This window comes from Hordeum vulgare, chromosome 3H (assembly GCF_904849725.1).
Source record: "Hordeum vulgare subsp. vulgare chromosome 3H, MorexV3_pseudomolecules_assembly, whole genome shotgun sequence".
NCBI lineage: Eukaryota > Viridiplantae > Streptophyta > Magnoliopsida > Poales > Poaceae > Hordeum > Hordeum vulgare.
In genome coordinates, this window is record NC_058520.1 from 577,156,837 (window position 1) to 577,228,925 (window position 72,089).

General features: G+C 45.8%; 1 protein-coding gene and 1 long non-coding RNA gene across 2 annotated transcripts; one reads left to right on the plus strand and one right to left on the minus strand.

The window, feature by feature from the left end:
- Window positions 1-2,011: 2,011 nt before the first annotated feature.
- LOC123445269 lies at window positions 2,012-4,303 on the plus strand. Its single transcript, XR_006631069.1, has 2 exons — window positions 2,012-2,106; window positions 4,015-4,303. It is a non-coding gene; the product is annotated as an uncharacterized LOC123445269 (long non-coding RNA).
- LOC123445268 (MADS-box transcription factor 51-like) lies at window positions 3,404-44,082 on the minus strand. The gene is made up of 5 exons (XM_045122232.1): window positions 43,529-44,082; window positions 5,376-5,457; window positions 4,919-4,968; window positions 4,739-4,835; window positions 3,404-3,793 (listed from the first exon to the last, which is right to left on the minus strand). The coding sequence occupies exons 1-5, from the start codon at window positions 43,711-43,713 to the stop codon at window positions 3,728-3,730; spliced, it is 480 nt and encodes a 159-aa protein (XP_044978167.1). The 5' UTR covers window positions 43,714-44,082; the 3' UTR covers window positions 3,404-3,727.
- Window positions 44,083-72,089: the final 28,007 nt, after the last annotated feature.

The following is a 72,089-nucleotide window of genomic DNA, read 5'->3' on the forward strand; positions in this document are numbered from 1 at the left end:
TTCCCTCTCGCTCGCCGTGGCGACACTTGATTCTTTCTCTCCTTGCCCGTGTTGTTGTATCTTGCATGCATGACGCATTCATGGCATGATATATTGTGTTGCATGTCTCCTGTGCCGTAGCTCCGATCTATGTTTCGCGTGTTACCCGACTAGGATGTCGTGTAGGACCATCGCTTCACCCTTGCTATGTTAACAACAATTAAATATTGCCGCGTAAATAATCAAGAGTGAATTAAATAAAAATGACACTTGCCTAATTTAATGCCACGAGAATGATGTTTGTTTTTACCGTTAGGCGCAACCTTTAAACCTTCTTTCGTGTTCAATAAAAATGACAATTTTTTTGCCTACTTTTTTTTTAACTGAAGTTGAAATGAGATACCATCAGCTACAAATATCCTCGCATTACAGAAGCAACGATGTACAGTCTACATAAAAGAGGGCCGCTCGGATGACCTAATAAAAAAAATGCTTTTGGATCGAACGTAACAAGTCAAGATCCGAGCGTAACGCCATCCGGTTCCTAGGCTTTTAGACTAACCACATGATTCATATACATATCGAATGCAAGATGCACAACCGATAAACATCCATGCATTTATTAGACTATAAAGAAAAACTTAAGCAAAGGAACATGTCCTCCGCAAGTTCATCTTCACAGGCTTCACTTTCTCGACAACCACAGGTGACGAGTATCTCTGCTCACAGATTTCAAATGGAGCGCATCATTGCTAGTCTCCCGTGGCTGCAGGTCTCTTCCTACGCGACTTTTTCACTATTCTGATATTAATCTAAAAATATAACACAAAATAAATTCTATACAAAACTATTTTACGATCTAATCCTTTTAGAAACATTATAAATCGTGGCGTTGCTGCTGTACATAGGAATATCTGTCTATATTGACGTTACTGCCCAGGCCGAAACGCCAAACTAGCTTATATGTTACTACCTAGGCTGAAACGCCATCCTGAATGACGTTGCTACCCAAGGCCAAAACGTCATAGTAGCTGGCGTTTCTGACCACGTTCCTCCTCTCATACTATATCAAGCTAACGACCGGCCACAGCCGCAGCATGCATGCATGGACAAAAGATATGGACACCACGACATGCATGTATGGACAAACACTTTTGCTTCGGTACACCCCCCAACAAAACGTAGAAGGGGAAACGCATATCCAACTTGTATTGTACAGGCAGACATACGTATACCCACCTCGTATTGCATACGTACGACGGCCTGTAGTATACAATACGAGGTGGATATACGTTCTTTTTTGTACGTTTTGTGAAGGAGGGTGTGTGTACCGAAGCACACCTCATGGACAAAAGATATGGGCACCACGACACGCGCTGATTGGCTGGCTCGGCCTCCCTCGTGGACGGGAAAGGCGGCAGCAGGCGCGGCGGCTCCGGTGTATGGGCCAGTGCGGCAGCAGCAACAGAACTCCGGCTTGGCGTTTCCTCTCTGGATGCGGAATAACAAAACACCAGCTACTGTGGCGTTTCGCATGGGCAGCAACGCTAGCCGGAGTGGCGTTTTGGCCTGGGCTGCAACACGAGCTCATTTGGCGTTTGAATGTGGAACAGAAACATTAATATAGACGCGCCTTTTTACGTGCAGCAGCAACGCCGCGAGCTGTGACGTTCTGGAAAAGGATCAGATCGTGAAATAATTTTGTACAAAATTCATTTTGTTCTATATTTTTAGATTAAGGTCGTAATAGTGAAAAAGTCCCTCAGACCACTAGCTGCCACGGAGCGCTGTACCTAGGTGTGTGCCCCGGCGAGCCGACGCGTGCCCCCTGCACCCCGCCCAAAGCTGTACACGCGGCGGTCGACACGCGCCCTCGCGAGCCTGCACAAAGGCGCCCGTACGTGATGACTCGAGTAAAAAGGACAGATTCCAGGCGTGCCGGCCAGTGACCCGTCGACACGACGTCGCTGCTCTTCTCTCGGACCTGTGGTCGGAGGGGGGGCCAAGCATAAAACGCGGCGAAACGCCGAAGCTTGCCTCTGGAGTTGGAGGCAGCCAAATGGCAATCGACGCTCGCCTCCACTCCGTTGGTTCGTCCAGGCGTCGCCGGCTGAGTGGTAGTAACTGGTAAGCAAAACATCTCCTCTTCCCTGTTGATGTGTTTCCTGCCTGTTTTCCTTTTTGTCACCTTCTTCCTCCCAATGTCTGTTCGCTCTGCTGTTGCCTCCACGCGTTCATGCGTAGGTCCTCCTTGCTTCCATTGTCCTGGAGAAATCGTCTTCTTCCTTCGTTCCCCGCCCCACGGTTCGTCGTTTGTGCGTCTACTACATGAACATGACCTCGCTGGTCTGGATGCCGGCCATGTTTTTTGCCAACTCAGTGTACACGGACCACCCATCCTCTAGGCTTTTCCAGCCGGCTTGACCCCCCAAGGGCCAAAGCCCAAAGGGCCCGCCGCCTTGGCTCTGCGAGCGAAGGCACTGGCCGGCCGTGAAGGCAAGTCATTGACTGACCCGAGGGGAGGACGTACATGCCCGATATGGGGGCGTAGCACAGTGAACCGCGCGGGTGATATGACGTAGGCAGCGTGACGTTTCGGTCCGCGAGGCCCGCCACGTGGCCAGCCGCGCGTGGCCGTTTGAACGGCGCCACGCCCCCAAGCTGCTTTAAGCTTTAGCTTTAGCTTTACGCGGCGAGAGCGAAGCCACCGGAGTCCGGAGAGGGTGGAAGCAGAGGACGACGCCGCCGCTAGCGCTAGACTTCCCACTTCCCAGCGAGCGCCGGCGGACGACGGATGGATCGATTCAGACAGATTACATTCATCGCAGTAGCAGGCATGCATGGGTGATGCGCCCGACTTGGGGGTCGATGGCTCGGTGAAGGCTAAGAGGAGAGCAGGAAGCTAGGCGCATCCGCGGGGGGGTGACCTCGCGCGCCGCCATTGCCGGAGCATGGCTTGCTGGGCGTTCGTGTCGTGCGCGCCGGTGTTTGCATCTCAGGTGTGGTTGCTTCTGTCATCCCCACTTGGTCCCTTGCTGTTCCAAATTTTCTTGGGGCTCCGCTCGTGTCTCGTCTCACCTCTCGTGCCGGCAATGTTTCCATCCCAGGGAAGACACTTGCTAAAATGTTTGCATGCCAAGATTCCTGCGGTTTTGGTCTGATTGGTGAGATTGCTGTAACTGAATGCCTGCCTGAACTGGTTCATGTGCATAGAAACTCTGCCTACCGAGTGCTTGCCTGCAGGTCCGGCAGGTCTGTGCTCGCTGTTTTCTAGTATGTGCCATGTTCTTGTTTTTGAAAAAAAAAATACACCCAACTTATACGATCACAATACATTTCTATTTTTCTATCAATTTTTTTTAGTGGCACAGATGAAAAAATAAATACTACTCTGAGATAAAATACCAGTATGCGGCAGGTTATATAAGGTGCATCCACATAAACTGATTTCTCACTCAGTTGCGTATAACCTGTGTAGTGAAGACTGACAGCAGACTGATATGTTAATATGAGCATCACACACAGCCCTAGGAAAGCACAAAAGGTAAGGCAACAGATAACAAGGACACACGCACTGTTGCTGTTAAGAGTTAACCCACCACCCTTTTATTGAATTTGCCCCTCATGCCTTTGCTGCACCTCGCAAGCAGCAGCCTTCACAACTCTTTCATACCCAATAACTGGGGAAGAGTGTGGCATCAACAACAGAGGTTTGCTTGTACCAAATGCATGCACATCACATGGCTGCTCAAAACCTTCTGGAGTTCTCGCCACTCGCAATCGTGCCCGCACCGCTATTTCGTTGCGCCAATATCTGCACCCCAGCAACAACAAAGCAAAGCTTGTAAATAAGACTTTGTACATGGATTCAGAGGATACAGAGATGTCCTGTTTCAGTTTACACGCCAAATAGCCTTGCAATAGTCTTTATGTTGACTGAACTCTCATGCCAGGCTCTGTTTCAAAATTTAATTTCCTGTTTCCAGGTAACTGACAGGATATATTCTGATGTCTCCATTTTGTCTGTCATTTCAGGCAGCCTGCAACACAAACAGGCTTACCAATGCCATGCTACACAATTCTCAGAAAAATGACAACAGAGCCAACTTGTCGCTGTCTTACTAATGCCATGGAATAAGCATCAATGGTAGCCTGATTCTTGTATAGCCAGAACATCTGTTGACTTCACATCACATGACAATTCGTCCAAGTACAGTTCTACATAACACAGGTCTATAGCAAAGTAGCAAATCTACCTTTATTGCTGAATTTAGAAAATGTACTAACAGTTTACTTCTCTGAGTTATGCTGAAACTATCAAACACAGCCACATGCATTGTTAATTAGCCAATGAATTTTTTCTTCAATGTAGTTTACCTATCATTTACCAAGATATAGGAACTGACACGTTCAGGACCATTTTTTTAAGAGTCTAGATGCAACTAAATAATTGAACTGTCTGTTGTCCTTGAGAATAGTCAATCCAAATGAAAATTATATTCCCTGCACCATTAGATAGGAGATATTTTCTGGTTAAGGAACCATGGATCTCTTATGTCTAGTTGGAGCGTCAAGAGTGAGACTGCAGCAACTAAGATCATGCTAAAATTGTGGATTGCTGAATTAGTGAAAATGGCCAAAAACAGAGCCATTTTATTTTTTCTGATGGTGCAAGGTGCAAGGGTGCAACAGGAACTAGAAACTTGATTCCTTGCTACGAAAGTTGGTTACAAATATCAACAGAGACATTTAGGTGTACCTTCTTGGATTTTGTCTTCTTCAAAGCATCTGTCAATAGTTTCTCCAGTTTCACCAGTTCATTAGCATCTGAGTCATCAGCATTGTTTTGAAGAGACCTTCAGGATTACACATAATCAGCATTGGGCTAAACACGGTAAATAACATACTAGGAAATATGATGAAAGGCCTCAAGGGCTACCAGGAAGTAATATCTTTAAGCCTTGACTGTATATTTGAAGGATCTCCATCCTGGGTCAGAACCAACATATCATGTCAGAGATATGTGGGTGTATAGACAATCTTGCTTAAAAAGAGTATATTAACAATTATACAATTTGGCTATCCTGGATACAAAATGGCGTGATTACAACCTAAACTTAGATTATAGAATATTTGTTAAATAAAATAAAGAACCATGGATAGCTTATTCAGATAAGCTAGTAGCTAAATAAAAGTAATCATATTTGATTCATTTTGCTGGTCCTCTGCATACAACATAATTCTTGATAACAAACACTTCATCATGATAGTGCATTTCTGTGGTAAATTCAGAAATATAGACTGATTAAATCCAGTGTGATGCTTGGCAGCTAAATGTTCCACACATAAACTAGCTCTAGGCTATGCAATACGAAAATCTACAGAGATTAATTTACATTGTTGTTACTTGCACCGCCTTCACTCACATCCTTTCCGGCTCCTGCAAATGCCTGATAGCGGTCATATGTACCTTCTATGCTGAAAATAAATGGATAACATTAACATTAAGAAAATATACTTTCAAGCTTTAGGCTCTGCTGGAAATTTTAAACAGAGTTCTATGTACTATGAGAAAACAGTAAAATAGAACTCATGTCTTTCTGTCTTACCTGTATATAGGTTATGTCTCTACCTGCAGAAACAATCTACCTACTGTAATTTCAGAAGCTTTTGTACCATCTTTTTTATTCAGAACTTGCAATAACAATAATTTTGCAGAGTATATGCAAATAGACATATTATGAAGATAGGAATTTTAGTAGTGTGACTTCACCAAGTTTATACAACCCACAAATTAGGGATTGCTGAGTTCAATTTTCAGCTAGTATGACTTTACATGTATATAGATTATTATTTTTCCATTATAGTTTGCACTAATTTTTTGGGGAAAGGGTGGAGCAATTAGAAATAAAAGGTCTAGGGGCGTCAACAAGACCGACTTATTAACCACCTTAGAGGTGGTTAATTTGGAAAGTTGAAGAAGCCTTTAAGTGCTTACTGAATGGAAGAGACCAATAATTTTGTGTAGACCATGACCATGGGCCAATTTAGTTTTCCTAAAAGAGGCATAATGAACAACATATGACCTGTAGGAAATCCCCTACATAGCTCGAGAACATGATGACGATGGCCTCCGAGATTGACGGTACTACTTTAAGACACATAATATAGATTATCTGGTTGCGGACATTTGCACTTTCCCTCAATTTTCCTACCTAAAGTTACCTCAAAAGAAATGGGCCAGAGAGAGGCCCCAATGACGTTTTAGGCAATTCCATCACAAGTGAAACTCATAGAGTTCAACAAGCCTCGAGGAAGCGAACGTGTAATGAAAGATTCGCATAAGGGTTAGGAGTTTTGCCATTATCAAAGGCCCATACAATATCTTGTTCAAGGATTTTAGTTTGCATTTGTGACACAATTTAAACCCTTTGGACTATCAATTTGTGCGGGAACATTGTAAAAGGATCAAAGAGGTGGATCTTAAACCTTAATAAGAGGTGTGGTTCAAAGATAACAAATGATGATATTGTCCATGAAGGTGATGACGATGTAGCTAAGGAGCTTTCCTTCAAGCCCTTGTTCCAAAAATGGTATCGTAAATTTGGGATAACTATAAGAGCGTGTTATCCCAGGGTCGTATTGCTCGACAAAGAATGTCAACATCCTTGAACCTTCGGTATATGAAGGCTCTCACTATAAAGAACCTTGACAAGTAGCACGCCAACATCATTCAACCTACGGCATATGAAGGCTATCACTATAAAGAACCTTGACTTAGGAAAATAATATGGTAAATTCTGAAGTACATCCTCATCCGGAGCATAGTGGAAACCCTAGGGCAGAATGGGAAGGCCTCAATTGATCAGGAAGTGAATCAAGGCACACAATATCACTCATGTATATATACCCCTCCCATCATACGCTTAGAAGGCAATATCAAAGAAGTACTAACATTAGACCAGAGTGTGAGGGGGGGGGGGGTATCTCTTGGTCCACAACCTACTAGGATCATGAGGGGTTGCACCCTATTTGTCGGCAAAAAGGAATACATTTGACGTTGGAGTGCTTTGCACCATGCTTGTTCCTGCAAAGTCGAATGCCCTATTAGTGTGCTTTCAAATGTTTGAACATCTTGCATCGCCAATAAACGAGAAATTGTACTTAAGTCTGAGCCTCGACTTAAGGAAACACACAAAGGGTAAGCAGGACTTTTGAGGAAGGTTGATGCCAGGGATGTTCCCTCGATGTGCACACTCCACCACACAAGCAACTATGAATATTTGGCAACATATGCATTAGATGAGGCCGGGTCACAAGATCACGCTATATTATATAATTGTGCAAATTTCTGATGATGATGAGCGCAAGAGTGGTAGGCCTATGTGAAGGTGCTTTAATAAGGGGAGGAAAGATTCTTATATCTATTACCATGTAATTGAAGCATCATCGACATGATGGTCCATGTGACTGCTCTCACTTATATTGTGTTGCCTGTGAGTTTATGGGCATCACTATTGTATTTGAGACGTGGACCCATCTTGGGTAGCACTATCAGCCCTTTGGTGATGCGTCATACCAGTCCGTGATTTGCCACAAGCATGCTCTTCAACAGGGTGACTCCATGATTGATGAGTTCTACACATAGAGTTCTGCTATCTGGTACCAACTTGAGCTTGTGGGTGAACTAGCTGATGCGTACATCTTTGCAAGGTATCAGAGCGCAACTTGGATTTCATCTCCCAAAACTTTGTACTGTGGATCCACCTTAAGTTTGATGGATGTAGTTATATTATGTGTTAGAGTTATATGATGTTTCATGTATAGTTTGTATATATTTCCCGCTATATGAGGGGTTTTCTGCATATACCACAAGTCATTTATATATATACTAGACATTAGCCCCAAAAATTAGAAGTTGAATATTTTCTACTCCCTCCGTTCCAAAATATAAGACCTTTTAGGGATTTCACTAGAAGACTACATACGGAGAAAAATGAATGAATATATACTCTAAGATATGTCTATGTACATCCGTATGTAGTTTATAGTACAATCTCTAAAAGGTCTTATATTTAGGAACGGAGGGAGTAACACATAGAGCATCCTATCAAAGGGGTCTCTCAGAGTAAGCTTTGTGGGTGGTGACTTAATACTTTGAAGAGGTAAGCAATCTTCAAGATAGAACATGTAATTCCCATACATTCAAAGCTAGATTTATCAATAATCGAATAAGGGAAGACGACTTGTGGGCACAATTGCATTCGAGTATTTTCATATTAAACCCTCATTAAGGAAGCTGATCACCGACAGTTTTCATTCGATACACCTTTTGAGAATGGTGGGAGGCAAGGAACCTTAGGAACTATGCCACTACCCTATTCCAAATCTGAAGACCGTCCAGGACAAAGGATCATTATCCAACCAGGTAATGCTTGAAGATTTCAAGGAAATATTTAAAGAAATTGGATGCATCGTTTGTTTTGCCCCAAAGTTTATAAGCATACCATGACAATTCATCTATTTTGTGAGATCATTGTTCATATAAAATAGAAGTTATCCCCTCATCATCTCACGTTTACCCCTCCAACCTTGAACAAACTCTCAAAGTGAGTTGAAAGATTGGTCTTCTTCAAGCATTGACATTTTCTCCATCATAAACCTTTATCCTTAGACCATCATTATGGACTCACAAAGGAAACATGGAACAAACCTTTGACCTAACGCGATAGACTAGATCTTCGACTCTTTCATTTGCCCTTTTGGACTACATACCATGGTCTACTTGCTCGTCTTAGTAGCTAAGCGCAAAATCTTGTACGGTTGGATGAGAGCAATAATGGCGCATGCTAGAAAAAATGAACCTATATCTTACATAGATCTCTTATCAATGGGGTTACTTGATTCTAGAAGCTCAAGTGCTCACATTACAAACCATGATTCGATGGGAAAGACTGGTGAGGAAGACTTTGAATGCCTTTGATAAAGCATTAGGACCCTTTGACTTCTTGCTCGATAGCACCAAGAGGCGTCTTCTTGGTCCCTTTTTCGAGGCATAATTGTGTGAGTACTTGCATTAATGTGGTGATGTGCCGACCCATTCCTGCACTATTAAGGTGTTCCATTTCAAGCCTTAAAGTGGTCCAATTATTTGAAAAGTGGTAACCATCCATACCGGTCTTATAATTAGTGGACTTTCTATACCATGTATCCATCCATGAAAGAGTGTCATGTCTGATAACTTTGAAGGGCGTCGAATGCAAACCCCCTTGAATGGAATGACAACGTTCCTTTTCTTATCCATGCCAAAGGGGTAAGCGAAAAAAACATGAGTTTTAGCCCCTTCACATGGGATTTGGAGCAATGCGACTTAAAGAATCTAACAATACACATAGAAGTTCCTTCAATAATGCCTCTTAAGGAGCAGAATACATGTTTTAATTGCGACCTTCGAGGAAAATCATTGGAAATGGAATGTGGTTGATGTCTTTTCCATCAAAGCTTACATTGATGTACTTAGGCATGACATGCCATACTTGCATTGGATCCTTATGTCGTTTAGGTAGATGATGAGTTCAACATTCAATTTGGTAACACTCTCACCCCGGAACGGAGGTACATATATGCCCTTGCCAACTTTAGTGTTCATTCTTGAGCTATGCGATTATGGTGTCATACAGCCTTAGGACTTTGCCCAAGTGGCCAACATCATCAAAGCAATTCACATACTTGATATTGAACACGCAAGCAGTTGACATGTTATGTTTAGCTCTAGAACTGGGATCACCATGTTTTTCTATGGGAGGGCCATATTAGTAGTAGACAAATCCTAACTGCCTTTTACTTGTGTCCCACGAGAGGTCCCCAATGTGTTATTCTGTAGTAGACCGCGTACAAGAGAATAAATGGCATCAAAATTTGTACGAAATAAATCATCTACACCCCAAATGTCAATGTTAGTTCTACACAAGCTCGAGTGGAGTTCGATTGAAGTTGGAAAAAACTCCTCCACCAATATGTTAAGGAAAATCGCTCTCGAAAAAGTTTGTACTTAATTGTACCAGGGAAGAACTATAAACCTTTAGTATGAGGAACCGACACACATAAAGCAACCACAATGGACATGTTAGTTTGTACACAAACACAATAACTAAGGACCATGTAAGATGGCATTAAACACCGACTCATGAACCAACTAGTGTCCATATGTAGCAAAGAACCTAAACAAGTTTGATGTACAACGCTAGGAATCTCGTTTATTTGTAAGTTGAGTTGCTAATTGGTAAACTTTTTTTGGGAAAGGATCAAAGTAGCATTATGCCAATCCATAACCATTAGGACTTGAGTTGGCTTAGTCCTCATAAAGTGGAACCCGTGAGTGGATACCATTGTAGGGTAAACCCAAGTCCCCTAGAGAAGATATATCACTCTCCATGGCCCTCAAGTTCTATGAACTTTGGCTACGCCTTGCCCCTTTGGTCCTCATTGTGGTTTTGGCCAGACATTCGACTTAGTTCCCTTAACTAGATATGTCAAGGATGGTGCAAAACAATTGCATAGGTACAATAACAAACATTTGCATAAGTAGAACAGAAAAATGGTTAAGAAAAAAAACATCAATAGAAAACATACATTTATCATCAAATCTCTCATTATCTAGTTTAAAATACACAAAACATGAAATCCTCTACCAAACCATCATTCACTCTAATCTATAGTTTTTTCCTTGAGCAAATGGTTAGGAACTCTACCCTCCCATCAAATTGAAGAGAGTTGTATGTTTATAGAAGCTTGCTTACAGCAAGCATGAAGCATAACAACACCGATTACTCTAGGAGAAAAAACAAACTTACCACTAAGACCCCTCCTCAAACATAGCACCGATAACCTAGGAAATGTCAACAAAGTATCCATTGATGAGCACAAACCACATTGTGTTGAATACTCATGAGAAACAAGGGCTATACTTGGATAGAGAGCGTGATATTTGGAAAAAATGTGTTAATTATGTTCCTCAAATAAATTCTAGAAAGTATAAATGATAAATTAGTTATAACATCTCCACAACTCTTTGACATTGGCCGATAATGGAAGGTCCCACAAAGCCATACATGAGACACTCATGCTATGGTTAGAAACATTGATGCCATTCTAACTCTTCACTAACAACAACTCCTCATGGCTAAAGGGGCATCCTAATCAAAGGTGATGAATATCTCCGGCTCAAACCACAAAGCACACAATTGCTAGTACATCCAACCACGCCTTTCAAGGTTGTCAAAGGCAAGGACATGATTATGAATAGTTAATTGACGGTGCCATGTATCGGGGTTACCTCAGGCCATCGGAAGTCAGCCGACCAGGCCACGATACAGCCTAGGCTGCTACCCTGCTCACAACCTCCCAAGAAGGAACAGACCAACTTGGCATCCAAGTCAAGCCAACTAGGTGACCACGCGAGGAATCCTGCCCACCATTGTTGACTAGGAAATCATGTAACCCTATGCGTCCTCAGCCAACAAAAGGCGTGACCGGGCTAGTCGATAGAGGCAACGCAATCCACCCTCAACAGTCAACATACGTACGTAATCCTCGAGATTGTAACCTTTGTACTCTATACACCCCATCCATCAATATGATAGACCAGGGAGTAGGGTTTACCTTTACCACGAAGGGATGAACCTGGGTAACTCTTGCCTCATGTTCCCCATTTGTGCCATACGGCTAGTCGCGAAACCCTATCGAAGAATCTGTCGTAATATGTGTTACAATGTGCATTGCACTAGCCCTTTCCATCGGTTCGAAGCCAAGTGGTCTTAAGTTCAAGACCCTGCCAACACAATATTAAAATAACAAGATTTTGTGGCCTACATTGATCCCATGTCTAAGGGATAAATAAGCCTAGACGAGAGGGGGAGTGTTGAAATATATTGCCCGCCTCCCTCCATCAGTTCGGACTTTTGGATGAGTTGGCTGGAGCATGAATTCAACATGGTATCAGAGCTAAGGTCTTGAGTTCAAGTTTTGGCTTTTGCAGTTTATTAAAAATTGTTGGTAGCCCCCCTTTGTGTCCACGTAGAGGCCTCTTGATTCATACGTGAGTTTCACACACCGTCTCTTTATTTCAGTTCAACGTGTTGACTTGTCTTTCCGAGTCGCACGTGAGAGGGGTTGTTACAGTATATGTGGATTGCACCAGCACTTTCCATTAGTTCGGACTTTTGGTTGTGTTGACTAGTGCACGGAGCTTAACAATATGAACCAACACTAACCAGGGAAAGAACTGACACTTTTGTGCATGTGAATAAAAGACACCAACGGCAATCTTGAACAATCTAGGGCAATAATCATGCAAAAGGCCACCAGGTAACTTGTCCTCGTGCAAAACAAGTATGTTACAACCATTGTCACTCATTACCTTTGTGCATGTGAATAAAAGACACCAATCTGTCTCATCACACCAAAATTCAGAACCGACCCAAGGCCTACGTGCCATCATCTAGTAATTAGAACCCATGCCAATGCAAAAGGAGGGCTCCTAAATCTAAACTATACTACAATGATCTGTCAAGTGCTAACGTAGTCATCATGATAAATTCGACTTTTAGTCCCTCAACTCTTTCCTCTGGTATGCTTTACAATCTTGGCTCCCACATTTTTATTTTGCATCCAAAATCTATGTTTGGCACCTCAGTTCATTCCTTTGATTCAATTTGCAGCTCCAGTATTATCTTAGCATTGTTTGCCAAGCAAACTGGTTATTCCCGAAATTCTTAATACTTTTGGTTTCGGCCTATAAGGCACTCAAGGGAGATCATAGGGGACAAACCCTAGATTTTGGTAGTATCCCCATCTGTTAGTGGCCTCTCCCTCATGTTTCTCTTTTGCTCCTCCACCCCTATACTTTTTGACTCCCTCCCTGTCTCAAGTAAAACTCTACTCATGGCTCCATCATAACCCCTCTCCATTGTGCCGTTCCTCGCAAGGGAGATGACAAGGAGAACAATCAAACACAAATAGTAGCGAAGCTAGAACTTTGAGATACAAGGAGCAAAACGAGTCACACCTTGTACTCAACGTCATTGTGTCTCACTTGCATTGAAGAAGAGGAGATGAATGCATAACAACCTGGGAAATATCCACACTAGGCGAGTGGAGAAGAGGACACCATGATGAGGCTAGTGTTGGGACTCATGGACCTTTATAGTGTTTTGACATAGTTTTCTGGACATAACAAGCATTGATAATAAAAGGAGGTTGAAAGTACCAAGAGGAAATGGGTAAGAACCAAAAATGAGATGTGAAAACTGGTCCTACTTCTAGATAAAACCATTTCATAGAGGGGCTAGGTCCAAGATTGAAGTGATACCATGAGATACGGGTCAAAGGGAAAAAAGTCACACACAAGATAGTGTCACTACGAGCTACAAGTCAAACTAAATAACCTAAACTATTGCCCAAAAGTACACCTCAAACATTACAATGTCTCCTCAAATTGACAATTGAAGTTATGATGACAATTTACATGTCGATTATAACAATATATTCAGTAGCATTTGTAAAGTAAATCTTAACGTGCAAGCACAAAAACACATCCTAGAAGTACATTTTCTCATATAAAAGACTGATTTCGTTTTGAAGTTGTAGACTTGATGGAAATCCCCAACAAAAAACCAGACAAGAGGAATAATATATGATTTTTAACCTTGAAAAGTAGTGCATATAAAATAAGACAAGTCCAGATTTAAATTTGGTTAACATAGTGGGAATTAGTGCATTCAAATATATTTTTGGAACACAATTCATAAAAATACATTAAAATGACTATTGTTAGTATTTAAAAAGTTCCATAGATGACTCTTCATAAGAGGAACTACATATGATTTTGTTAACCTTTATTACTAAAGGTACCTTGAGAATTATAAAACCAAGTGTATCTTATGACATCAATACTTAAAGTTGGGAAAGAGTTTCGTAGCAAGGTACAAAAAGAACATTCATGTGATATACAAGTTCATAAAAAAACGAATAACCATATGAACGATAATATTATCAAAATGTAATAATTGTTGTATCACTGTAGGCACCATCAAAGACCATACGAAGGAAAATGCTTGCAAATCTTGTTGTTGTAGAAATGCTCACTTGAGGGCATTTTTTTATCGAAGCAGAAATTCCTATGGACATCTTTTAAAACCAAGTTAGACAAAGAATTGCAAATGTTGTAGAAATCACAAGTACCATACAAAGATTATAAATATGCATACAGAATCGCCACTAATGAGCAATAACCCTAGATATCATATCACAACACAAAATAATAGAAAACACATTTTGCATGATATTGCTTTTTGAAATTTTCCTTAGGATGTTATGAGAATAATGATACCAAAGTAGTAGGATACGCAATAATAAAATGGCTAAGAAACTAAAAATATTCACAAGCATAGAAGGTAATTCAACAAACTAAAAACATTCACAAGCATAGAAGATAACATTTTGTATTTCACTTACTGTAACATGAAGGAGTATCTAGCAAGAAATTGTCATGCTTATGGTTATGAAACCCAATAGAAACTTGTTGGGGGCGTAACCCTCTTAATGCCCTCTATTTTGGAACCCATTTCGCTTGACGAGAGCGCGAAGGTTAAGGAATCTAGCTTAGGAAAATATGATTCATGTGAGTAGTTCGAATGTAGGATCCTTAATAGGGAGATTGATGGAGTCAGTTGATTCTGCAACTAGAACGCTCACCATAGGTAGCCAGGGAGGTGCTTGGGGTGATGAAAGTTAAGAACAAGAACCTAAGGCCACGTGGTCGTGGAATGAAGATGTCCAAAAGGAAATCAAGGAGGAGTGTTGCAAGATTTGGCACCATGATAAAAACATAAGGATCATGCCAAAATACAAAGAGGTCAAGAAGAAAGCAATGTGACCCCTACGTGAAGTATGTAGGCTGGCGTATGATGAGGTATACTAGCAGCTAGCACAAAGGATGGAGAAAATGATGTTTATCAAATGGCAAATATTCATGAGAGGTAGAAAAGGGACCTCAACCAAGTTAAATACATCAAGGAGGAGGCAAATCGACTCATAGTGAAAGATGAGGAGAACAAGAACAGATGGAGAGAATACATTAACTAGTTGTTCGATGGTGGAAATGAGAACATCATGCTTGAGCTAGATGAATCCTTTGATGACACCAATAGGCGGTTTGGGTGGAGGTTCATGAGCTCGAGATTAAGAAGGCACTAAAAATGGGACGTGATAGTAGTGTGGCTACTAAGCTACTTAACCATATTGTTTTGGTGAAACAGTACGCCCAAAGAGTGGAGGAAGAGTACATGAGTACCTATCTTTAGAATAAAAGAAATATTGAAAGTTGTACTTATTATCAATGAGTTAAGCTTATCAGTCATACCATGAAACTTTGGGAAAGAGTGATGAGCATCGCTTTAGAGTGAGACAAATGCCACAAAAAAGGTTTTATGACAGGAGATCGACTATATAGGTGATTTTCCTTCAATACATCAACTTATGGAAAAATATAGGACAAGAAGAACGATCCACATATGGTTTCCATGCACTTGGAGAGGGCATGTGCCAAGATAGCTCTCAAGGTATTTTCCTCAAAGTACCAAACAACAATGCATAACCACACATAATTTGTATGATAGTGGGACATCACCTTGTGTTACTTGATGGACACGGGACACGAATTTTACCTAGGTGCAGGCCAACGCATGGTGAGTAATAAACCTATTGCTGCTTGTGTGGAATTATATGACAACAATATTGCAATAACTAACTACAAAGGTGTTAGGGCATATTTCTTCTTAAGTGGTTTTGGTGATTGATGACAATGCGTGTGCGGACTAATCGTGTGCATTGAGCATTTCAGATAATTCATGACTAGGCACAAGACGGTTCGGTGCCCCTTGGAGTCTTTCAAAGACGGTTGCTTTCTATGTTTCTCTTTTGTGGATTTGAGTCGTAGGAAAGCCGTACTATTAAGAGGGGGTCCATTTCAGAAGGTTTGGGTGGAATCAACACGTACACATTTCTATTGGACCACTTTTCCCTTGCTTCAATGGAGCTCCAACATGTTTTTCCCTGTTGGTGCAAAAGAGCCAGTGGTAGTACCGCTGGTGCCAACGGTAGTACCGCAGGCACAACGGTAGTACCGCTCTCTGGCGGTAGTAGTTTTTTACTACCGCTCCGTCGGACTTTTTGCGTATCTTTTTGCCTCAGCACTGGTAGGCACGATAGTATTTTTTTACTACCGTGGTTGGTAAACCTACCGTGCGGTAGTACCGCTTCTAGCAGCGGTAGTACTGCTCTGCTCGTGCTGTGAGTGGGGGGTAACGGTTGGACCCCCCCCCCACACACACACTATGTAAAGGGGTCTTCTTCCTCTGGAAGCTTACCTCTTACCTCCCTAAGCTCCATTGTTGCTCCAAAGCTCATTTCCATCCGATCTCTCTCCCTAGCCAATCAAACTTGTTGATTTCCTAGGGATTGGTTGAGAAGGCCCTGATCTACACTTCCACCAAGAGATATTTGATTCCCACCACTAATCCCTTGCGGACCTTGTTACTCTTGGGTGTTTGAGCACCCTAGACGGTTGAGTCACCTTAGAGCCACATTTCATTGTGGTGAAGCTTCGTGGTCTTGTTGGAAGCTTCCAAGCTTTGTGTGGAGTTTGCCCCAACCTTGTTTGTAAAGGTCCGGTCGCCGCCTTCAAGGGCACCAATAGTGGAATCACGGCATCTCGCATTGTGTGAGGGCGTGAGGAGAATACGGTGGCCTTAGTGGCTTCTTGGGGAGCATTGTGCCTCCACACCGCTCTAATGGAGACTTACTTCTTGTCAAAGGGAAGGAACTTCGGTAACACATCCTCGTCTCCATCGGTTCCACTTGCGGTTATCTCTTACCTTTACTTTGTACTTATTATTCTTGTGTTGTATTCACTGCTTGCACTTGTTGTCGTTGTTGTTAGCATCATATAGGTTTCTCACCTAGTTGTTCATCTAGAGAACCTTTTGTTGCTAACCCTAATTTGTTAAGAAGAGCTAAAAATTGCTAGTTGCCTATTCACCCCATCTAGTCAACCATATCGATCCTTTCAATTGGTATCAGAGCCACGTCTCTTTATTAAGGATTTCATCACCCGAAGAGTATGGTTGACGACGGTGTGGTTGGGCACGAAGTGCCCGAGGCTGTGGAGTTGAGTTCGATCACACGGCACGACTTGAATGAGGTTATGGCCTCATTCAAGACGTCGATGACGACCGAAGTCAAGTCCATGCTTAAAGAATTACTTGACGGGATGAAGAATTCTCCCATACTGTTGCTTGTGGCTAAACCCACCACATCGGAGTCGGAGGCCAATTCCGAAAAGGAAACGGCTAAAGGTACTCGTACTTCTTCCCCTCTTTACAAGAATGGACAAGATCCTTTGCCTCGGTTCCTCCTCCCCAGGTCTATGGAGGACCGGTACCTACCCCGCATATTAATAACCTTGGTCGTCCTCCTAAACTTGTTAAAGGTGATTTCGCTAATTGGGTCTTTCGCATCAAGTCTCATTTGAATCACACCTCAACAAATCTTTGGAGAATCATCAAACACGACTTCTACCCACATGATCCAAACAACCTCACTCCAAGAGAAGAGGCGGACAATCAATACAATCATTCCGCTTTGTTCATCCTTCAATCGGCGGTTCTTCCCGAAGATTTATCTCACTTGCGCCCCTTCACCCGTGCAAAGGATTGTTGGGAGCACATCATGATGTTGTACAAGGGGAGCTCAAGCATTCAATAGTCCAACTTTGAAGTGGTTCTGGATGAGGCCGATGAGTTTGTGATGCTAGAAGATGAGGACCCCCGTGATCTCTATCGAAGGGTGACTACTCTTGTCGTTGCTCTCCAAGATCATGGGAGCAAGGATACGGGTGACACTTGGATCAAACGCAAGTTTCTCAAGGCCATCATGCCATTCAACAAAGCCATGTCCTCCGTCATTCGTCAAAGGCCAGATTTCCACACCTTGACCTCAAGCGAAGTGTTGGATGAGTTCATTTCCATGAGTATCATGAACAGGACAGCCGACAATGCTCTTGCTTGTGTCCGGTCGAAGATAGCTTCACCCAACCTTGCTTTGAGAGCCAAGGTCATTTTTGATGAAGAAGAAAAAGAGGAAGAAGATGGCTGCCCCGAAGACACAAAGTATTCTTATCATGAGAACATGGCTCTTGCATCAAGGCAATTTTGGGGCAACAAGATAAAATCAAGGCCCAACTTCTCCAAGCACAACTCATGTGGGTCCAAGAACAAACAACGAGTAAGGGCATGCTACAACTGCAGAAATGTGAGTCACTTTGTGACAGATTGTCCTTATGAGAAGAAGGAAGACAATGGGGGCAAGCTCATTCGCTTCCCAAGCAAGAACATCTTCACCAAGAAGACTCCTTCAAGGAGTTTGGTGGCCCATGAAGAGTACACCTCCGATGATGACGAAGATGATACATGCCGTGACGGGATGGCAACGGCTACCGTGGCCATTGCCACTTCCTCCCCCAAGGTGTCTCTCTTCGGCGCCACCAACCAGAACCGCATCGCCAAGTGCCTCATGGCCAAAGGTATCAATAAGGTAACCCCCAACATCAAGACCACTATCACTACTTCTCCTTCATTGTTAGATTGTGTTGATGATAGTGCAGGAGTGGAGCTTGATGAGAATGAGTTTGACAAATTGCTGTGTAAGATCGAAGGTGAATCCAAGAAGCACTTTGTTGCTCTTTTGGAACAACTTGGTGAGGCCAATGATCTCAATGAGACTCATTAGGATACTATCTCCAAACTGGAGGGACATAGTCATGATTACGCCGATGAGATAGCGGAACTATCCACTGCTCTAGAGGAAGAGCGTGGTCTTCGTTTGGCTCTTGAGGAGTCACACAACGTTGATCATGCTAAACTGCAAAAAGATCTTGATCAGGCTATTGTTCTTTCCCGTGTGTTTAAATCTGAGAAATTTGCACTTGGGGTTGGCTATGATAGAATCAAGGAAGAATTTGATACATTTGACAAGGCCCACAAGGTCTTGATAGGTGTTCATTCCTCTCTTAAGGAATCTCATGATCAACTCCAAGTAAAACTAACCAAGGAGATTTCTACTTTTCCTCCTTTTGTTCTAATTGATAATGCGTGTGGTAATAACCCGTGTTGTGAGCATGTGCATCTTGTGGAGGAGAATGCTAAGTTGAAAGAACAACTCGAAAAGGGCCTTGTGTCATGCATCCAAGGCGAGAAGAACCTAAATGACCTTTTGAGTAATCAAAAGGAAGTTATAGGAAAGAAGAGACTTGGGTTTGCACCCAAGTCTAAGAAGAAAAATAAGAACAAGACCAAGCTATCTTCCCTCTCAAGGACATTTTTGTCAAAGAGGGTGAGAGTACTCGTAAGAAGATGAAGAACAAGGAAGGGGGTGATAATGCCAATAAGGACAAAACCACCTCTACCAACAAAGCCGACGACTTTAACCCCTCTTATGTTTTATGTCGTGCTAGTGATGGGCATGTTTATGCTAAATTTGTTGGTTCTTACTATGAGTACATTGAATGGGCTATTTGGGTTCCTAAGACCCTTGTTTGTAACATCAAAGGACCCATTGAAGAATGAGTACCTAAATCGAAGCATTGATCTCTTGTAGGAGTTTGCTTCCAGTGGAGTGTCGTGGTTGCTCGATAGTGGAGCCACAAATCATATGACCGGGAGCAAGGACTTGGTGGTGGATGTGCATCCAATTCCATCTATGCCCACCCATGTCCAATTTGTTGATGCCTCAACATCTAAGGTAATGGGATTTGGCAAGATGGTCATCTCTCAAGATTTATCTATAGAGAAGGTCATGCTTGTTGAGTCCCTTGCATACAATTTGCTTTCCGTTCGTCAGCTTGCAATTATGGGCTTTGCCACATTCTTTAATCTTGATACCGTGGCCCTTTTGTGGAGCAAGACTCTTAAAGTAGCCTTTGTTGGACATGTCGAGAACGGTCTCTATGTGGTGAACTTTTCGAAGCGACCTAGTAAGATCGCGACTTGTCTAATGGCTAAAGTTTATGTGGGTTGGCTTTGGCATCGCAGGCTAGCTCATGTCAATATGAGATCTTTGCAAAGTCTGCTCAAAGGGGACCATGTTCGTGGACTAACAAATGTGAGTTTTGCCAAAGACCATGCTTGAAGTGCTTGTATTGAAGGAAATCTTCATGAAATGGACCATCGTCCCACGACTATCATCTACTCTAAAAGGCCCTTGGAGCTCCTTCACATGGATCTCTTTGGTCCTCCAACTTTGATAGTCTTGGGGGAAGAAAGTATTGCTTGGTGATTGTGGATGACTATTCAAGATATACGTGGGTATACTTATTCAAGAGGAAGAGTGAGACTCAACAAACCGTCATCGACTTTGCTAATGAAGCTCAACGTCAACATGACAACGACACTCAGTTCAAGAACTACACCTTGAATGAGTTCCTTAGTGACGAGGGGATCAAGCACCAATATTCAGCACCCTATACCCCTCAACAAAACAGTGTGGCGGAGAGGAAGAACCAGACGTTGATGGACGTGGCAAGAACCATGATGGCGGAGTTCAAATCTCCGTATAACTTTTGGGCCGAAGCCATTAACACCGCATGTCATGCATCCAATCGGCTCTACCTCCGCAAAGGCTTGACCAAGAGTCCATATGAGATTCTTATCGGGAACAAGCCCAACCTCAAGTACTTCCGGATGTTTGGTTGTAAGTGTTTCATACACAAGAAAAGTGCTCGTTTGTCTAAATTCGAAGCTAGGGCTCATGAGGGCATATTTGTTGGTTATGCTACAAACTCTCATGCTTACCGTGTTCTTAACAAGTCCACCGGACTCATTGATGATGAGCCGTGTATCGTAGAGTTTGATGAAATTAATGGCTCCAAAGTGGAGCAAAGTGGTCTTTGTGATGTAGGTGATGAAATTACTCCTCAACCCATAAGAAGAATGGGGATTGGTCAAATACTCTCCATTGTGGAACCCCTTGTGACTGAAGGAGAAGGACAATGCTCTACACAAGTGGAGCCATCACCTTCGCTAGTCCCACACGCTTCCGAAGAACAAAGTGAATGCCCTCAACCCGTTAAACAAGATCAAGGAAAAGATCAACCTCATGAGGATGGTGTTGCACCAAATGATGTCCAAGATCATGCTCAAGACTCCGAGTTTGCTCAAGATCAAGTGCAACCACAAGATCATGGGCAAACTAGTGAGCAAGCTCAAGGTGGTGCTCAAGATGATCAACAAGACTCTCCTTAATTACCCAGTAAGGAACTCTTGGAGCGTCGCGCCGCCAAGATAGCTAACAAGCTCCAGGTTCGACAACATATCTTCAAGAATGTGCTTGGAAGCTTCAATAAGGGGGTAACTACTCGTCAACAATTATCAAACTTTTGTTTGCATCACGCGTTGTTTCGTGTGTTGAACCCCAAAAGGTACATGAAGCGCTCGATGATGAGGATTGGCTTGAAGCCATGCATTATGAACTTAACAATTTCGAGCGTAATCAACTTTGGGAATTAGTTCCAAGGCCAACGGAGGAACATAATGTCATTGAAACCAAATGGATCTTCAAGAACAAGCAGGGTGCAAATGGTGTTGTTGTTCGAAACAAGGCAAGATTGGTGGCTCAAGGATACTCCCAAGCCGAGGGTATCGACTACGGTGAAATCTTTGCCCCTGTTGCTCGTCTTGAATCTATTCACATGCTGCTTGCATTCGCTTCTCATCATGATTTTAAATTGCAACAAATGGATGTGAAGAGTGCCTTCCTTAATGGTCCCTTAAGTGAGCTGGTATCTGTCAAACAACCCCCGGGATCCGAGGATCCCAAGTTCCCCACTCATGTATACAAACTTAAGAAGGCGCTCTACGGCCTTAAACAAGCCCCACATGCGTGGTATGAGTACCTTACTGAGTTGTTGCAAGATCGTGGGTTTGAAATTGGGAAAATTGATTCGACCCTTTTTACCAAAAAGGTCAAAGGGGGTTTGTTCATATGAGAACTATATGTTGATGATATTATATTTGGTTCTCCTAACGAATCTTTCAACGACGAGTTTGCTGCACTAATGACCGAGAAGTTTGAGATGTCTATGATGGGAGAGTTGAAGTTCTTTCTCGGGTTTGAAATCAAACAAGGAAGAGAAGGAACATTCATAAAACAAGCCAAGTACACTCAAACATGCTCAAGAGGTTCGAGCTGGAAGACGTCAAGCCGGTCAAATTTCCCATGCCAACCAAATGCAAGCTTGACAATGATCCCAATGGTAAAGCAGTGGATCAAAAGGTATATAGCTCCATGATTGGATCCTTGCTTTACCTTTGTGTATCTATAGACCAGATATCATGTTGAGTGTGGGAATTTGTGCACGGTTTCAATCCTCACCAAAGGAAAGCCACTATGCGGTAGTCAAACGAATCTTTCGATATTTGGCTCATACCCCAAACTTTGGCTTATGGTACCCCAAAGAAGCAAGCTTTAGTCTAGTAGGTTACTCTGACTCGGATTGGGCTCGAGACTGTGTCGGAAGGAAGTCAACTTTTGGACGATGCCAATTCCTTGGTCGCTCTTTGGTAAGTTGGTCTTCGAAGAAGCAAAACTGTGTGTCACTTTCTGCCACCGAGGCTGAGTATGTGCTGTCGCAAGTTGTTGTGCTCAATTATTATGGATGAGGCAAACTTTATAGGATTACGGTGTCACTTGTGACAAAGTGCTTCTTCTATGTGATAATGAAAGTTCCATCAAGATATCTCTCAATCCAGTGCAACATAGCAAGACAAAGCATATTGATATTCATCATCATTTCATTCGAGATTATATCAAGCAAGGAGATATTGAGATCCTCTTCATCAACACTCGATAGCAACTTGCGGATATTTTCATCAAACCTCTAGATGAAGCAAGGTTTCACGAGTTAAGGCATGAGCTAAATATCATTGATTCAAGAAATATGGATTGAAACTAGGCACACCACACCTCACTCATCATTATATTTTGCTCTAGGTGTAGGCATGGACATAGGGGGAGTGTTGTTCCCTCAATGAACTTTCCCTCCCCCCATTATGCATAAATTGATCATGTCTTTCACATTAGCCATTGTTGATGGCACTTGTGCTTCAAAGACGAGCTTTGGTCATGAACCCAAGGATAATTCTTCGCGGTGTCATACCATTTTTCTCAAATATTGGTGGCTCCGGCCACCGCCCTCTCTTCGTCAAAAGATTCGGTTCTGTGTTCGTCTTTCGTGCTTGGGTTTTCCTGCATATTTTCTCTGGTTCTGGCAAAGTTCAAACTGTTTTTTTAAGATGACCATGGTACTACCGCACCGCCAGGGCCCGAGGAGTTATATTAGGGCAGGGGGCAGTTTTCTTCTTCCTCATACCCATTCATCCATTCATCTCGTGGCTCTCTCTCTTCTCAAGAAGCGGTGGCCGAGGGACTCGTCGGATCTCCTTCTCCGGCCACCCTCCTCCTATTCCGTTTGGTGGGATCGTCTCCCTCCTCTCCCTCGTGCCATGGACCTCGGTATTGCCCCTGGCTCCCTTCTCTTTGCTTAATTCTTTTTGAATCTAGGGTTGGGGCATATGAGTTAGTTCATCATTTCATGGCACAATCTTTTCATGCATGGATGGGTGGAGAGTGCTTGTGTGGTAGAAATTTTACTTAGTAGGATACACCATGTGAGTTTGGGTCTCCGGTAGTACCGGATCTGAAGTTTTCTATGTCAAATATGGCAGTTTTCACCCGTGCGGTACTACCGCTCCTCCTGGAGCGGTACTACCCCAGTGGATGCGGTAGTAAAATTTTACTACCTCCTGAACTACGGTACTACCGCTCCCACGAGCGGTACTACCGTTGTCCGGCGGTAGTTACTTCTTAGTACCGCTTGACCTGTGGTACTACCGCTGTCCCTAGTACATACATGTTCTGTCCTCCTAGTTCTCATTTCTCTGGGGTTTTATGGTTTGTTTTGGTCTTTGCCTTGACTTCTTTTTGTCATTTTCTTGTGTTTGCGTTGCGTGTCATAGGTGGTGGCTCCAGGCGCTCGAACCCATCTCGGTATTCTGTTTCCAAGCGTTTTCGCAATCCAGATGCACGTGAGGGATCCAAGGCTCTGAAGCGCAACTTCAAGAGGCCCACTCACAAGAACAAGGAGAACACTGTCGATTGGGATGCTATGCCGCAAGCTGAGTTTCAGGTTCGCCAGAAGCTCAACCCCTATGTCAACGATAGGGTTCATCTCCCAAGCTGTGAACTGTTCTGGTCCAAGCAACAGACTCTCATTTATGAAGATGTGATCAAGACCAAGAAGAAGAACTATGTACTGGTTGTGTGGATTGACATGGACCATCTCAAGAAGGACCCGACGTACTTTGGTGAACCTCTGCACATGGTGGAACACCTTGGGATTGCGGAGCTCATCACGTTTCACCTTGAATTTGATCCTGAAATAGTGGCTCAGTTCTTTGTTACAGTCCACTTCCACTCTGATGCAGAGCGCACTATGACTTGGATGACCAACGGGGAGAGGTTGTCTGCTACTTGGAAGGAGTTTAAGGATTTTCTGCACGTTCGTGATGAGGGGCTTGAGGACCCAGTTGGTTTGCGTCCACATGCTAAGCCATCTGCTACAGCTAAGGAGAAGCCGCTGCCATACTTTATTGAGAAGATGTCCCCATCTGGTGAGGTCTCTCATGTGCTGAACCCATTCCTTGATGTCATGCACCGTATCTTTCGCAACACTGTTTTTCCGCGCGTTGGCAACAAGGACCAGGTGCATTCATACCTGGTGGATATGATTTTGATGTGTCGGAAAGGGCGGACTCGTTCCTCTGGACCGCTTGATGTGTCTCACGTCATGTGGAGTGAGCTTCAGTCGACAGTTTTTCACCTCAAGGTTCCCATCCATGGCCCTTATTTGTTTTACTTGATCCGGAAGAAGTGGTCGGTGGCCTTGCCAGATATAGAGTTCCAAGCTCTCGGTTGGATCCGCCATGAGCCTATTAAGCTGCGACAGAAGAACAAGTGGGCCAACACTAGCACTACACCTGCTGCTGCCACTTTGGATACTCATGAGGATGAGGTTGCGGCTGAGGATGAGGGCATTACAGAGCCACATGTGCCTTCCTCTGCTGAGCCATCTTGGGCCAAGAAGCTCAAGGACCGGATGAAGACCTTGGTTTGCATGCAGGCGAAGGGGCAGTACATGACTCATGTTGCTGAGAAGGAGAGCCGTCAGCGCGACAAGCTAATTTCGAGGAAGCTCGGCATGCACATCACCAATGGGTCTAAGCAAGACATTACTCCTGAAGCTGTTTGGATGGAAAAGAAGAATCTTCAGTGGGATGAGTCTGATAAGGAGACTAATGAGGAGACAGAAGAAGAGACTGATGAGGAGTATGCTGAGGAGTCCGATGGCTGATTCCTCTACACATTTCTGATGAGGAGTAGGTTTGGGTGGAATCAACACGTACACATTTCTATTGCACCACCTTTCCCTTGCTTCAATGGAGCTCGAACATGTTTTTCCCTGTCTGAGCAAAAGGGCCAGCGGTAGTACCGCAGGCACAACGGTAGTACCGCTCTCTGGGCGGTAGTAGTTTTTTTACTACCGCTCCATCGAACTTTTTGCGCATCCTTTTGCCTCAGCAGTGGTAGGCACGGTAGTAATTTTTTACTACCGTGGTTGGCGAACCTACCGTACGGTAGTACCGCTCCTAGCAGCGGTAGTACCGCTCTGCTCGTGCTGTGAGTGGGGGTAATGGTTGGATTCTTCCCCCACTATATAAAGGGGTCTTCTTCCTCTGGAAGCTTACCTCTTACATCCCTAAGCTCCATTGTTCCTCCAAAGCTCATTTCCGCCTGATCTCTCTCCCTAGCCAATCAAATTTGTTGATTTCCTAGGGTATTGGTTGAGAAGGCCCTAATCTACAATTCCATCCAGAGATATTTGATTGCCCCCACTAATACCTTGCAGATCTTGTTACTCTTGGGTGTTTGAGCACCCTAGACGGTTGAGGTCACCTCGGAGCCACATTCCATTGTGGTGAAGCTTTGTGGTCTTGTTGGGAGCTTCCAAGCTTTGTGTAGAGTTTGCCCCAACCTTGTTTGTAAAGGGCCGTTCGCCGCCTTCAAGGGCACCAATAGTGGAATCACGACATCTCACATTGTGTGAGGGCGTGAGGAGAATACAGTGTCCTTAGTGGCTTCTTGGGGAGCATTGTGCCTCCACACCGCTCCAACGGAGACGTACTTCCTGTCAAAGGGAAGGAACTTTGGTAACACATCCTCGTCTCCACCGGTTCCACTTGCGATTATCTCTTACCTTTACTTTGTACTTATTATTATTGTGGTGTATTCATTGCTTCCACTTGTTGTTGTTGTTAGCATCATATAGGTTGCTCACCTAGTTGTTCATCTAGAGAACCTGTTGTTGCTAACCCTAATTTGTTAAGAAGAGCTAAAAATTAGTAGTTGGCTATTCCCCCCCCCTCTAGTCAACCATATCGATCCTTTCAAAAGGGCTTTCAAGTGAGGAGTCAACTTATCGAGATGGGGGTGGACGGTCTAGGTGGGATGTCTTGATCAGATATGTTTGACTAGTCTAATCTGGTGAATTTTGGGCTTGTGAATATCTTACCTTGGACTAAAGAGTCCTTGCTCCTTGTAGGTGGATGCCTATTTCGTATGTGGCTTAGCCTTGTCTTCAGAGTCCCGGATGCCTTGAATCTCCCGTTCAAGGAAACTTGGGATGCCGCGTATATGGAAGTGGATGGCTTTGCGTGTCACTACTTTGCATATATGGAAGTTGGTGGTCCAGTCGTGGGCCCTATCGTCGTACCAGAATGGGATATTATTCCTCGAATAATGGAGTTGCGCTACAAAGAAGTGGGGAAATCCACTTCCCATAAACAAGCCCCCATCAACATAGGTAATGAAATCGTAGGCGTGTTGCCTAGATAGTTTGATGTGGTGCTGATGTCATTCGGACGTATTAGTTTGCGATGTATCATGTTCGGTTGGGTCACGACCTTCCACGATCCTCTGTGCTCTAGTTTTGACATATGACATACCTTACATGGGATGCCGACATGAATTGTGTATGCTCATGTGATATCTCTTAGGTATCATGCCCACTCGGATTCAGGCGGCCTATTGGCCAAGCATTGTTTTCGTATGCCTCCCACACTTCAATATGTGCAACCACGCCGGGGCACCTTCCATGCGCCTCTATTCGCATGATTGTGTGGTGTTTCAACCACGGTCACAACTTTGTTATTGGATGAATAGATCCCTGGTGGCTAATGCCAAAGGTATCATCACCTCTCCTTTCACCTTTCTTCTTCCATTTCCTTAGGACCTGCTTCTCTGAACCTTGGTGTTCCTTGTTTGTTTTTTGGATCCATGGGTAGAGGAGGCTCATGTGGCAACACCCTTCTTTCTCCTAATGTCCCGTTGTGTCCCAAATCATGGGTTCATCAAGGTAAGATTAATGGCTTCGTCGTTAAGGTTTACTCCACATGTGTTCGGCATGCCGAAAATATTTCCCTCACAATGTCGAGAGAAATGACGGTGATACCAGAGCACTTAGCTGATGGGATTGACTTTCGCTTCTTGGACTTTATGAAGGAATTGCGTTGTTTCTACTAGATTCAGCTGGTACATGTGATGCCTCCTTTCATTACTGTTTTGACCGGTTTTGTTCGGTTTTGTTCATACGTGTCAGGCATTTCTTGACCACCCGCTGGAGCTCTATGTTTTTTTATATTTCTTTGAGATTTTCCCAAGGAAGGGGGATCTAAATTTGATCCCTTGCTTCTGCCTTTTATCCCATCACCCTAGGTTATCCGTCTTTCTATCATGTATGATTTTCATTAGATCCATGATGAGGTCGTCAGATGGTGGTCTTTCTTCTTGGTGAATGTATAATTCCACCATTTTGCAATGTAGTCGTTGCCAGTAAGAGGGGCTGGAGGGCACATCTATCTATGAGCAAGTCGATTTCTTGATGGCGAAGGCCTTTTACCGTCTTGCCATGGATGGGTTATCTTTCACCCACATTATCGAATACTTTGTGAGATGTCTCTTATTGTAACTCAGGGTGGGGGGGGGGGCAGGGCATTCAGTTTGGTAGGTTGCCTAGGTTGTGACTGATATTCATCCTAATGGTTAGTTTTTCTCGGCTGTTCTCCTCCCCAAGTCTTGGTGGTGAGTTCATCTGGTTCATATAATTTACATTGAAGTTTCTCAACGTCACGTACCCTCATGGAGGACTCGAAGGTGGAGTCACACCCCAATTGTCTCTTTCAGAAGGGGAGTTGGAGATTTGGGGTCCAACTCAACCTGTCCTTTATGAATGTTAGATTCATGTTCCCAGTTGAGGACCTTGACAATATGGCCCATTTTACTTTCTCGGTATCGTGGTTACTCTTCCTATCTTTGCTCTAAGTTTAGGGGGTTTCAGTATGTCTTTCTTTGGGTCATACTCATCTTCGTTGATTCTTGACTTTCATGGAGGAGGTGGCCTACATCGCAGTGTTTTGAAGATGACGAGGCAACTTTCGCGGTCAAAGCTACGTGCACTATATTAGTTCCTTGGCTTGCTCCGAGGTTGATGACACTTCTATGAGCAGCCACCTGACATTGGCGAGGTCATCGAGTTCTGAGGAAGTGCAAGTTCTTTGAGGCCTCATGAATCTTTTCCCCTATATTTGAACTCGGTTAACGTATTTTTGATTTTGCCAAAAATGGTCTTGCCTTCAGGGGTGCTTCGCTTGTCCTAGGGGGAAGTGAAATCGATGTGATGTCACCTAGGAGGCACTTTGGAAATGACAAAGACACATTGATGAGCCGAGTTGACTTGATTCGTTGAGCATTTGGAGCTGCTTCTTTCGAGGTTTATCTGTGGTTTGCTTATGTTGATGAAGTGGCTTCCCCAAGCCCAGATGATAACAAGAAGGTGAACATACTGCAAGTACTTCATTGGATAATATGTGTTCATGGACCCGAGGTTCACATCATGCCATACAAATGTCGTCCTTGTCGGATGCTCGGATGCCAGTGCAAGAGGATGGTTCTTCCGCCGGGGTGACATATATTGACTTGTGATTGGATACGACCAAGCGACGTCTTTGGGTATGGTAGTACTATCTTTCCTCTAAGAATATATTGATGCAAGTTATGCCCTTGTGGATCTTCCATTATTTTGCATCAGTCACTTGAACTCCATCACGTGGCAATGTGTAAGGTGAAGGGGGTTGAAGTCCTCCTGCGTCGTGGCTCAATGAAGTTTAGGCCGTGTGTGCTTATTTCCATGCCGAAGCCATTGAGGTGGAAGGGAGGCGACACAGAAGGCGTACAAAACAAAAAAACTCAAGCTCGCCTTGAGTGCGAGCACTCTTCTTCCTATCGGCATAGGCTTAATCATTTGGTCCTGGCTTCGACGTGTGATTGCATGACTAGACTTTTATTGTGTTGGAAGCCAGGGAGTTGCTTCATGTGGAGTTTCTTCGCACCTTGGAGTGGTTGTCCGAGCTGGTGCTCGAGCTCTTCTCTGGATCTGAAGCCAGATCAACTTTTCTCGTTCAAGGAATAGCTGCAGCTGCAGCCGCAGTCATAGTTATCATGTCACGAGTCACTGGTGTCGTTGCCGACGTTCTTACTCGGGTTCTCTAGGAGTCTAAGAAACAAAGATTCAAAGTTTTTGACATGGAACATGCCATTGTTGAGACGTGTCAAGAAAGGGTTGTTGCCTTGGTTGAGGCAACTGGTCGTGTCCTCATGTCATCGATGAGCGCTTTGGCCGCCGAGGAGCCGACGATTGAGAAGAAGCACGTGACGAGGGGGTATCGTTGTCTTCCTTCTCATGTGTAAAAGAGTTATGATAATAATGTTAGAATTCTTGAGATCGGCAGTGTCGTCGAGCAACGACGTATTTGCTCAAGATGGTAAGGCACGAGACAAGTGATGTACCCATGTTGGTGCCCTTCAAGGGAGGTAAGACCCTAATCCTTCCTTTGGTGGTTGTATTTCTCAAGTAGTCACCCGTCAACCGAAAGGGTTGCTGAAGAAATCAGTTTCTTGGATTAGAAGGTCTCGGCTTAGTAGTGGAGAGGCAGAAGATGGTGCTGGGTGAGAACCCTACGCTCTAGGATGATCTAGAATGTGTTGGATCCCCCAAGAAGGCACCTAGCTCTCCTTATATACCGAGCCAATCTATGGTTATATAGAACGGTCTCATCATTGGTGGGCTCGTGCCCATTGGTCCTGTGAGACCATGTTGTATGTGGGTATCCTCGCACTTGTTGGCCTCCCAAGTCAGTGAAGCGCCTTGCTAGCTATTAGGACCGAGAGGATGAATCGATGCCTGGGTAGGGGACACGTTTGGACCCTCACCTCATAGGCATGCCTGGATATCATATCCTCGCGAGTAGCCCCCGACTGTCACACAATTTATCTTATGGGAGGCCTTGCATGAAATCCCTACAAAGAACACAAAAAGAAAAACAAGGTTATGTGGCTCTAAAACCATTCATTATGTTGCTCTAAAACCGTTCATCATGGGAGGGGAGCCAATCGGTTTCCCTAACGATGTCTGGCGGGCCCTGAGGGTCACCCCAGCTATTGTGCTATCGAGAGGAGCGTGCGAGCGCTTGTGAGGAGGCAGAGTTTTGGAAGATGGACAAGAATGTATATGAAAAGTTTGATTTTTAACTCGTGTCCTACCAGGGGTGCGTCATGGGTGTTCTTGGCTCGAGTATGTCCGATCATAATATGATGTATGAGATATGGCGAAAACGTCTACAACCCCCGGATGAGCCCCTCCCTTAATTGCACCGCTTTGGTCACGCACTAGGGGGTGAAGCGTCGAGCCATGCTAGCGGTCATCAGGCAAACAACTAAGGAGTAGGAGGGATCTCCACTCTCTCCTTCTTGCTCACTTATTGGCCGGCTGGAGGGGAAGCGTATGTTGGTTAAACTCATGCCAGTTCCATATGCATGGTAGCCATGATGTGTTGTATCAAGCAACCAGTCGAAAGGAGGGAGGTGCAACCGGCGTGGGATGCCATACTATTGCTCTAGAACATCGCGTAAGTTATGACGTCTAACGTTCCATGGGACGCGACTCCCGCCTCCTGCTATAAGGGCAGACATGTGAGCGAAACAAGGAGAGCTTCATCCTCCTCAAGCTACTACCACACTACATTGCTTGTCTAGAATTATATTGCAAATGATTACAATGATTGAATACAGACGGTGTACAACAGGTTGGGCGTCAACTCATCGAGTTGGGGGTGGACAATCTTGACGGGATGTCTAGATTGAATATTCTTGGCTAGCTAATTCGACAAATCCTGGGCTTCTATATATCTTGGCGAAAATCGAAGATGCCCTTACTCCCGTTGTGTGGATGCCTATTTTTCGGGTCTTGGTTGGTGACTTAGTCCGTCACCGCCTTAATCTCCTTTTTTGTTCTGTTTTGGAGTCCTGAATGCCTTGAAACTCCCTTTGCAACGAAACCTAGGATGACACGTGTATGGAAGTCGATGGCCTCGGCATGTGCCTCTCTCACTCTAGCAATATGTGGCTTTTACAACTTGAATAAGAGAGTGTAGAAGTCCTGTAATCCACTTCCCCTTGAAAATACCAAGGATAGCCATGTGGTGGGCGCTAGAGAAACATAAATTCCCAATGATGCACATTTTACCCTCATAAGTGGTATTAACTATAATGGTGTGACAAGTGCTCGAGCAGGTGATAGCGAGATGCTACCTTCCCAATTACAATAGGAATGCACCAAGGATCAACCTTGAGCACATGCATTGCCTTATGATGGACAATGTCACAAAGAATATACAAGGAGATATCCCTTGGTGAGTTGTCTTTTTTGATGTGGTCCTGGTTGAGGAAACTAGAGTCATCTGGATATTAGAGTTATGGAGACAATATTCTAGAGTCCAAGTGATTTAGACTTAGTAGGACTAAGAACAGTCGTATGAGGTGTGAATTTAGTAATGCTACATTTGAGGAGGGACAACTTATTTTAGAGGGACATGTAGTGCCCGGGAGGGGCACATTTTGATACTTAGCTTCAATGTTGCAAAACAATGGATGAACTGACAACAAGCATTTGACATTCTTTGTCATAAGAAGGTCCCAAAAAAGCTAAAAGGGTAAGTTCTTTAGGACAGTGAACAAACATGTGATGCTATATGGAGCAAAATGTTGGACTACTATTGACAACACATCCAATAAATGTGTGAATAATATGCACATGCTAAGGTGGATATGTGGCAATATAATAAAAGATTGAATTATGAATGAGTGAATGCAAGATGAGGTAGGGTGGCGTTGATCGAAGACAAGCTTGTCGAACTCCAACTAAGGTAGTTTGGACATATCCAATGAAGGCATCCAGAAGCACCACCGAATAGTGGTATTGTGAAGTGTAGCAAAAATATTGTAAGGGGTAGGTTGACCAAAGCTATCATGGAGGAGGATGTAGAAAGGACTTGAATTTTTGGATTGTACCTAGGTATTTGGATCTTGATAGTATTGCATGGAAGTCAACAATCCATGTTTTAGATCCTTAATTTACTTGCCTTTATTTTGTTTACTTGCACTTCCACTATTCTATACTGGGTTCTGAGATGTTTCTATTGTGTTTCATCTTTAGTCTATCCCAACTTGCTTGGGACAAATTCATTGTTATTGTTGTTATTGTAGTGTCCAAAGTGATACAACAACTATTTCATATTTCTTAAATATTAATATCATATAAATATGGATAGGCATATAATAACTATTTACTTTAATCAAGAAAGACACACACATTTACCTAGGTTCAGGCTCCGCGAAGGGTTTACATGTAGATGAAAATTTATCAGCCTTAAATATTGTCATGGATGGGCGTGGACCTTGGACTAAGGTTGTTCACACAACTCTAGGGCAGATGGCAACAATCACATTTGTTAGTGAGATACATGAGGGTTATCAACCACTATAAATAGCTATCATGTAGTTACAGATAGTATTCAATTAGACAATGAGTACAATTAGTGCTTTCTACGCCCTATGTTCAATTTAAACTCACAAAATGTCTTATATGTAGAAACAGAGGTAGTACTTAGGCTCGAATTTAAGGATGGTTTGGTTTTACTAAAGTGGTTGAAATCTACATAGTAAGTATGTTGTACTTGAGTACAAATCTAGTTGTTTGTGGCTAGCTTAGTAAAAGGAATTTTCTCACACATTATGACACGCTAATTTTCTTATTTGTCCTTCTATTTAAGGACATGAATGTGTGTGAGTTTTGCTAATGCCGAATAGACCAAGTAATATGGAGCTAGGGGAAAGCCAGGTGGTGTATGACATAAATATGAATGTAGTGGTTCTCACGAGGTGGAGAGAGGGCGAACCTAATTGCACTTTCAGTCATCGACAAACTTATGGGCTCATTCCCATCCCGCCACTGCTCTGACTACGGGAAGGGGTGGTAGGTCCAGCTCCCCACATCAAGAGAATACATAGTTCTAAGAAGTGTTTTTAAGGCGGTAAGGCGAGGCAAGGCGCTGGGGGTGGCTCATCGCCTAAGCACCAAGGAATAAGGCTAGACGAGACCTTAGAGAGTTCTAATGAGCAGGATAGAATACAATTTGGCAGGCAACTAGGCGCGCACACCTTGCAATTATTGTTGGTTGTAGAGGAGCGGTGAGGAACCAACAAAGCAGTGAGAAGTGAGCAACCATTAAAGCCGCAAGTACTGAACAACTGAACATGGAAGAAAGAGAGCAGAGGAGGGTGGAGGTAAGGGGAGGGAGAGGAGTACATGATGAGGAGGTATAGCTAGGCAGTTGGCACTTTGTACCCTTAGCTCCTTGGTGTTGCTTGTTGTTGGTTGCTGTTGTACTAAAGAGGAGGAGACGAGGAGGAGCCGCCAAAAAGCATCTAGTCGGGGGGGGGGGGGGGAGGAGTAGATCTTCTAGAGAGCAGGGGGAGGATCATGTGGATGTGCCAATTCAAGTATCAAGTATTTTTGTTTGTAGAAACTTTTCCAAATCTTATGAGAATACGATTTTACCTAAGGTGGTTTGGGATTGAAGGACAAAGCATGGATCAGCGGAACACACATTGGAGTATGATTAAGCATGGAGAAGGCAACAAGCATACATGGAGGAAAGAAGGAACTTCAAGTTATGTTTTCATGACTTTGAAACCACCGTGATGTCACATGAGGTACATGGACAAAATATACAAGATGACACATTATACTTTTGTTCATAGTTATCTATAGGTTCCGCGCAACCTCATTTTGGGTTACGGCCATGCATTTAGTGAGTTAAAGACTACGTGTAGTTTTTAGAGTACAGAAGAAGGTCAACTTAAATTTGGATTTGTTCCGCACTCCCTTCTTCGATGGGTTGGATTTACCATTTCTCCTTGCTAGATACCTTGCTTAGGGGGTCAAACGAGGGTTTGGGTTTTATTTGATTGAGTTTTTTTTGCTCCTGCTACTCTTTGTTGTAACATGAGAGTCGGTGAGACCTCCTATACTACACATCATTGGAATCCCATTGTTGTTAAACAAGTGCTTTATCTTTTACTCGCAATTCAAATTACATATCTCAAATTCTTGCTTGCTCTTCGGTAGCATGCAAGGATTGATCTTCGTGAACGGGTTGACTATGTTTTCAACACCGCAATAACCATACTGAAGTTGGTGCAGTGATCGCTAAGGCACACATCGAGCATTTGGTGTAGTCGGGGTCGTCAAAGTCTTCTCCAACAAAAAATGTAACTATCCCATCAAAAGACCATGTCACCTTGTACCTATCAGTGTGGATCACCAAAAGACACCACGGCTGAGACACCTTGCGGCCACCTCATGTGTCCATGTCATTCCTAGCGACAATGCTCAACCACGTGGGGCCCATTAGACTAGGTTGGAGGCATCCTTTGGTGATGAGCTTCATTTGGGATTTCATGATATTAATCCTAGACTTCCATATCAAGAAAGGAGAGACCCGAGGCGGCAAAAAAATAGGAGACGACATGAAAAAAACATTGCAGGACTACGCACATGCCCCAAAAGTACAGTGGAAGACCATGTATCCCAATTTCAAGTGTGATTGGATCAATCTAACATCTAAAGTTTAGCTAAAGTTGGAGCAACATATATGCTCCTGCATTCCAAATGGAGCACCACCTATTTAACACTAGTAAAGGATGCGAAGACAAAAAATAAAAGACGGATGCTAGGTAATACACTGGAATGCCTTATAGGTGAGTAGGGCACTGTGCAATTTTTGGGATGGAGTGTTACATGTGTGGTATCCGAGTTATGTCATATTGCATGGATCCTGGGTGTATGTTGGTACATGGAGGGCACACCATACAAGTCACACCAAGGGGTGATCGTGGACATCTATCACTTAGACAATTAGTGGTATGCTGTCGAGGGTATGTGAAAGGGTTTTGAGTATAACACCTTGATCCATAGTGAAGAGCAATAGTTGCCTTTTGCAGAAAGCAATGATGAAAGTGTATGAGGTTGTTATGTATATGTTATGTATGGGTGGGCGAACCAAATAGATGGGCATGGCGTTTGAGCAAATCCGGGGCATCATGTTATAATCAATGTCACCTCAGCCACACCTTCTAGCATAGATGGTTGTTATCATAGTTTGCATATCCACAAAGCTCATCGTGAACCTTTTGATTAGTTATTTCCCCATGATTTTCTCAACTAATGGATTCAACCGAAGGTTAGTTGTCAATGATTTACACGATATGTGAATATAATTCATCTAGACTAGTGGTAACTCTGTATAATGCCCCTACTACTGTTATTATTGTTATTATTAGTTTGTTGTTGCTGCACCATTCACCTTTGGTTGTATCAATTTATTACCACTATGGCAATGTCTTTGTGGTCACAAATATTATTAGGACAAAAGTTTCCTACCACCAGTGGTACTTACAGTCACATGGGTTTTGTATGTTTTCTGTAGTATTTGTCAAAACCGATAGTATATATACGTATTATGTAGTATATAAGAATGTTTGGGTAGTATATGTCCTACTTTTTAGGTACTACATTCTAGTTTTTTAGTATATTATTTTATACATATAAATATCAAGGTATTCTTAAAATATAAAAAACAATGGACTCAAATGCAAAAAAATTGTATAGCTTACTTTGAAATATCTTAGATATAGTATATGCAAGAATAACAAAAGTAGGAATTGACTATTCACCATCCAGGGTGAAAATAGTTATTCTTCACCCCTCTTTTATTACTGTTAGAGTATATATAATATAGCCATGTACCTCTTCATACTTATCCCATTGTATAAAGGGTTTCCTGCATATAGTCCACACGTGTACATGTATATATATCGGTCTATGGTCTTATGGAGATACAAGTTGCATATTTTCTAACATGATATTAGAGCTAGGTCAATTTTTACACGCCGCAACTCGTGCGATTGATCTGTTGTGGCGCCGCTGCTGCTTTTTCTTCTACCGCAGCCGGTCAACCCACCGCTCCTCTCTTCCCCGCCCTCAGGATCGACGTCGCCTGCCTCGCTCTGGAGGCTCCGCTGGAAGCCGTCGGCCCTGCTCTCCAGGTCTCGCTCGAAGCTGCCCTCCGGATCTCGCGATTCCGCTCCACGCCGCCGGCCCTGCTCTCCACGTCCCGCTCGAAGCCGCCCTCTGGATCTCGCGATTCTGCTCGTAGCTGCGGGCCTCGATCTGCGACTTCGATCTATTATCTAGCCTGCTTTCGATCTGCTATCTGGATCGCAGCATCTCTGACCGCTTCGGCCGCTGCTGCTTGTCTCTCGTGCTGGTTCTGGATCATGTGGCCGGACTCCTGATGCCGCTGGTTGTGCTGTCGCTAGATCCCGTGGTCAACTGTTGCTGCTGGTTCCCGTGACTGTGTGTTCGTTGCTGCTGCTGAGGGCTGTTGACTAAAAAAATGTCTGCTGCATTGGGCTATGTTGTTGTTCCTCGTTGTCCGGTGATTTTTGATGATACTAACTACACCGAGTTCATTGGCTTCATGCCCATTCACATGCGTGGCATCCGTCTATGGGGCTTTCTTTCTGGCGAGGTTCGTTGTTCGCCACGTCTAGTTCCTCCTGTAGCCCCCACTCTGCCAACACCATCGGTTCTTCCTGCGGATGCTAATCAGGTTATGAAGGATGCAACTAAGCTTGCTGATGAGGCCGTTGTTCGTACTTTTGATGAACATGTTTTGACTTATGAGGAGGCGCTTCAGGCATATCATGGTGCCCTGTCTGTTTACACCCAGTGGCTTGATGATGATGCTCGTGCTCCAGTTGTTCTCACTGCTAGTCTTCTGCCTCAGTTTGCCTTTGAGTTTCTGGGCCTTCCTACTATATTTGAGATGTGGACCTGTCTTCACCAGCGCTATGAGCCCTCTGGTGATGCCTTATACCTCTCTGTGTCCCGTCGGGAGCATGCTCTTCAGCAGGGTGACTTCACCGTTCTTGATTTCTATGCACAGAGTTCTGCTATCTGGCGCTAGCTTGATTCTCTCTGCAGTGCTGGTTGTCGTACTTGCCCGTGTTGCTAGGCTTTGCAGGCCAATTTGGAGTTTCATCATGTCTATGAGTTCTTGCCTCGGCTCCGTAAGGAGTTTGAACCCTAGCGTGCTTAGTTGTTTGCTCGTGGCTCTCATGGAGGCGCTTTCTGAGATTCGTGTTGAGGAGACTCACTTACGTGGCGCTGGTTTACTAGAGGTTCCCTCTGTGCTGGCTGCTCGAGCTCCCACTATGCCACATGCCGCACCGACTCCTTCTCGCTTGAGTGCTCCGTCATTCTTGCCCACTCCCCCTGGCGGCACGGGCCGCCCCGTCCACATTGCGGCTACTGCAACCTGGATGGTCATGTCGAGTCTCAGTGCTTCCAGAAGAACAAACACCTGCATAAGGTGCGATCATCATCTTCACGGACTTCGTCTACTACCTCGACATCTTCAGCCACCGGTTTGACTCAGCAGGATATTCTGAGACTTAAGCGTCTGCTCGCTACTTCAGGTTCTTCCTCGACGGGTACTGCTGGTTCTGTGACTGATGTTTTCCGCACTGAGCAGCCACCTTCTACACAGTCAGGTACATCCCCATGGGTTCCAGACTCTAGAGCTTCTTTTCATATGTATTCTCATTCTTTCACTTTGTCCTCTCTTCGATCGCTTGATTTTCCTGTTCATGTCCTCACTACTGATGGTACTCCTCTTTCTGTTGTTAGAAGAGGCAATCTTACCACTCCTTATTCTGTCCCTGATGTTGCTCATGTTCCTTGACTTACCATGAATCTGTTTTCTGCTGGTCAACTTACTGATTCTGATTGTCGCGTTATCCTTGACGTTGACTCTTCTTCTGTCCAGGACCGTTGCACGCACACTCTGGTTGGGGCTGACCCTCGCCGCCATGATTCTCAGGGTCTTTGGGAGTTAAACTGGCTTCATGTTCCTTCCGCTGCCACCACTATCGCCAGTTCCTCCGCTTCGGTCGCCTCCGCTACCGGTTCCTTCTAGCAGTGGCATCATCGACTTGGTCATCTTTGTGGTTCTCATTTGTCGTCTTTAGTTCGTCGAGGTCTTATGGGGTCTGCCTCAGGAGATGTCTCGTTAGAATGTCAGGGTTGTCGTCTTGGCAAACAGATTCAATTACCATATTCATATAGTGAGTCAGTGTCTAAGCATCCTTTTGATTTAGTCCATTCTGATGTATGGGGTCCGGCTCCCTTCACTTCGAAAGGGGGTCATCGATACTATATTATTTTCATAGATGATTTCTCTCATTACATGGCTTTATTTTATGACTTCTCGTATTGAGGTGTTGTCTATTTATAAGCGTTTTGCTGCCATGGTTCACACTCAGTTCTCTTCGCCCATTCGTGTGTTTCGTGCTGACTCCGCTGGCGAGTATATTTATAAGATGTTGCATGGAGTTCTTGCTGAGCAAGGGACTCTTTCTCAATTCTCTTGTCTTTATGCTCACGCTCAGAATGGCGTGGCTGAGCGCAAACATCATCACCTTCTTGAGACGGCTCGTGCATTGATGATTGCTGCCTCTCTCCCGCCTCATTTTGGGTTGAGGCCGTCTCCGCCTCCACCTATCTCATCAATCTACAACCTTCTGCTGCTCTACAGGGTGGTGTTCCTTTCGAGCGTCTTTTTGATCGTTCTCCCGATTATTCGATGCTTCGCTTGTTTGGTTGTGTTTGCTATGTTCTTCTTTCCCCTCGAGAACGCACCAAACTGACCGCTCAGTCTATTTAGTGTGTCTTCTTAGGCTATAGTGATGAGCATAAGGGCTATCGTTGTTGGGATCCTATCGGTCGTCGGATGCCTATCTCTCTGGATGTGACTTTTGATGAGTCTCGTCCTTTCTACCCGCGTCCATCTTCCTCAACCTTTTCAGTGGAGGATATCTCTTTCCTCACTTTTCCTGACACACCTATCACCCCCATAGAGCCTTTGCCTATTCGTTCTGCTACCTCTGCTTCTCCACCTCTTGCCGATTTGCCACCACCATCTCCCACAGTTTCCTCCCGTAGCATGTCACCGGATTCTGCACCTTCATCTCCGGTGACTTCTTTGTCTTCACCCCCCGATTCTACCTTGGCGATCCTTCCTTGCATTGTTCCATCTTTTCCTTTTACACTCGTCGTTCACGTCATGCGGATGCCTCTACGGATGTGTCGTCATCCTCGTCTCAGCCTACCTATGGCTTGCGTTCTCATCCTCGTCCGCCTGTTGATAGCCTTGGATTTCCCATCGATGGTGCTGCTTTTCTTGAGCAGACTTCCTATCGTCAAGCTGTTGTTCATCCTGAATGGCAGTTTACGATGGCAGAGGAGATTGCTGCTCTTGAACGCACTGGTACATGTGATCTAGTCCCCCCCCCCCCCCCGGTGTCCGTCCCATCACTTGTAAGTGGGTCTACAAGGTTAAGACTCGCTCTGATGGTTTTCTTGAGCGTTATAAAGCTTGTCTTGTGGCTCATGGCTTTCAACAGGAGTATGGTCGTGATTACGACGGGACTTTTGCTCATGTGGCCCATATGACCACTATTTGTACACTTCTTGCCGTGGCCTTTGCACGCCACTGGTCTGTATCTCAGCTTGATGTTAAGAATGCCTTTCTTAATGATGAGCTGTGTGAGGAGGTGTACATGCAGCCACCACCTGGGTATTCTGTTCCTGATGGCAATGGTATGTCGTCTTCATCGCTCTCCCTATGGCCTTAAGCAAGCCCCCCGTGCCTGGTTTGAGCGTTTTGCCTCTGTGGTCATTGTCGCTGGTTTTTCAGCTAGTGCTCATGATCCAGCATTGTTTGTCCACCTTTCTCCTCGTGGTCGGACTCTTCTTCTTCTCTATGTTGATGACATGATCATCACTAATGATGACCCCGAGTATATTGCCTTTGTAAAGGCCCGTCTTAGTGAGCAGTTTCTTATGTCTGATCTTGGACCTCTTCGCTACTTTCTTGGGAATGAAATCTCTTCTACCTCTGATGGCTTTTGTATATCCCAGGAAAAGTATATCCAGGATCTTCTTTCTCGTGCTGCTCTTACTGACGAGCGCATTGTTGAGACTCCATGGAGCTCAATGTTCACCTCCGTGATACTGATGGTGACCCCTTGCCTGATCTAACGCGTTATCGTCATCTTGTTGGCAGTCTTGTCTACCTAGCTGTCACTCGTCCGGATATCTCTTATCCGGTTCATATTCTGAGTCAGTTTGTCTCCGCTCCCACTTCGGTCCACTATAGTCACCTTCTTCGTGTTCTATGATATCTTCGAGGCACGATCTCTCACCGTATATTCTTTCCTCGCTCTAGTTTTTTACAGCTCCAGTCTTATTCGGATGTTACGTGGGCTAGTGATCCCTCAAATCGTCGTTCACTTTCTGCTTACTGTGTTTTTCTTCGTGGTTCTCTCATTGCCTGGAAGACGAAGAAACAAACCGTAGTTTCACGTTCGAGTGCAGAGGTTGAGTTGCGAGTGATGGCTCTTTTGACGGCAGAGGTGACTTGGTTACGGTGGTTACTTCAGGATTTTGATGTTTCTATCACTACACCTACTCTCCTCTTATCTGACAGTACAGGTGCTATCAGCATTGCGCGTGATCCTGTGAAGCATGAGCTCACCAAGCACATTGGTGTTGATGCTTTCTATGTGTGTGCTGGTGTGTAGGATCAGGTTATTGATCTTTAGTATGTGCCTTCCGAGTTACAGTTGGTGGGTTTCCTGACGAAGGGCCAGACTAAAGCGCAATATGGCTTCTATCTCTCCAAACTTAGTGTTGTTCATCCACCATGAGTTTGAGGAAGGGGGGGGGGGGGGTTAGAGTATATATAATATAGCCATGTACCCCTTCATACTTATCCCATTGTATAAGGGGTTTCCTACATATAGTCCACACTCGTACATGTATATATATCGACCTATGACCTAATGTGAATACAAGTTGCATATTTCCTAACAATTACATCACTGCACTATATTTTTACGTACATTTTTTATCAAGTCGGAAGTGAAAAGAGAAAGTAAGAAATTGTATGTTAATAAAAAAAATTATTTTACTACAAACAAAAAAACACAATGCAAACTATACATATAAATGTAAATTCTATGGTCTTATGACTCATATCAAACTTTGTATGCCCAATTTTGAGCAGTGAATTAATATGAATGTAACTATTTATATATTCTATCTAGAATGGCAAGGGACGTTAAAAAAATTTCTATCAAATCCACAATGCGATACTCTCGGTTGCTTCTGTACGTCCTCGCGTTACTTCCCCAAGGTGATGTTAGGGGGGCTAACCGTATCACCGCCATATGCCCTCTACCGTGGCTGCCTCCCCATTCGTTGTTGCCATCGACGTAGGCCGTGATGGATGCAGGCCCGACGTCGAAGGGGCCAGGGTGTATGGACGCGGCGATGACCTCCTGTTGCAGATGGGGCGTGTCCAGATGGGAGTTTGTGCACAACGGCCGGTGTGGTGTTTCCTTGATCGTGTGGCGGCGACGCTCGCCTCTATGCCCCGCGGGAGTCCACGTGGTTTTCTAACAAGGGAGGGTGTGATAGCGACCGTGGATCAGGTCCTCACCTAGGTCCGTCATTGGTTTTACCCGTGGCCCGTCGACAGTGCATAGAGGGCTCAACGACCTCAGTCATGGTGGACGATGGCGGCATCTTGGACGTCGTCAATGGTTGCAATCATCATCGCCTTGTTTTGTCTGCTCCTAGGAAAACCCTAGATCTAAGTCTCCCGAATCGAACGATGGCGATGCCATCAGTGACGTTCTCCCTCCCGAGCCATAGTTTTGGAGCAGGTGCTGCCTCGAGGGAACAAAAGGCAGAGTGGTGTTGCATCTACTGCAACGATGACGACGGGCCTCGACGACGTGGCACAACAAACTCTCGGTGATGGACACATGTTGATGGACGTGAACAGAAAAGTGGCGTTGTCTAGCGTTATGGCGGCGTTGACGATGGAATGGCCTGGCAAGGTGAATGCATTAATCGCTCCTGAATCTGGAGAGTGTAAGGTGATTATGGCTAATTCTAGAGCGTGTGCATGCGGTGCACGTAGAGGATTTGTTAGACATGTTGGTGCTCTTTCCTTACCTGTGGGCGGCTTGATGAGGTCGGATTAGATGGTATATGTTGATGTGACGTTAGAGCACACCATCAAGCTTGTAGGAGGAACGACCATCAAAATTACTTAAGGTTGGTCCATGTTTTTTATTAGGTTATGTTGAATAATGTAGTAAAAGTGCATCAGTAGATGCAGAGGCCAAAGGTAATCATCGATTTTGAAACAAAACCATACAACTTCCACTTTTTGCCATAATTCATTCTTACCTCACAGCATCTTTCTCACAAAATCCACAACTCAACTAAACACGTCCTTTGAATTGAAGTAGAAGAAAAAAAAACACTAAACACATCCTTATTTTTTTACTGTCCCCTATGCGAAAGCCAACGGGCTCAAGCGTCCTTGCTGTCCCCTGTGCTACGCGGAACAATACGGTCAACGCCACTAGAGAAGCTTCCATGGAGCAGTGAGTACAAGACCGCACTTAGTTTTCTCCCGAACGAAGCAAAATATTACCATCACCATCTAAAAAGCAGAGCTCCTGCTCTGCTCATGCTTATGCAAGTTGGCCGTGACAATAATAAGCAGGTTCGTGCAATGGTAGGCGCGCGCGCGCGCAGAGCAGCCTTGATTTACCGGTTACGAGAACCAAGGGGAGAAAATAATTCAAACATTGAATCGGAGCGAATCTAGCAATCCTAATTCCTGGTACTGGGCGAATTCGAGCAATACTTGCAGAGGAGAGGAGCAAGTAACTGGAGCGGGTAAACAGAGTGCGGGGGGTTGGCGAGGGGAGAGCATGCACCTACCTGGAGGAGGCGTACTCGTAGAGCCTGCCGGCGGGGGAGAAGACGAGCAGCGCGACCTCGGCGTCGCAGAGGACCGACAGCTCGAACGCCTTCTTGAAGAGCCCCGAGCGGCGCTTGGAGAAGCGCACCTGCCGGCTCGTCCGGTCCTCGATCCGCCGCAGCTCAACCCGCCCGCGCCGCGCCATCGCCCGCCGGAAAAGCTAGCCTCCTTCTTCTCCTCCGGCCGTCGCTCGTCTCTTTCTCCTTTTTTCGGTCGTTGGAAGGGAATCAGGGAGTGCAGAGATGGGGGGGCTCCTCCGGCTCAGGGGAGTGGGCGAGAGGGGCGGGTGGGCTGACGGATCACCGTACAGCTCGGACACGGCGCGCTCTTGGCCGCATTCTCTGCCGCTCCTTGGTCGGTTTCTTCCGCTGGGCAAGCTCTCTTCTTAGTTCTTACTGCTAGTGGTACAGTGCTTTCTTCCTTGATCCACTCCACCAGTCACTCATGCTTTGGTGTGCAGCAGCAGATAAAACGTGGAGTCGACGGCGACCCAGAGAATGCACGAGCCCATTGTTTTGCTTATAATAGAGGAGACTGGAGAGCTCCGGTTTGGCACCGGCCTTTTTCAAATAAACAGGGACGCGCAGCCGAGGCGCGCGGCCCCTGCACAGCTCCGCGCTGACTCATCCCGTCCTTATCCACGCTGTGAAAAAACAACGTGTGTGTGGGAGCGGAGGGCTCCAGCTAGGACGTAGTACGGCACACGAAATATCAGCCTGTGGCGAGTGTGGGCACGGGTGAGGACCAATGAAATGAGCCGAAAGTGGTTAAATTTCGCAAGGATAAGGATACCGTGAAAGGCAAGGGCTGCTGTCTGTGTGGCCGCTTGCATGCCCGACAGCGCGATGGGCCCGCGCCCCTCCTCCTTGGCTGCATCTCCTCATGTTGAGATGGTGACTGGTTGTGAAAGCAGGGGAATTTTGCTACCAAGATTAACGGCTCTACCGCTAACCACACGACACATGGTGCCTGCCTCTTCCATTTGAAGATTGCAAAACGCATAAAGAGAAAAAACCGTAGGAGTATCGAAACGTGAATGAATGGATACGAGTACTATATTTTGGTCTAATGTGAATGTGAGTTGCAATTCTTGGCTGGGCAGTACCCCTCTATATACGAAAATTGCCGGATTGTGTAATGTGAATGTAAACTTTAATACTCCTCCGTCCCAAAATAACTATCTTGACTATGTACTAGCTCTAATACAAAATTGTTCTAAGCTTAGGACAATTATTTTGGGACGGAGGGAGTATTACTGTTGCAAAAGAAAAAAATCACGAGGGTGGGGGAGTACCAGGTTTAGAAGGAGCTTGAGAGGCGATTTGACAAATCTTGGCAAGAATAATAAGATTTGTGTGTTACTATGGTACGAGAGAGATACCAGCAAAGAGGAAAAAAGGATAGAGATAAATGTGTATGGTCTTTAACAAAGGGAAACAATTTTCCTCATCCGTCTTTTTGCCCTTCATCAAAGTTCAAACCAATCATGTACAATCGATTTGTTTCCATCGTATGGCTGAGAACATCTCCCTTCCTTCACTCTGTGCGCCCTTTAACCAAGGAAGAAAGTTGCCCATCACCCATCATGCAATCACGGTTCAAAGCTGATCCATAATTCGCCCATGCTCGGGATCCCTCCGCCGCCCCTCTGCCTCCCTTTCCTCTGCATTCTTTGCCTTTCCAATCCCTAGCAGGAAGCAGAGGTCGTCCATTCAAAGCCATGAGAGGCGGCTGTAATAGCCCACATCCGCGCACTTGTCTTGATAAACAAAAGCGGCAGCCATCGTGATTCACTCTGGCTGATTGAAGCAAATATATAAATTACGAGAAGCATTTAATGTGAATGTATGAATGCATTGTTATTTCTAAATAAGGATGGAAGCAAATTTATTTTCTTTCAACATGGAAATAAAATTCCATTCAGCATATGAAAGCAATTTTTGATATATACGGAGGCAAATTTCTGTCGACGGAAACATATATTTGGTATGCTGGAGAAAAACTGCTAACTAGGAACACATTTTCTTTAGGTTGAAACACGTTTGATTTATGTTGGATGCAATTTGAAGGGACATTGAGAATTATTTTTCCTTAAGAAGGAAGAAAAACGCATTACACGGATACCCATTACGCTAGATTAGTTCTTTTTAGAGAGTATATAATTCATTTCTTGAAACTGGTCAGTTACTTAAAATCCGGTATTAGTTTCTTCAAATCACAAATCCCGTGGTAATTACAATCACGTTCAAATTAAATTGATGTGTGCATCCAATGTTCCACCAGCCTTTGATCCAACAGTTGTGCACATGTTCACTACGAAAATCAGGAAATTCGTCGTATGTGGAAATTGTGTTGTCATCTTTTCGTCGGGGCTGACGGCAAAGACCACTTTTGCATCAGCAGTTGATGGCAAAAACATACTCTGTGACATGGGACGGTGTAACAACCCGAGACAGATTCTCTAGTTGCATTCCATGTATTTCGTTGTCGATGCGGTAATTTTTATTTTGTTGCATTCATTATTACATCATCTGCAAGGCATCGAACCCAGGAAAACAACAATATGGGCCAACTGGGATTTGAACCCAGGACCCCCTTGGAACCAGAGCGGCTGCGCTAGCCAACTCTGCTAGCAATCTGTTTTGCTATAGCAAAGGATTCTAAACAGAAGTAGAGCTCTTCGACAGGGTGCAGATCAATAGATACAGGGCAAAAACAATTGGAAAATCTGGTATTCGAACCCCAGACCTCTGGGATGAAACAGAATGGTGCTAGCCAACTCCGTGTGGTGCTCGAGTGATATACTAGCAGGCGAGTCCTACAAATAAGAAACGTACTAGTCTTCTTCCCCATGAACACACGCGCACAGGGACAGTTAACTGAACATGGCGAAGGTAGTGGCTTTGGACCTGCTGCGTGCGAGGACCGGTCGGGGATGGCGCGGTTGGAGGGGGGTCGAGGTCCGGCAGGCCCTGGCAGCTCCGGTTTCGGTCGTAGAAGGTCGATCCGAGGGGGGGTTTGAGCTCCTGCGGGTGAGATCTCATCGGTCCCTCACAGAGAAGAAAGAACCAGAGATGGAGAGGGGTTAGAGGAGGAAGGAGAAGGAGGAAAGGAAAGAGAGATGGGGAGGGAGGACGACCTGCTGGGCACCGGTGACACGGGGCTCCGACGAAGACGCGGCCTGGCCATGCCCCGTTGCGCTCCTGTAGCTGCAAAAATCAGAGAGAGAGAGAGAGAGAGACCTGAGAGGGGATAACAGGGGGAGAGGGAAACAAGGTGAAGGGGACCGGAGGGACGCGGAGTCCTGGCCTGGTGGAGATGGGGTCGAGGCCGAGGGGAAGGTCCCGTGCAGGGAGACGGGGCTCCGTGGCAGGAGCTCGAGGCTGGAGTTCATGGACGCGACGCGTCTAAAGAGCGGGGAGATGGGGAAGTGGACACGTCCAGATGATGCTATGGCGAGCTAATCCACTAGCCAAGAGGATGGAGTTGGTCGGCTGCGGGATTCGATCCCGAGGAAGGAGGAGACCGGAAGTGGGTGGCGGCGCCGATTGGACAGGGGGGAATTTCTAGGGATTTGTCTAGGGTTAGACTAGGTGGTCAATATATAGCGAAATAGATTAGGGTTAGGATCCTTCAATTAAATTGGACGGTCGGGATAATAGATTATGAAGTTCAATGGACAAACCGATGATGGTTTGCGGTAAAACGGGGTTGATCTGGACCCAACGGTCACGAGCCTTCGGTTCGGGTTTCGGGAGGTTCCCGGACTAGGCTACGCGTAGGGTCGGTGCATTGTGTAGAGAGGCTAGGCGGAGATGAGAGGGAAAATGGGCAGCCCTACATCTATTTTAAAACACCGACAAACGTCCGACGATAAACCGAATACGGTGCCGCTACGGTCGATCGTTCGGGTACCAGACGGACTCCGATTGCGATGAAATTTAACAGGCGGCCTAGCCACAACCAATTAAGACCGCACGCTAAGTTTCGATCAAACAGAGAATATTTTACACACACTTTTGAAAACAGGTTTGACGATGCCGCGGGCGCGTGCGTGTGCGGTCGGACTCAGAACGGACAACGACGAGAACCGGCAACTACTAACGTATGCAAGTTTTTTGAAAACTGTGGCAACGGGATGCCGATGCAATGCTGATGATGCGCACGATGCGATGATGATGCGACAAAAGAAAATAGACACACGACGAAAATGGAATAGAAGGGGAATCTTCTGGAACGTCGGTCTCGGGCTATCACAACTCTCCTACGCTACAAGAGGATCTCGCCCTGAGATCCAAGAATTAAAGGGGGAGAGGATGAGAAAGAACAAGAGGTAAAAACTTAATCGCTTCTTTGACAAACGAATGAAACCAACGATCCTTGAAGGTTGCAAAGAGATGAGGAATGATATGAGAAACAAGCAAGAATTCACAAAAAAATTCGGCAGCACTTCGATGGGAAAATGGGACAATTTTTTTGATAAGATGGAAAAAATAGACAATATTCATAACAAACAACTAAATAGAACAAGGGAACGCCATGATTGTGACGCCCTCGGTTTAATCGTACGCTAATCATACACGCAAATGCGTACGATCAAACCCAAGGACTCACGGGGAGATATCACAACACAACTCTAGACACAAATAAAATAACATCAGCTTCATATTACAAGCCAGGGGCCTCGAGGGCTAGAATACGAAAGCTCGATAAGCACACGAGTCAGCGGAAGCAACAAATATCTGAGTACAGACATAAAACATGGGGTGCCTTAGAGAAGGCTAGCACAAAAGATACAACGATCGAACGAGGCGAGGCCTCCTGCCTGGGAACCTCCTAACTACTCCTGATCATCAGCGGCCTCCACGTAGTAGTAGGCACCGTCGGGGTAGCAGTCGTCGGTGGCGGGGACCTCCATCTCCTGGGCTTCATCATCTGGTCGCAGCAAACGGATCAAGGGAACAAGGGGGGAGCAAAGCAGCGGTGAGTACTCATCCAAAGTACTCGCAAGTCTTACATCAGAACTATTCTAATTATGCATCAGTATCAAAGAAGGGGGTCATATGTGGACTGACTGCAGCAATGCGAGAATAGAGAGAGAAGGCCTAGTCCTATCGAAGACTAGCATCTTCAGGGTCTTGCAGCAATAGACGAGAGTAGAACAGGGGTAACACATAAATAGTCATATTGTTGCAGCAATATTAAAGTGAGGTCACGCCTAAAGATCCTCCCTCAACTCCCTGCGAGGAAGCAATCCCGAGGCAAACTAATTCCAGTTAAGTAACAATTGTAGTTGTAAAAGATCGGGGCACAACTCCAAGTCGTCCTGTAACCGTGGACACGGCTATCCGAATAGTTAATTTTCATCCCTGCAGGGGTGCACCACATGTCCCGTCACGCTCGATAACACTCTGGCCGGACATACTTTTCTGGGTCCTGCCCGGCCTCGGAATATCGACACGTCGCAGCCCCACCTAAGACTAATCAGAGAGGCCAGCCCGCCGGTCTAAATCCTAAGCACAAAGGGTTCATGGGCCCAGTTCCCCTTCACGCTCCTGCACGTGGCGTGGGCGGCCGACGTCAGTCCTAGCATCCCTTAATCACAAGCGCGATGCATCTCGGGACCACTCGGGTGCGCGCCGCTACACTGCTGGCATCTGAAAAGCTTCGGCTGATACCGCGACGTCGAGTACCCATAATTCTTCCCGCGTAGCCGGTTAGTGCGAAAAGGTCTCCGACCAACCCAGATCAAATACCCAAATCCATTAGCATTTTAATTAGGCCAACAACACAGTCTCACGGGAATCCACCCGGCTTACAACTAATCACCAATGATCCCAGTAACATGGTCGAGTAACTGTGTGGTCGTAACATCGGGGGGAATCCGAGGTATCACCCTCGTTGGATCCCGAACGATGTACCCGTCAAGGTGGGCTTAGAGGAATCACCCTCGGGGGTCCCACACTCGCGGGGTTGCACGACAGGGGCGTCATCGGGAATGGTGAAAGAGGAATCACCCTCGATAACCACGACCGACTAGCTATACTACAGAGATATCATCAGGAGTACTTAGCGAGGTGTCACCCTCGGTACCCGATAGTATCGCTGTAGCGTCGTACAACGAAGGGGGGGTGAATGTGCTGTGTCGGGTCTGGCTCGTCGATCAAAGATCGAGATTTGGAAACAAGCGGGGCAACTGATCTACGGGGTCAGAGGGGATGACTGCTCCACCTATACTAAGCAGGTTAAAAGTACAGGACTGAAAGTAACAGTTCATCAAAAATAGGCTATGCATTAGATATAGGAGCTAACTACAACAGTAGCAAAATACTAATGCAAGCAGTAGAAAGAAAGACATAGGCGATATAGGAATGATCAAGGGGAGTTTGCTTGCCTTGCTGCTCTGCGGCAAAGGACTGATCGGCAGGGTCGTAGATGTACCCGGCAGCAGCGTCAGTCTCGGGGTCTACCGGTAAGAAGAGGGGGAAGAAACAATAAATAATAGCACCGATGCAACACAAAGCATGACATGGAAAAATGCAGGCTAGACATGAGCTAACGCAGCAACATCCGTCATAGACGGGTCGGAAGAATATCTGACGATATTTTCCGGGTCTCGGGCTACTACCGGTTATACTGGAAACGATGGAAAAGTTCCATGTTTACTATGCTAGGGACGCGTGACAGACGAACGGGCCGTGTATCCGGGTTCGTCTCGCTTTGCTGATCAACTTTCATGTTGAAATTATTTCGATCTGACTTACGGATTATTTATTATTAATTTTTAAAGTTTTATTAATTATATAAGAATTAAAAACAGATTTTAAAGATTTAGTAAAATCCTATTATGACATCATCGCGATGTCAGGCTGACATCAACGTTTGACCGGTCAACTGACCAGCGGGTCCCGAACGTCATAGGCACAAGTTTTTATTTAAGATTTAATATTAATTAATCAGATTAATTTAGTGGGGACCCGCGTGTCATACTCTAATTATGTTAATTAATTATTTTAACTAAATATCTATTTATTTATTTATTTAAGAAAAACATTATTTTTAATATTTATATTAACTCTCGCGTGGGGCCTCCCTGTCATAGACAGCGGGTGCATTGGCCCCACCGATAAGTGACCTAAGGCCAAATACACATTTTAAATCACAAATAAATAAACATACAAATGTCGTATCTCTCCACATGCCTATATACGCAAATACATACATAATACGGGTATCGAATACATACATACATACATACGGCATCTAATACATCAATTGTTTTTATTTCTTTTCTCTCAAAAACTCTCAACACTCATCTCTTTGTTAACACAGAACAACTGTGTGCTAACACAACCTAGAGGAACCAAAAACTCAAATCTTCCTACCGGAGTCTACCGTCGACGGATCGAGGCCCCGTTTGCCGGAACGGAACCGGGGCGGCGAGGAGATCGACACGGTGGGAGGAGCCCGAGGAGGGGCTCACCGACGGTGACGTGACGGCCCGGTGAAGCCGGAGTTCGCACGTAGTTGACGGTGGAGACGGACGTGGAGGCGGTGACGGTGCCGATGGTGGTGATGTGCCGACGAGGGGGAGCCGGTCGGACCCGGCGAGATGATGACGTCTCCCTGCCCGGTCCCTCCCGGACCGAGCGGGAGATGGCCGACGGGAGGCCGGGGCTCGCCGCGGGGAGGAGGAGGCCGAGGGGCGGCCGGGGCTCGCCGCGGGAGGAGGAGGCCGAGGGGCGGTCGGGGCTCGCCGCGGGAAGGAGATGGCGCGCCGGCCAGGGAGGGAGGGGGCCGTGAGGTGGGGCGGCTCGGTGGAGGAGGTGGCCGCCGGGGGGGCTGCCGGCGGGAGGAGTGGCCGCCGGCTGGGGAGGGAGAGGGGCGAGGTGGAGGCGATCTGGGAGGGAGAGGCGAGAGGGGCAGAGGGGGGCGACGGGATCTCGGGGGGTGGGGGGCTCTCGTGAGGTGGGGGGCCGAGAGAGGGGGAGGAGATGGCGCGTGGGGTGGGGCCCCCCATGAGGGGGGGGTGGCTGGCGGCGGCGTGGGAAAGGGAGGGAGTAGCGAGGGGGGGTGGCGCCCAGGAGGGCGTTAGGGTTTGGCCGGCTGGGCCCTTTTTGGCCCAGCTGGGCCGGTTGGGGGGGGGTTGTTCCTTTTTTTTTGATTTGTTTTGTTTTGTTTTACCTTTTTCCTTTTTTATTATTTCTTTCTTTTAGTTTTCTTTCTTTCTTTTATCATTATTATTTCTTTAATACTTTCCTTTTATATATATATATCCTTTTAATACTTGTAATGAACCGATAAAGTGCTTCCCTTTGCTTTCAAATCATCGATCCGGACAGACGCGAATCCACGCAGGTCTGTGATGGGAATTCGATGACGTGGCATCATTAGCGGTTGATCACTGTAGCTTAATTACAATCACTACTGTAGCAAAAGTCGAGGATGTCACAATTCTCCCCTACTAACAAGAATTCTCGTCCCGAGAATTAAGAGGTAGAGGGAAAGAGGCCGGGGTATTCATCACGAAGATGATCCTCGCGTTCCCAAGTGGCTTCATCTTCAGAGTGATTTGACCACTGCACCTTAAGGAACTTAGTGACCTTGCGACGAGTCTTACGTTCAGCTTGGTCGAGAATGCGGACCGGATGCTCTTTATAAGAGAGGTCTTGTTGTAGCTCTAGCATATCGTGATCCACTGCTCGAATAGGGTCCTTGAAGCAGCGACGGAGCTGAGAAACATGGAAGACATCGTGAACCTGAGAAAGGTTCGCCGGCAGTTCCAATTGATAAGCCACTCTTCCACGCCTTTCGAGAACAGTGAAAGGACCAATATAACGAGGAGCTAACTTGCCCTTGATTCCGAAACGGTGTGCACCTCTCATTGGTGTAACACGAAGATAAGCCTTTTCGCCAGGTTGATAGACCATATCTTGATGATGACGGTCATACTGACTTTTCTGACGAGACTGAGCAGCCTTCAGATTCTCATGAATAATGCGGACTTGATCTTCGGCATGTTGAATAATATCCGGACCAAAGAGTGATCGTTCCCCAGTTTCTGACCAATTCAGAGGAGTTCGACACCTTCGCCCATACAATACTTCGAAAGGGGCCATCTTCAGACTAGCTTGATAGCTATTGTTGTAAGAGAACTCGGCATACGGGAGAGATTCCTCCCATTTCTTACCGAAAGAAATGACACAAGCTCGAAGCATGTCCTCGAGAATTTGGTTGACTCGTTCAACTTGTCCCTGGGATTGAGGATGAAATGCAGTGCTGAAGGACAGATGAGTCCCCATAGCCTTCTGAAAACTTTCCCAGAATTTTGAAGTGAACAAGCTGCCACGGTCCGAACTGATTACCAACGGAATACCGTGAAGTGAAACAACTCTTGACATATAAAGATCTGCCAGCTGACTAGCATTAATCGTTTCTTTGACGGCCAGGAAATGTGCAACTTTGGACAGTCGATCAATGACGACAAGAATAGCATCATTACCTTTCTGAGACCTGGGAAAACCAGTGACAAATTCCATTTCAACATGGTCCCATTTCCACTCAGGAATAGAGATAGGCTGCAGAGTTCCAGCAGGCTTTTGGTGTTCTGCTTTGATTCGCCGGCATATATCACATTCTGCCACATAGCGTGCAATGTCTTGTTTCATATTGGGCCACCAGAATCTTTGTCGGATGTCTTGGTACATCTTGGTACTACCCGGGTGAATAGACAATGGTGTGTCATGAGCTTCTTCCATCACCTTCCCAGTCATCCTGAGATTTTCCTTCTTATTTGGGACGAATAGGCGACCCTTGAAATACAAGGCGCCACCTTCATCAACAGTGAAAAAGGAGGGTTTACCCTTAGCAATATAGCTCTTAATCATGTCGACATCATCGTCAAAGTTTTGTATATTCTTTATGGAGCTCACAAGATCTGGTTCAACCACTAGGTTACTGAGGGAGCCCTGATTAACAACACGAAGGTTCATCTTTTGATACTCTTCAGGAGGGGAAACAAGGTAACCCTGAGGAACAATGTGGAGGTTCAGCTTACGGAATTCCTCTTGCAGACGATCGTGAACCTGATGAACCTGGAGGTGGTTGCAGTATGACTTGCGACTTAAGGCATCAGCCATTACATTAGCCTTGCCAGGGGTATATGATATACTACAGTCAAAATCTGCTATACGCTCCATCCATCTTTGTTGACGCAGGTTCAGCTCCGGTTGAGTGAACAAGTACTTCAGACTTTGATGGTCGGTGTAGATTTCACAGCGATTACCGACAAGGTATTGTCGCCATTCCTTCAATGCATGAATGACTGCGGCAAGCTCGAGATCATGAACTGGGTAGTTCTCTTCATGAGCACGCAGTTGACGTGAAGCATAAGCGATCACCTTGCGATCCTGCATTAGGACACAACCTATTCCTTGACGAGAAGCATCACAGTATATGACGAAATCCATTTTCGTATCTGGAGGAGCAAGTACTGGAGCGGACGTCAGTTTGTCCTTGAGTGCTTGGAAACTTTCCTGACATTTATCAGTCCATTCATACTTAACACCTTTGTGAAGCAGGTTGGTTAAGGGCTTCGCAATCTTGGAGAAGTTCTCGACGAATCGACGACAATAGCTGGCGAGTCCGAGAAAACTTCTGACTTGCTTGACATTCTTCGGGGGAGTCCAGTCAAGAATAGCTTGAATTCGTTCGGGGTTGACCGCAATACCATCCTTGGAAATCACATGACCAAGGTAAGTCACTTCGTCTAGCCAAAACTCACATTTGGAATACTTCGCATAGAGTTTATGCTCCCGAAGCTTATCCAGTACAAGACGAAGATGTTCAGCATGCTCTTCTTTGTTCTTTGAAAACACCAGAATATCATCCAGATATACCACGACAAATTTGTCGAGGTAGTCCATGAATATATAATTCATCAATCGAGAGAAAGTTGCCGGTGCATTGGTTAAGCCGAAGGACATGACGGTGTACTCGTATGATCCATATCGAGTAACAAAGGCGGTCTTTGGAATATCCTCCTTGCGAACACGAATCTGGTGGTATCCCAATCTCAAGTCGAGCTTAGAGAAAACGGTGGAACCAGCAAGTTGATCATACAAATCATTTATCCGCGGGAGAGGATATTTGTTTTGAATAGTGGCCTGGTTGATAGGACGATAGTCTTGAACCAATCGATTTGTCCCATCCTTCTTCTTAACAAAGAGAGAAGGTGCTCCCCAAGCAGAGGAACTCGGACGGATGAAACCCAGACGGAGCGAGTTGTCAATTTCTTGCTTAAGTTCAAGGAGTTCATGTGGTGGCATTTTATAAGGACGCTTGGCAATATGAGTGGTACCGGGTACCAAGTCAATGACAAACTCGATAGCTCGAGCAGGGGGAATCCCCGGAAGTTCTTCTGGAAAGACATCTTGGAACTCTCGGACCACTGGAATGTTTTCAATCCCTTCAAGAGGCGACGCATTTAATGCATTCAAGGCATACAGCCGTGCCTCAGCATTACGGACGAGATGAGCATGGTAGCTTACTAGTTCATCTGAAGGGTGTAGGAGGTGGACGGTTTTGGTGGCACAAACGATTGATGCCGTATGAGCTTTCAACCAGTCCATCCCCAATATGAGATCAATGTTGGATGACTTTAGTAGGATGGGGTTGGCAAGGAATTCTAATCCTTCAATTTCGACTGGAACATGGGGGCAAACCACAGAGGTTCGGCATTCGCCCCCAGGGGTGTTTACCACTATCGGGATGTTCATCTCTTCGCTCCTAATGTCATGCATGTATGCAAAATTTTCCGACATAAAGGAATGCGATGCTCCTGTATCAAACAATACAGAAGCAGGTACTGAGTTAACGAGAAGTGTAGCCATCACGGTAGCAGGCTGGTCTTGAGCTTGACCCATATCAATGTTGTTGGCCTGACCACGAACATAAGCAGGCTTAGCGTTGAAGTTGCGGTTCTGGTTGTTGTCACGGCCAGTTGCGGGAAGTGCCAGCTGATTCTGATTCTGCCTGCAGTCTCTAGCACGGTGACCTGGACGGCCACACTTGAAGCACAGCCCGTCCTCAGGGCGGGAAGGAGGAACTCGAGGCGGTGGAGCTGGGAGCCTCGGCTGTCTAGGTGGTGGAGGAGGCAGGCGAGGTGCAGCATAGGACGGCCTCGGAGTAGGAGCAGGTGCATGGTACATGTTGTTGGGAATCCAGATCTTCCGCTTCTGTGCAGATGAGCCCGAAGATGAGCCCATGTCACGGTTGCGCTTGCTGCTATCTTTGTATTCCTGCAGACCAGTCTCAACCTGAATAGCCTTGTTCACGAGGGTGGCGAAATCAGCATAGTCCTGAACGAGGAGTGTCAGCTTGATATCAGGGTGGAGGCCTTCACGGAACTTCTCCTGCCTGCGTGCATCAGTCGCAATGTCTTCTTCAGCATAGCGAGATAATTCCAGAAATTCCCGCTGATAAGCATCCACAGTCTTGTTGCCCTAGACTAAGTTGCGGAACTCACGCTTCTTCCGGTCCATGATTCCCTGGGGAATGTATCGAGCACGGAAAGCAGCCTTGAACTCTGCCCAAGTGATGATAGTTCCATCGGGCTGAGAGCGCCTGTGGCTGTCCCACCATTGAGCAGCGGGACCCTTCAGAAAGTAGGCGGCAAAGTTGACATAGCTCGCCAGGGGCACATTGGCAGACTATAGCTCATAAGAAATGTCACGGAGCCAGTCATCAGCATCAAGAGGCTGAGTTGAGCTGCGGTAGATCACAGGGTTGAGACGGCAGAAGTCTTGCAGTGTCACGCCTTGTGGTTGGTTCATGTTCGGCCTTTGGAACTGATCCATGAGCCCTTGCATAAACTGGCGGTTCAGCTCAAACTGTTGGATCATCCCCGCCATATACTCAGGAGGCGGGGGTGGTGCATCGTTGGCACGACCACGCGGGCGGCCAGCTGGTCTAACCATCCTGTTAAATATTTAGCAGGGGTAGTTTAGCTTAAAGTAATTGAAAGGCATCGCATGCATTCATGAAGTAATCAACCATAATGAAAGGGAAATGCGATAGATACTCCATAGTAGTTGAGTTCGACATACAGACCCATACATAAGTTCGATTACAGACTAACGATTAAAAACTCGAAATTTGGCGATAGCCCGGACGCATTTGACGATACCCTGGACTCACTAGGCGGCGCGCAGGCACGCGGTGGAAGAGTACCACAACGAGATGTAGCGATAAGGCTACATCAACGTCGGAGAGGACGATCGAATCCTGGTAGCTGGCGGTGATAGAAGGTAGGGACAGGACCCTGTGTCCCGTTGTGACTCTGGTGAGGGTACCGCATCCAGTCGAGGAGCTGAGGTCCAAGTGCAGGGGTTCTACCCCCAACATCAGTCCACTCGAGAGCTGATGGTAGCTCTGTCCTGCTCGGCTCGCGGATGCGCATAGGTGGAACCCTCGGACAGTGTGATGGCTGCAGCTCTGTCAACGCGTCGTAAAGACGAGCGCGTGTAGCATACAACTCCACAGTCAGAGCTCGAAAAGCACGATCCATTGCCTCAGTGTACTGCACCAGAATCCGCGCGTCGTACCGACGCGTCACGTAGGGGGCGCAGACAGCGACGTAGGAACGGTCGCTGCGCTCCCGAACGTCAGAAGCGTAGGCAGTGAGATCAGACCCAGTCTCATCCCCAGCAGGAGCATGCGGGATGTATCTGAAAGGGCTCTCCTCCAGGTGAAGGTACGCTCCACGGAGACGGGTGATGGCGATGTAGGCCGCATCATGGACGGCCATCTCGACCGACACTCCAATACCACAGAACACGTGGCGCTCGAGGGTCTCGCCGCCCCTCTGGTCGAAGATGCGAACCTCAGCCTGGTACTGGTACTGGTTGTACTCGCGGAAATCCTCGAACACAGTGTACTCGGGGTACCAGCGATATCCCAGCCTGGTCAGGAGATCGACCAAAATGGCCGGGAACCCAGTCGTCTCAGTGGCCTGTGTCAGGCGCACGTGCTGCCTTGCGGGACGCATCTGAAAATAAGATTGACGGATGTCAATGACAGTGTGTGTAATACATATTCAGGAGAAAAAGAGTAGATAGTCCAGCGCTCCGGATTGATGTGATTCGAGAACCTAATGTTAGAGTTAGTAAAATCTTTGACCCGAAAGAGAAGAGAAAGTAGAGCCCAGAGTATAGGAAAGGAGTAAAAGATACTAATACCACCCAATTGAGATGTGGGCCCGTAAGCCACAACATCAGTGTTAGTAAGTTTTTCAAACACTAGACTCAACTTCGGCCAAGGAGTTGGAAAGGGGGCTACCTACAGGCAGTTGGCTCTGATACCAACTTGTGACGCCCTCGGTTTAATCGTACGCTAATCATACACGCAAATGCGTACGATCAAACCCAAGGACTCACGGGGAGATATCACAACACAACTCTAGACACAAATAAAATAACATCAGCTTCATATTACAAGCCAGGGGCCTCGAGGGCTAGAATACGAAAGCTCGATAAGCACACGAGTCAGCGGAAGCAACAAATATCTGAGTACAGACATAAAACATGGGGTGCCTTAGAGAAGGCTAGCACAAAAGATACAACGATCGAACGAGGCGAGGCCTCCTGCCTGGGAACCTCCTAACTACTCCTGATCATCAGCGGCCTCCACGTAGTAGTAGGCACCGTCGGGGTAGCAGTCGTCGGTGGCGGGGACCTCCATCTCCTGGGCTTCATCATCTGGTCGCAGCAAACGGATCAAGGGAACAAGGGGGGAGCAAAGCAGCGGTGAGTACTCATCCAAAGTACTCGCAAGTCTTACATCAGAACTATTCTAATTATGCATCAGTATCAAAGAAGGGGGTTATATGTGGACTGACTGCAGCAATGCGAGAATAGAGAGAGAAGGCCTAGTCCTATCGAAGACTAGCATCTTCAGGGTCTTGCAGCAATAGACGAGAGTAGAACAGGGGTAACACATAAATAGTCATATTGTTGCAGCAATATTAAAGTGAGGTCACGCCTAAAGATCCTCCCTCAACTCCCTGCGAGGAAGCAATCCCGAGGCAAACTAATTCCAGTTAAGTAACAATTGTAGTTGTAAAAGATCGGGGCACAACTCCAAGTCGTCCTGTAACCGTGGACACGGCTATCCGAATAGTTAATTTTCATCCCTGCAGGGGTGCACCACATGTCCCGTCACGCTCGATAACACTCTGGCCGGACATACTTTTCTGGGTCCTGCCCGGCCTCGGAATATCGACACGTCGCAGCCCCACCTAAGACTAATCAGAGAGGCCAGCCCGCCGGTCTAAATCCTAAGCACAAAGGGTTCATGGGCCCAGTTCCCCTTCACGCTCCTGCACGTGGCGTGGGCGGCCGACGTCAGTCCTAGCATCCCTTAATCACAAGCGCGATGCATCTCGGGACCACTCGGGTGCGCGCCGCTACACTGCTGGCATCTGAAAAGCTTCGGCTGATACCGCGACGTCGAGTACCCATAATTCTTCCCGCGTAGCCGGTTAGTGCGAAAAGGTCTCCGACCAACCCAGATCAAATACCCAAATCCATTAGCATTTTAATTAGGCCAACAACACAGTCTCACGGGAATCCACCCGGCTTACAACTAATCACCAATGATCCCAGTAACATGGTCGAGTAACTGTGTGGTCGTAACATCGGGGGGAATCCGAGGTATCACCCTCATTGGATCCCGAACGATGTACCCGTCAAGGTGGGCTTAGAGGAATCACCCTCGGGGGTCCCACACTCGCGGGGTTGCACGACAGGGGCGTCATCGGGAATGGTGAAAGAGGAATCACCCTCGATAACCACGACCGACTAGCTATACTACAGAGATATCATCAGGAGTACTTAGCGAGGTGTCACCCTCGGTACCCGATAGTATCGCTGTAGCGTCGTACAACGAAGGGGGGGTGAATGTGCTGTGTCGGGTCTGGCTCGTCGATCAAAGATCGAGATTTGGAAACAAGCGGGGCAACTGATCTACGGGGTCAGAGGGGATGACTGCTCCACCTATACTAAGCAGGTTAAAAGTACAGGACTGAAAGTAACAGTTCATCAAAAATAGGCTATGCATCAGATATAGGAGCTAACTACAACAGTAGCAAAATACTAATGCAAGCAGTAGAAAGAAAGACATAGGCGATATAGGAATGATCAAGGGGAGTTTGCTTGCCTTGCTGCTCTGTGGCAAAGGACTGATCGGCAGGGTCGTAGATGTACCCGGCAGCAGCGTCAGTCTCGGGGTCTACCGGTAAGAAGAGGGGGAAGAAACAATAAATAATAGCACCGATGCAACACAAAGCATGACATGGAAAAATGCAGGCTAGACATGAGCTAACGCAGCAACATCCGTCATAGACGGGTCGGAAGAATATCTGACGATATTTTCCGGGTCTCGGGCTACTACCGGTTATACTGGAAACGATGGAAAAGTTCCATGTTTACTATGCTAGGGACGCGTGACAGACGAACGGGCCGTGTATCCGGGTTCGTCTCGCTTTGCTGATCAACTTTCATGTTGAAATTATTTCGATCTGACTTACGGATTATTTATTATTAATTTTTCAAGTTTTATTAATTATATAAGAATTAAAAACAGATTTGAAAGATTTAGTAAAATCCTATTATGACATCATCGCGATGTCAGGCTGACATCAACGTTTGACCGGTCAACTGACCAGCGGGTCCCGAACGTCATAGGCACAAGTTTTTATTTAAGATTAAATATTAATTAATCAGATTAATTTAGTGGGGGACCCGCGTGTCATACTCTAATTATGTTAATTAATTATTTTAACTAAATATCTATTTATTTATTTATTTATTTAAGAAAAACATTATTTTTAATATTTATATTAACTCTCGCGTGGGGCCTCCCTGTCATAGACAGCGGGTGCATTGGCCCCACCGGTAAGTGACCTAAGGCCAAATACACATTTTAAATCACAAATAAATAAACATACAAATGTCGTATCTCTCCACATGCCTATATACGCAAATACATACATAATACGGGTATCGAATACATACATACATACATACGGCATCTAATACATCAATTGTTTTTATTTCTTTTCTCTCAAAAACTCTCAACACTCATCTCTTTGTTAACACAGAACAACTGTGTGCTAACACAACCTAGAGGAACCAAAAACTCAAATCTTCCTACCGGAGTCTACCGTCGACGGATCGAGGCCCCGTTTGCCGGAACGGAACCGGGGCGGCGAGGAGATCGACACGGTGGGAGGAGCCCGAGGAGGGGCTCACCGACGGTGACGTGACGGCCCGGTGAAGCCGGAGTTCGCACGTAGTTGACGGTGGAGACGGACGTGGAGGCGGTGACGGTGCCGATGGTGGTGATGTGCCGACGAGGGGGAGCCGGTCGGACCCGGCGAGATGATGACGTCTCCCTGCCCGGTCCCTCCCGGACCGAGCGGGAGATGGCCGACGGGAGGCCGGGGCTCGCCGCGGGGAGGAGGAGGCCGAGGGGCGGCCGGGGCTCGCCGCGGGAGGAGGAGGCCGAGGGGCGGCCGGGGCTCGCCGCGGGAAGGAGATGGCGCGCCGGCCAGGGAGGGAGGGGGCCTTGAGGTGGGGCGGCTCGGTGGAGGAGGTGGCCGCCGGGGGGGCTGCCGGCGGGAGGAGTGGCCGCCGGCTGGGGAGGGAGAGGGGCGAGGTGGAGGCGATCTGGGAGGGAGAGGCGAGAGGGGCAGAGGGGGGCGACGGGATCTCGGGGGGTGGGGGGCTCTCGTGAGGTGGGGGGCCGAGAGAGGGGGAGGAGATGGCGCGTGGGGTGGGGCCCCCCATGAGGGGGGGGGTGGCTGGCGGCGGCGTGGGAAAGGGAGGGAGTAGCGAGGGGGGGTGGCGCCCAGGAGGGCGTTAGGGTTTGGCCGGCTGGGCCCTTTTTGGCCCAGCTGGGCCGGTTGGGGGGGGGGGTTGTTCCTTTTTTTTTTGATTTGTTTTGTTTTGTTTTACCTTTTTTCCTTTTTTATTATTTCTTTCTTTCAGTTTTCTTTCTTTCTTTTATCATTATTATTTCTTTAATACTTTCCTTTTATATATATATCCTTTTAATACTTGTAATGAACCGATAAAGTGCTTCCCTTTGCTTTCAAATCATCGATCCGGACAGACGCGAATCCACGCAGGTCTGTGATGGGAATTCGATGACGTGGCATCATTAGCGGTTGATCACTGTAGCTTAATTACAATCACTACTGTAGCAAAAGTCGAGGATGTCACAATGATCTTGGTAGAACAACAAGATTGACCCAAAAGAACAATATCATAAAGCCTCCGGAACAATAGAATAGGAACTAGGTCATACAGAAGAAGAGAATGACAACTACTAACTCAAATGAACTTGGCAAGCATCCTTGCAAGAAGAATTGGACGGAGTTGTTGGAAAAACAACAACGAAAAGAACCAGATAGTAGTGGGCTTATGGAAATCATCACAACATTTATGAGGTGACAACCAACCACTAAAAGAAACAATGGTTGATTGGGAGAAACAAGATATGAACAATTTCTTACACCAAGAGGATACATTGAGAACTTGGATTAATGACAAGCACCATGATAGCAACAATCCATAGGAAAGGCTTTAGGTGAAATCCAAACCAAGATAACTCAAGGAATAAACCATGGGTTGAAAATATCTCATGATCATAGAATTGGTGGGTTTAATTATCTCATACTTGAAAGGAAAAACTCTTCGAGGCTCCTACACTAACAAGAATGCTATAATACCACCTCAAAGGATAAAGGAAGAACAATTGCACATATAAATGCAAGAGAAAGGATACTTGAGGTTCTTTAAGAAGAATCTTGAAGAACACTTGAGAATGGATTGAAACCTTGATGAACCACCAAGAAGGACCTCCGTATACGAATGAATGATGCACATATATCAGGTAGAAAAGAATAAGATTATGACCTTGCCAGGATTTAGAAGAAGCCTCACAAAGAGATACTTAAAAGAACTTGGCACTCCAGAAAATAAAGATAAGCACATGAGGAAAGAATTGAAACCATGAGCCACTCCGGAAGAAGAATTCAGATTACTATGAACAAGAATAAGAATTATGTTATGCTTATCCTTCATCAAATTTAATTGATGACAAGCAATAGATTAAGCATGCAACTTATTCTTCTGAAAAGATTGAGGAGAGATATGATCACAAACTAGAAGAATTGTTGCAAGACACACCGATGAGAATCGAAATGAACGAGGCAACCATGAATGAATGGAGATACATGAGAATGAAGAGATCATGATCCACCTGGGAAAAAAACTTAAACAAGACACCATATAATCGAGAGACGAACGAGGAGACAACAATGGAGAAGAATTAGAGAACGAAAGCTGCAAGCTGAGAACGAAGAAGTCTTCTGAAATGATGGCCTTCGGAGGAACGAGAATGAAAAACAAATCAGAAAAGCACCGGATAGCAAGAAAGGGATTGCTCATGACTGACAACAATTAAGAAGATGGCACCAAGCTGAAATGATGAATCTCCAAGAGAATGAACCAAGATTGAGAGAAACACTCCTTCGAATCTTCAATGGAGAAAATGACGAGAAGAACCTCACCAAGAATAACTGAGACACTCCGGAATAAAGAAGAATGAAAGGTTGAGCCAATATGAGAATTAATTCAAATAGATCTTAAAGAAGGGGTATGACTGATGAAATTCTTACTTATGTCAGAGTTGAAAAGAATTAGAGAACTCCGGAAAGATTAGAAGAGATAAATGAGATCCTGGGAAAAAACCTGTGGGTTATGGGCCCACTCAAAGAAACCACCGTTGAAAGGATTTCTTAGAAGAGAGATATTGCATCGGTATAAAGAGAACTAGATGAGGTTCAGAACCTCGAAATAACGAAAGATCTGAAAACAAGAAACTCAGAGATATCTTCAACACTCCGGATAGAATAGAGAGAAAAGATAACAACATAGGCTGATAAGAATCTCCAACATGAGAAAGAATTATAAGGAAGAATAGGATATAATGAACACGGATAGCTGAATTAAATTCACCGGGTAAGAGAGAAAAGAACACACAACGGAAGGACAATGAAAAGAAAAACTCTTGGATGAAAATTGAATCACTGAGAAAAAGGGCGGGAGGGTGGGGAAAAACAGAGACAACTTGGGCTAGATGAGACAACTCCGGAAAGAATTCAGAGAATGATCTTGCAAAATAGGAGAGGATGGAATTCACTTGAAGAGAAACACACCGGTTGGAAAAGAATTACCATGACGACTCCGGTTGACAAGAATTGACATGACAATTGAACGAACAAAAGAATTTGCATTCTCACATAAAAATATGAGAACACCTCTTAGGAAAGATCTGAAATCACCACTTGACATCGAAGCACTTAAATTACCATATTCAACAAAACAAAGGGAGAGGCTTAAGAAACAAGCGAGAACAAACTCATGAGAAAGATTTCATCCGATATTTTCGTGGACAGGATCGCACGGGCTTGATTTTACAGTAGCCATCAAGTGCAAGGCAGTGCACCCGACATACGAAGTGTCCCCGAGTCGTATAAAGCTACAAGGACTCTTTAAGACACAACGTGTACCGCTGTAAGTCGACCGTGAACAAACGAATCCACTAGATGTCGAACCCCAACCTAACATCATGCATTTGTTGGAAGATTGTCCTATAAGCAACTACTTGAATTCCCACCTATGAGTTCCCGAAATATCTGGTCATGCAATCTGGTACACGAATGCAAGGAGTAATATTCACAGAACTCCTATACTAACCCGTCACCTGTATCACATCCGTCAACACACAACCAGAATCTCGGACCTTCATCTACAACAGACCCTCGTGATCACAACGATACAAAGTATGGCAGTAGTCCCGAACAATCTGCACCAGTACTAGGGACATCGGGGTTATCTCGCGACTACTAGTATTGAAGCAATTACGAACATCCTTCGTTCTGAGATACTAAGAATTCTGAATGATAACGATGTGCTCAAGAATCCCTTGGAGCTCAACTCCCCTGAAACTCAAAGTAGATAGGAGGCACCAATATAGAACTCCGTCACATCGGCATCATATAGATTCCAAAAATATTTGCGTGATCCTAATTTTTTTTTGATTGAGAAGAGGAGTAGAATAAATTATTACGTCAAGATTACTCACCAGAGCATAGAAGAGGAGAAAAAAGAATCCTACTCTCCGATATATAACTAGACTGAAAGCAGTTTTTCACTAGACTCGACTCGGCCAAGTTCGATCAATCAAGGGGGCTCCTAGGTCGGTACTGCTCTGATACCAACTTGTCATGCCCAAGGTGCGGCCCTATCCTCAATTTAGCGCGAAGGCCTCGTCAGGGATAGAAGCGCATCTCGTCATGTCGCAAGAATGGATATCATTACAAGTACATGTACTGAAAAGAAGAGATATATATATAGAATTGGCTTACACTCGCCACATGCTACATCAGAGTCACAACAGTACAATACATAATCATCATGAAGAAGAGCAGGGTCCGATTACGGACGAAAACAGACGAGAAAAGAAGAACGACGTCCATCCTTGCTATCCTAGGCTGCCGGCCTGGAACCCATCCTAGATCGGTGAAGAAGAAGAAGAAGAATCAACTCCAAATGAACAATCAACGCGCTCGCGTCAAGTAACCTTTACATGTACCTGCAACTGGTGTTGTAGTAATCTGTGAGCCACAGGGGACTCAACAATCTCATTTCCAAAGGTATCAAGACTAACAAAGCTTACTGGGTGAGGTATGGTTAAGTGGTGAGGTTGCAACAGCGGCGAAGCATATATTTGGTGGCTAAACTTCCGAGTACAAGAAATAAGAGGGGAAAGATCTACGCATAACGAACGTGAACTACGGTTGATCAAATGAATGATCCTGAACACCTACCTACGTCAGACATAACCCCACCGTGTCCTCGATCGGAGAAGGAACTCACGAAAGAGATAGTCACGGTTACGCACTCAGTTGGCATATTTTAATTAATTAACTTCAAGTTATCTAGAACCAGTGTTAAACAAAGTTTCCACGTTGCCACATAACCGCGGGCACGGCTTTCTGAAAAGATTTAACCCTGCACGGGTGCTCCAACTAGTCCATCACAAATTACCACAAGCCGTATAGAAATCCTCCATCACGAAGCTCGCGATCTCGTCGGATTCCCTAGTGGAAAACCTCAACTCTGAGATTACCCAAAGCATCATCGGAATCCCAATGCACAAGATATCTCGTCAAAGGTAAAACTAATCCAGCAAGGCCACCCGGTGTGTCGACGAACCCGATAGGAGCTGCGTATCTCGTTCTCGGGACACACCGTCTATGCATAGTGGACGGTAGCCAAACCTCGAGTTGCCCCGAGGTGGCACCACCGACTGCTAGGTGGGTGGACCAACACTCATGCAGAGCACTGGCCCGGGGGGTTGATTAAATTATCCTAGGGGTCCGGAAAGTCCCTATGCAATTTTATTAGGTTATTAGGCAAATGTAGTACCAATGTTGGGCCTTGCCAGACCAGCTTTAATCTAAAACGAATTATCAAGGGGGTCCCCATAACAACCCCGATCGTGTTAGGAGCGCTCAATTATGGAGCATAACACCGGTAGCCGAAAACTAAGGGGGCAAAGGTGGAACAAAACACCAGGCTAGAAAGGCCGAGCCTTCCACCTTTTACCAGTATATAGGTGCATTAAAATAGATAGCATTTAATATGGTGATATAACAAGGAACCCATGTTTTCACATGGAAGCAACTGCACCTGCAACTAGCAACGCTAACAACATGGTTAAGCAAGCAGTAACATAGCCAATCAGTGGTTTGCTAGGTTGAACAGGTTGAAGGTTATATGGCATTGTTGAGAGGCTGATATTTAACATGTGGTAGGCAACGAGACATAATCGATAGAAACGGTAATACTAGCATGGCAATGATAGTAATGGTATCTGGGGAAATGGTCATCTTGCCTGAGATCCCGTTGAGAAGAAGAAGGACTTCGTGAAGCAGACGAACCGACGTAGTCGAACGGCCCTCACATCCGACACGCTTGCGGAACTCTATCGAGACGGAGGGAAACAGAAACAAGCATCAACACACGATATTCACCACACGATGCAAGACACATATGATGCATGAACGGTCTAATGCAAGGCATGACAATCACAACAACCAAACACTACACATTAAGTGAAGCTCGATATGCAACGAGTTGCATATCGATGAAACTCCGCGTCTAATTATTTAGTTCACTCCCGTTCAAGTACACGGTTATATTAAAAGGTTGTTAACATGGCAAGGGGGTGAAGCACAAATTAATCTACCTATCTAGGAAATTTAAATGAGGCCAGAAACGACATATAGCATCTCCGAAATGACCCCACGTGTTAAATTCTAATTCTGTCCAGATTTGTCCTAATCACATTTTAAGTTTGTTAAACAGAAAAACTAAGTGGTTCACGTGATTCTACTCGTCGTTCTGGTCCATTTACATATATGGCACAACTCCAACGGAGCTACAGACAAATAGTTACGTCCTAAACCGTTTCTAACATATCGACACGCAAACCGAAAAAAACAACACGTTTATGTAATTTTATCATGCATGAAAGTCAGAAATCATTAATCTACACGAAATTCTAGCCAAGTTACATATGTAACTCATCGTAAACCGACGCACGGAGTAGAATCTACGGGCGTTTGAAAATATACCTATATCCTATATCCTGAAATAGCAAAATTCCTAGCATAGATAACAAAAGAACTGGGCCAAATCTGAAGACACAGTGCAACAGGTCAGGCCCAAGCGTGACAGCACTAAAAGGAAAAAAATACAAAGTAAAACAACAATATGGGCCAACTAGGATTTGAACCCAGGACCCCCTTGGAACCAGAGCGGCTTCGCTAGCCAACTCTGCTAGCAATCTGTTTTGCTATAGCAAAGGATTCTAAACAGAAGTAGAGCTCTTCGACAGGGTGCAGATCAATAGATACAGGGCAAAAACAATTGGCAAATCTGGTATTCGAACCCCAGACCTCTGGGATGAAACAGAGTGGTGCTAGCCAGCTCGGTGTGGTGCTAGAGTGATATACTAGCAGGCGAGTACTACAAATAAGAAACGCACTGGTCTTCTTCCCCACGAACACACGCGCACAGAGACAGTTAACTGAACATGGCGAAGGTAGTGGCTTTGGACCTGCTGCGTGTGAGGACCGGTCGGGGATGGCACGGTTGGAGGGGGTCGAGGTCCGGCAGGCCCTGGCAGCTCCGGTTTCGGTCGTAGAAGGTGCATTTGAGGGGGGGGGGGTTGAGCTCCTGCGGGCGAGATCTCATCGGTCCCTCACAGAGAAGAAAGAACCAGAGATGGAGAGGGGTTAGAGGAGGAAGGAGAAGGAGGGAAGGAAAGAGAGATGGGGAGGGAGGACGACCTGCTGGGCACCGGTGACACGGGGCTCCGACGAAGACGCGACCTGGCCATGCCCCGTTGCGCTCCTGTAGCTGCAAAAATCAGAGAGAGAGAGAGAGAGAGAGAGAGAGCTCTGAGAGGGGATAACAGGGGGAGAGGGAAACAAGGTGAAGGGGACCGGAGGGACGCGGAGTCCTGGCCTGGTGGAGATGGGGTCGAGGCCGAGGGGAAGGTCCCGTGCAGGGAGACGGGGCTCCATGGCAGGAGCTCGAGGCTGGAGCTCATGGACGCGACGCGTCTACAGAGCGGGGAGATGGGGAACTGGACACGTCCAGATGATGCTACAGCGAGCTAATCCACTAGCCAAGAGGATGGAGTTGGTCGGCTGCGGGATTCGATCCCGAGGAAGGAGGAGACCAGAAGTGGGTGACGGCGCCGATTGGACAGGGGGGAATTTCTAGGGATTTGTCTAGGGTTAGACTAGGTGGTCAATATATAGCGAAATAGATTAGGGTTAGGATCCTTCGATTAAATTGGACGGTCGAGATAATAGATTAGGAAGTTCAATGGACAAACTGATGATGGTTTGCGGTAAAACGGGGTTGATCTCGACCCAACGGTCACGAGCACCCGGTTCGGGTTTCGGGAGGTTCCCGGACTAGGCTACGCGTAGGGTCGGTGCATTGTGTAGAGGCTAGGCGGAGATGAGAGGGAAAACGGGCAGCCCGGCATCTATTTTAAAACACCGACAAACGTCCGACGATAAACCGAATACGGTGCCGCTACGGTCGACCGTTCGGGTACCAGACGGACTCCAATTGTGATGAAATTTAACAGGCGGCCTAGCCACAACTAACTAAGACCGCACGCCAAGTTTCGACTCAAACAAAGAATATTTTACACAAACTTTTGGAAACAGGTTTGACGATGCCGCGGGCGCGTGCGTGTGCGGTCGGACTCAGAACGGACAACGACGAGAACCGACAACTACTAATGGATGCAAGTTTTTTTGAAAACTGGCAGCAACGGGATGCTGATGCAATGCTGATGATGCGCACGATGCGATGATGATGTGACAAAAGAAAATAGACACACGACGAAAATGGAATAGAAGGGAATCTTCTGGAATGTCGTTCTCGGGCTGTCACACAACGACAAAGAAGAGCAAGCTACAGCAAGCAGCAAAGCAAGCTAGCAGCCGGCTACAGCAAGAGCAACAGCAACAAGCAACACAAGCTAGCATCAGCTAGCAACTAACATCTACCTAGCCTACTACCGCAGCAGCCAGCAACAAGCAAGCTAGCATCATCTAGCCTCGGCTAGCAGCAAAGCAGGGCAGGCAGCGAGCATGGCACGAGAGGCAAGCAAGCACATGCAGCAGCTAGCATCTATCGGCCGCGGCAAGCAGCAGCTATGGCACAACATCAGCAAAGAAATAGCAAGGCAGGCAAGCACGCAAGCGCAGCAAGCATCGGCCACGGCATCTACAGCAGCCGCGCGCGGCAACAAGCAGGCCAACTCAACAGGCAAGCAGCATGAACAACAACAACAAGCAGCACTACACAACTGCAGCAGCTACAGGCAGGCTAGCAGGCAGCAAGGCAGGAGCTACTAGCAGCAGCTAGCAGCCTAGCACTAAGCACGATAGCAGCTACTAGCAAGCAACGACAACAATCATTTGTAGGCAAGCAGCATAGCAGCACAAGCAGGCAAGCACAAGCCAAGCTAGCAAGCTCAGCCAGCAGCAAGCATCAACATCAGTAACTACAACAGAGCGGCAGGCACAACGGCACAGATCGGCTTCAGGCAAGCAGAACAACTCCAAGCAGCAGCTAAGCTCGGCAGGCATCGACATGGGATAGGGCCAAGGCGGCTCGGCAGCAAGCGGGAATCGGCGCGGTGGCGGTGGACGCAGGCAGCGGGCGGCCATGGCGAGCACGAAGGCCGGCAGGGAACCTGTAGGCGGCTCGGGCAGGACGGCGGCACGCAGAGGGCCTCGGGCTGGCCAGGGGCGATGAGGAGAGCCGCGGGCACGGCGGCCATGGCGAGCTCGCGAGGGCGAGGGGCCCTGGCGCGGGAGGCGGCTCAACGGGGGGGGGGGGGACTGGAGGCGGCGACTGGCGGGAGCGAGGACGCGGGGTGCGGGGCTCCTGCAGGCGGGCGGCACGGCGGGGTACGATGGCGCGGCCGGAGCTAGCGCTCGGGGGGAGCAGGAGGCCGGCGACATGGGGCTGCTGGCGCGGGGAGGCGAGGAGGAAGAAAGGGGATCGGGACAGGAGGGGATCGCTAGGAGCACGACGGCGCAGGGGGGTGGAACAGAGAGGGATCGCTAGGAGATCCGTGTGCACTAGGTTGGAGGCCCGGGTGGGCCTTGGGCCTGGCAGGCTCCTCTCCCTCTTATTTTTTCTTAAAAAAAACATAAATACACACAAAAGAAAAAGTATTAAACAAATTAAAAAAATATTTTTTGACTGCTTTAAAACATACCCCCAACTATAAAATAGATTGGGCATTTTTTTAAACGAATAAAAAATAAAACCTTTTGAAGAATAAATAAAGCCCTTTTTAGAAATAGAAATATACTCTAATTTTAAAATAAAATAAAAGGAGAAAAAATAGAGGAAACCCAAGGGTTGCCCCCACATTTAATAAAATGACTGTTTTTTAAAAGAAGACGAACCTTTCAAAATAGGGGTTAAAACAGAAACTTTAGCAAAACCACAAAAATGAAATAAGAGGGGAGACGAGGGGACTTACTATCGCACTTGAAGCACACACACTCAAAACACCACATGCAACAGATGATGCAAGATGCCATGCATGATGCGACGATGCAAACTAAATGATGATGCAACAAATAAAAATAACACACGACGGAAACGGAATAGAAGGGGGAATCTTCTGGGGCGTCGGTCTCGGGCTGTCACAACTCTCCTACACTACAAGAGGATCTCGCCCCGAGATCCAAGAATGAAAGGGGGAGAGGATGAGAAATAACAAGAGGTAAAACTTAGTCGCTTCTTAGACAAACGAGTGAAACCAACAATCCTTGAAGGTTGAAAAGAGATGAGGAATGATATGAGAAACACGCAAGAATTCACGGAAAATTTCGGCAGCACTTCGGTAGGAAAGTGGGACAAAAAATTCGATAAGAAGAGAGAATTAGACAATATACATAACAAACAACTAAATAGAACAAGGGAACACCATGATCTTGATAGAACAACATAATAGACCCAAAAGAGCAACATCACAATGCCTCCGGAACAACAGAATAGGAACTAGCTCATACGGAAGAAGAGAAAGAAGAAAAGAATGACAACTATCATCACAATAGAATTGAAGAGCCTCCGGACAGAAGAATTGACGTAGCAGTTGGAAAACCAACAACGAAAAGAACAAGATATTAGTGGTCTTATGAGAATCATCTCAACAAATATGAGGTGACAACCAACCACTAAAAGAAACAAGGATAGATTGGGAGCAACAAGATATCAAAACTTCTTACACCAAGAGGGTGCATTGAGAACTAGGATTAATGACAAGCACCATGATAGCAACAATCCATAGGAAAAGCTTTAGGTGGAGTCTAAACCAAGATAGCTCAATGAAGAAATCATGGGTTGAAATATCTCATGATCAAAGAATATGTGGATTTAATTATCTCATTCTTGAAAGGAAATCTCTTCGAGGCTCCTACACTAACAAGAATGCTATAATACCACCTCAAAGGATAACGAAAGAACAAATGCACTGAAAATGGAAGAGAAAGAAAACTTGAGGTTCTCCAATTAGAATCTTGAAGAACACTTGAGGATGAATTGATATCATGACCCGCTCCGGAAGAAGAATTGAAACCAACTGATGAAGTAAGAATAAGAATTATGTTTTGCTAATCCTTCATCAAGTTTAATTGATGACAAGCAACGGATTTAGCATACCACTTATTCTTTTAGAAATAGTCTTGAAGAGACAGAGAGATAAGCACCACTGGAAGCATAATTGTAGGAAGCACCGGTAGAATTCACAATTGAATGGGAACACCACGAATTAATGGAA

Coding starts and splice junctions, on each gene's coding strand:
- LOC123445268 (XM_045122232.1), bottom strand. CDS start 43,713: ATGGCGCGGCGCGGGCGGGTTGAGCTGCGGCGGATCGAGGACCGGACG. Junction 5,458..43,528: donor TACGAGTACGCCTCCTCCAG/GTAGGTGCATGC, acceptor ATTTATTTTCAG/CATAGAAGGTACATATGACC. Junction 4,969..5,375: donor GCGGTGCAAGTAACAACAAT/GTAAATTAATCT, acceptor GTTCTGACCCAG/GATGGAGATCCTTCAAATAT.